The 54,221-nt window shown below is 34.5% G+C and overlaps 1 protein-coding gene across 1 annotated transcript; it reads left to right on the plus strand.

Annotated features, from left to right (window-relative positions):
• The first annotated feature begins 794 nt into the window (after positions 1–794).
• On the plus strand, positions 795–39,345 carry LOC143244084 (lysosomal dipeptide transporter MFSD1-like). Its single transcript, XM_076488134.1, has 15 exons — positions 795–1,112; positions 5,675–5,883; positions 10,723–10,790; positions 17,367–17,475; positions 18,480–18,576; positions 20,434–20,532; positions 20,912–21,023; positions 22,934–22,990; positions 24,103–24,259; positions 24,482–24,579; positions 26,493–26,605; positions 27,518–27,565; positions 29,246–29,300; positions 30,090–30,222; positions 37,723–39,345. Exons 1-15 carry the CDS (start codon positions 932–934, stop codon positions 37,783–37,785), a joined length of 1,599 nt encoding a protein of 532 aa, XP_076344249.1. The 5' UTR covers positions 795–931; the 3' UTR covers positions 37,786–39,345.
• The last annotated feature ends 14,876 nt before the right edge of the window (positions 39,346–54,221 follow it).

The raw sequence follows: 54,221 nt of genomic DNA on the forward strand, positions 1-54,221 counted from the left end.
CCTCCCTCTAGTCTTACATTGCAAAGAAAAGAGCAAGGAAATATCTTTTTGTTGCCCTCAGTGGCACAATGATAAGTCTGCAGACTTGTAACCCTAAAAACCAGGTTTCATTACGCAAGGTAGGCAGGCACAGATAACCCATTGAGTAGCTTTGTGCTTAACTAGAAACAAGCAGACTAAATGCACTAAAATGATAAAATGTATTTTAGAACGTCATTCGAGAACAATATAAGATTATCCATGTTCCATTCTTTTAAGTTATATTTGTATGAGGGCTCATAAAATTGCTGTTGGATTTCGGATAACTTGTAAACTCCTGGATTTATAATGCATTACAAATATTAGATTTATAATTTTCTACGTAATTATAACTTTATGAATACAATAATTAAATGATTGAGAACTATTTCATTATCAAGCTTAATCTATATCATTTGCTCTACTATTATTTGTTTTAGAGTGAAACCTTATTGGTACGTCGGAAGAAATCGAACCTCAAATTTTAGATTTGTAAGTCTATAAACTTACCACTGTCCTACCGGTTGGCTGTTTGCCGTGCCAGTTAAAGGAACTCTCTGGCCTAATATTTTAACATATTTCACATTTGAATTTTTTAAATTACGAAAATTTTCCTTCACATTTTGAAAATTATTTTGATTTAATAGTTATGCGATAATATTTGCTTACTGTACTGTTTAGTGTTTATATTAAAGTTGAATTGTTATACATCTTCGATTTAAAACTAAATAAGTGTCGCAGTTTAATTCTTGTCCCAATTATTATTAAAGAAAACGTTTGTTATCGGCAGGTGGCGAGTATCCACACGTGATAGGAAGTTTAGGGTATTTTGAATTTGACTATTTTAATTTATAATTTTCGTATGAACCTTAAATCTTAGTTTAAATTGGTGGAGAGCAATATCAGCAGTAAAATGACAGAAGAAGAAAGAACCCCTCTTTTGTCAGAAACACGTGTTTCTGTTAATGTTTCGGGAAGTTATAGTGATGACAGTACAAATGAAGACCGTTGTTGTAGTGTAGCATCTTTTCGTGATCCAACAAGAGCTATGCATCGCTTTATAGTTTTATTTTTTATGTGTTTCTTAGGCTTTGGTAAGATTTTCAGTATATTATTTTATTTGTTAAATGGTCGCTTTTTAGTGTTTACGATAGAATTTGAAGTTTAAATTATTGTAGCCGAAATTACAGAAATCTGAAACTTCTGAGTGTCTTGATTTATTTTTCAATTCTGAGAAGCCATGAGAACAAAGTTCACTATATTAGGTTAACTACACTACATATGCTATATCTAGTGCAAATAAGACCTTTGACCCAGTACCAAGGTTAATCAGGCCAGCTAGAATATGATGTACATAGTAGTGGACTAGAGCTGTAGTCTAGGTGTTAAATATAACAAATTTTCATAAACTTGCAGCTATTGGAGTGAGCTTTACCTGAGTTGAGTGCAATATTGATTCGAAATTGTATAGTATATTTTATTTAATTTTGACTTTTTTATAGTTATGATTCTGCATGTGTATTTGTTAATTCACACTGACAGCAGTGTGATATGAACTCGGTGTAAAGAATGGATAATAGTGCAATTATTTTCATGTGTAAACAGTTTTTGCTGGAAACTTACTAGCAGGTTCATACAATGATGAAAGGAAGAAAAATTATTAGATATTTTAAAATGTCTTAAAAAGCTAAAAGAGTGCTGAGATAAGGAATAAAAAAAAACTTTACACATTATCCCAAATGTGGCCTAACTAGTGACTTGTATCAAGAGATCATTATGTTGTAACTTTCAATCAATGTTAATAAATACATCTGTAAATTCTATTAATAATGAAATACTTGCCTCATTGGCTTGAGTGGCTTGTCCATCACTATGCCAAAATCCCTTTCATCAGTGAATGTTGAGTTGGTTCTCATCAGTATTGCACATATGTTAACTCAAAGACTCAGATGCATGATCTTACCCTTTCTGTAACTAAGGGTTATTTGCCTAATATTTGTCAAATTTGCCTATTAATCCAGGTCATTCTGTAATACCTCAACATCTTAGTAAACCCAGAAATAGTAAATAACATGTAACTGTTGGTGGCCAGTTGCTAGTTATGCCATATCAATGCTGTTAATAAAAATAATAAACAAAAGCCCAAGCTCTTACATACTTGATTATTAACAAAGGTCCAGTTTGACTGGACTGCATTAGTAATCACCATTTTACAATCCATATATTAAAACTAACTGATGTGACTTTCTTTGCTGATCTTTTGTGTGACACCTTATTAGGAACTTTTAAAAAAAAATCTAACTACAGTAAAACTGTCAAAACTGGAAACTGCTTAGGGTGGAATCCTGTACAAGCCAGAAATATCAAAATTTTGCAGCATTATCTTAAGATTTCTCTTATAAAAGGTCCTCTATATATAGTGGAAGCTGTGTAATGCAGATGGAAAACTATCTTTCACCCACCTCATCTATCAACAAGTAGGACTAAAACCTGAGTGAGACAGAAAAAATATTTTTGATTAAATACTAATTTTTTATTTAATTTATTTAAATATTAATAAATTCTTGGACATTTTGTTATAGTAAGTATTGGATAAATTTTTTTCCTGCCATCATTATTTTTGCAGTTAAATGAGATTCACAATTTGTAGAAATATATTTGTCTTTTAAGTGCAAAATTCTACTCTTTAAATAATTCTCACAAAAAATACCCATCTTCACTAATTTTGAAATTTAGGGAAAATTTACTTAATATCCTTATTTAAAAAAAAAGTTACAAAATACCCTCTTTTTTTAAAAGTTGTTTTTTATGACGATTCTATTGAAAACCAAAGTCTGATTGAGAAGATTGATGCAGTTGATTCTGTGAATGCAGAAAGTTTTGTGAAAGTTGACAAGAATGTTTTAACAGAAACTGATGAAATTAATTTAAAATCTATAATAGAATTACAAGAAGGTAACAGTGTGAGAGATTCAAAAGATGAACAAAATGAAAATATAGTGAAGAACTAGAAATTTCTACTTCATTGCAAGTGTTAATTTATTTTAATGCTATCAGATTGTATGCAAAAATGAAAGGGGAAAATTAACTTCACAAAAAGGCTGTAGAATTGGTGTTTTCTTTTGACCACATGAGAAAGCCCATTAAAAAATGAAACAGTTGAAATTGGACACTTTCTTCAAATAAATGTGATTAAGATTTTATGGACTTCTGTATATTTTGAATATTTATTTTTGTTCTTATTCCAATGAATAGAGCATAAACAGAATAATAACTTTATTCACAAATGTCTCACTTTTCTTGAGTCAAGCAAGTATAATGTTCTGCTCAAAAATTATATATAACTAAGGAAATGTATGTTAGCTCTAAGCTGGAAGACCTCCTTAAGCCGGAGATTTTACCTGTGTGATTCTGCCTTAGAAAAGTTTTAGTGCATAATAATCTAGTCTTTCCTCTTTTTCTGTTTACCACTGGCAGATTAATATTTGCATGATTCATGTCAAGCCCAGCATTTCCCATTGCATGCTCAGTTTCATAAATATCTTATTTTCTACAAAGATAAAAAAAAAAAAAAATTAAACCATGGCATTCTTTAAAGAACCAGTCTCCATTATAACATACTACTTACCTTGAAAAGACGAAAAAAGAAACCCAAAGACATCAGTATATCAAGGTTTTCCTTTGATGAATTTATGTTGACTTCTATATACATCACATTTCATTAAATAATTTTGTAAAACTGCTTCTATCAGACTCCAGAATTTTTTTTCACCACAAAGGTAAGAATAACCTATAAATATTAGCAACTCTCCAACCCTTGGGCATTTGTCACCCTCGCCAATGACACTGTCCACCTTACAGATGTTTTTAGTTTTTTAAAGGCCATTGGCCTTTTTAACACTGTTTAAGTTTTTAATTAATAAATTAAACTTTGTTTTTTAACATGTTTCCTTTTTACGAATTAAAGTAAAATGTGTTCAGTGCAAAATTAAAAAAATGGCTTTTATATCATATAACTCAAAACCAGGACTGGAAAGGCCAACTTCACGTGACTTACACTGATGTTTGAACTTCATCCTGGCAAGTTAAAATAGTTAAAATTATGCTACAGAAAGTCTTTTATAACTTGTTTAACTTTCTCTCTTACTGCAATAAATTAGGTTTAAAAATTGGATTTAACACTGTTTAAGTTTTTAATTCAAAAATTAAACTTCGTTTTGTTTTAACTTGATTCCTTTTTACAAATTTTAATTATTTTAATTTACTTTTAATTTTTTAGCTGTTTTTTGGCACAGATAACCTAGTTGCTTTGTGCCATAAAATGCCAACCAACTGATCAGTATTTTTCATAAAATGCTTATGATGAGGAATATTGCATCTTCTTTTGTACAAACAGAAGAGAATATTTAAGAGCTTAACAGTTTCACAATGTACAAAGAAAACCATCAGCATCCTTTAAGGGACCAATTCCCATTCTAATATGTTGCCCATCTTGAACATACTCAGGAATTCTTTGTTGTTGGTTTTAACACCATCAGCTAGCTGTTTCTTATAAGCCTGATATCAGCCAAATATTTTACAAGTTAATAGATAATATATTACAATGCTAAAATTAGGGTTTTGTTCCCCCTTGGTGGACTCGGCAGACAGCCTGATGTGGCTTTGCTATAAAAAATACACAACAGACAATATAAGCAAAAGAAACTACATTTGCAGTAGCTCTCCAGTAGTGCAGTGTTAAGCTAAAAACTTTACATTGCTAAAAAAAACAACAGGATTTGATACTTGTTTTGGGCATAGGTTTTGTATAGCCTTATGGTTGGCAACAACCAACCATTTGTAATGATATTCGGCTACTAAATCTTAAATTCATTGTATTTAATCTTCAGTTATGTTGAGATTATACTTCCTTTTCTGTTGTTGAGATATTATTTTTGTCTAGTATGAGACCGTAGTTGCAATTATTTTGTGTGAGTGATGTGATTTTTAGGAACATTTGACACTTTAATTTCACACACACACTGGACATGTCATGAGTTGTAATAAGACAACAGTAACTGAACATAGTACTGTAATATATCTTACTATCTTTGGATGTGTTTGGAGGTTTCAATTGTGGACTACTAGTCAGTATTTACATGGTCTTCAGTTACTGATATAAAATATCAAGTGTAGTATATAGTTTCATTTAATATGGGTAAGTAAGTTTTAAAACACATCACATAGGTACAAATTTACTTCCTGCAATTTAATTTGCTGTATAATATTAGCCACACAGAACATAGGATAGTTGTAGAGGAGTGTGGGGATCCAACTTGCATATGTTTCAGACAGTGGAAGTAAATCTGAAATGTTGTACTGTTGAAATAAAACCAGACTTTCCTGTTTACACATGTTGTAACATATTTATTGTGCATAATTTAGCTGTATACAGTTTTTTGTTTTCTAACTTGTGTTTTTGTTTTATTGAATTCTTAGTGTATAACATTAGTATAATCCCTTTTATGGGATTCTTATACATATCATTGATGTATCAGTCTCCTTATATCTTTGGTGATCTGAGTAGCTATTACATAAAGATGTACAAAAAGGTAACAAGTGTTAAGAATTTGAAGCTTTTACTGAGAGTGTAATGTTCACATGTTTTGTTTTCCAGGAAGCTACTTCTGCTATGATAACCCAGGAGCTCTCCAAAGCCAGATAATAGAGGATATGGACATAACCACATCTCAGTTTGCAGCATTGTATGCCTGGTATTCCTGGCCAAATGTTGTGCTCTGCTTTTTTGGTGGATTTTTAATTGATAGAGTGTTTGGAATTCGATTAGGAGCTATCATTTTCAGTCTTTTTATTTTAGCTGGACAGGTAAGCATACCACTTCAGTACATGACATGTTGGTGTTTACTAGTGTTACTTTTTTTTTTTTTTGTATAAAGCTGTAATACCATGCTTATTTTACACTATGTAGCACAAAGTTTGTCTCTGGATAGTATGTGTTATTTCTTAATTGCTTATGTTGTAAAAGTACAGAAAATGGCCATTATTTCCTTCAAACTTTGTTTTTGTGACCTGGACAATGAAATTTAGAAATTAACCTATTTTCTATGTAAAAATAGGCAAATTTGCACATATTCATTTACATAAGGTCTGAATAAAACAACATATGAATCAAGATTTACGTGTATTTATACTAAAGTTATACAAAAATGTTTAGAAGTGAATAGTTTTTCGAGATCTGCGACTGTAATTTAAATCACTTTCGTGTATCAGCCCCCAAATATAGTCTCCCATCATATTTTCATTATATGCTTCTTGGTAGCAGTGTTCAAAGTCCAGTATATCATGGTGGAAGTGCTTGCCTTGCTCTTGAGGTGTACCAAATGAGCCAGGGGAAGAGACTGATACTTATTTCCGTTATGGAGCAGCACAACTTTGAGGCTTCTGGATGAGCTACCAATGAAGAGGCACCACTCGTTTGGGTTACAGGCAATTCCAATTGCTTCGCACAGACCAGATACATTATGGCAGAAGTGGAGTCTCTCTTGACGAGTGAAGAAGCTTAAAAAATGTCGGTGATGCTTTCTCTGATTTGTGACTTGCACACTTTCATCTAATAAATCCCACTCTTTGAGCCTAGATGTCAAAAGCTCAACATTTGACTTTGTTAGACCAAGATCTCTGATGGAATCATTGAGGTCTCTTTGGTTGGGGTAGTATGGGTTTCTCTCACCAGCTGCACCTCTGAAATTGTAATCTGAATCTTCAGTGTCTTCTGATTTACTGCTCTCTTCTGAGAATGGCTGCTTTCTCTCTGATGGAGTGGGTACAGGCAACTCAGGGCAGTGTGGCACTGGGGCAATGGATGATGGAAGGTCCGGATACATGATAGCAGATGCATTCTTGCCAGCCCAACGTTTGTAAGGGTCCACCATGCAGAAGTAGCAATTGCCTGAGTGGTCAGTAGGTTCACACCAAATTCGTGGGATAGTGAACCTCATGGCTCTCTCTTCCCCTCTTTCCTGTCTTGCAAAAGAGCAAAATAAAATTATTATGAAGAATAAATTTATTTCATCCACAACTAATGTGTAAGAGGTTCATGCAAAATACTTTATATTTTTTCTATACTATTGAAAATAAAAAAAAAGAATTAAAAGATATGTAAATTTTAAATGGTCTAAAGTTTGTATAATATAAAATCTTATTATTCAAAAAAGCAAAAGTTGTCCATCTTACCTTCTAGAGTTTTTTTTTGCAGTGCTCGCAGGTAAAATGAGGTGCCCAGGGTTTGTTTTGATCCCTGCTAGGTATGCCAAAATATGCCTTGCAGGCTTCACATATTTTAGCAGATGCTGTCACAGAGTATTTTTTTGCTCTTGTATTGATAAATTGGCCTACATAGCGGAATGTGTTTGGAGAATTCTTGTAGCTTCTTGATGCCATCTCTGATAAAATCAGGTATATGTATTCACTTAGGCAGCTAGAACTGAAGTGAAGTTTTGAGTGGTGAGCCCCTGTGTGTGTGTGTATATTACTATGGAAAGTTTTAGAAAATTCTGAAAGGTTCTTGAAATTCTCATAAGTTCTAAAACATCCTGGAAAATTCTTGTAAGTTCAAGAAAATTCTCTATCAGCTACTCAGCACTGAATCTGCCTGGAATGTTCTGGAAAATGGGAAAAGTTGAAAATTTCATTACCCAGGTCACAGAAGCAAAGTTTGAAGAGAAAAATAGGTCTTTTCTATTAACTTTAGGCATAAGAATTGGGAAATGACACTTTCTGCTCAGGAACAAGTAAAAGTAAAAATTTTGTAACATAGTGTTATTTTGGCAAACTGTAATGTAGAAGAAAGAGTTCCTAGCTTCAAGTTTAGATTTAACAAATTTTTTAACTTATTGTCACTTTGTAAATTTTTTGTTTTGATAATTTAATTTAACTCATTTACATCTACAATTTCAGAAGTAAAATTTTGTTTTTTTGAGTTATGGTACTTGTGTTAAGTACATGTAGGTCATTTAGTCTATGGATTTGTTTTTCAAGCTATTTAGTCCTAAATGTATCTAGCAAGCCTTGAAAAATATCACATTGTCAGTTTTTGTAATTATTAAAATTAAAAATTTGTATTTAAAATCTGTTTCATAGCTGTTTAAAAACATATTTTTTGTAGAGAAGTTTAATTGTGTTGGTAAGTATCTAGTAACAATTTTAGATGCAATTTATTTCTTTCCAGTTTGCAAGGTTTTTATGTATATGTGGGCTGGGATTCTTCTACAGGAGGTGTCTGACTTATTGGTGATAAATTCAAACAATAAAAGCACACAGTCCACTTGTTTGAAAATAATATATTCAAAACTAGTAGAACATGTATGAAACTTTCTTTTTACTATAGAACATTGCAGTAGTATCTAAAGCTTTGAATACTTTTTTTTATTGTCTTAAATCCATAATTTCTTCTCTACTTTCATTTTTAGTGTAAAATCTTTGATTCAGCTGCTTATGTTACTCTGTGGATTAGAACAGTTGTATCTCAAACTTTAAATAATTGTCTCCTGTTTGTCAAAGTCCACACAGACAGATTCAGTTACTTTAGAATACCCTGTGATAAAACAAAAGGTTCTATTTATATCTGTCAAATGCATCAACTCTTAAGGCTAACCACTTGTACACCAGCTAACTTCATGTTTTCTAAATTTTTCTGACTGTACTGCACTTGACTTTTTCTCTACTTCTTTATTTCTTGTGCTCACTTCTTTGTTACTAAAAAAAAAAGTAAACAGAGATCAGGGTTACTGCTAATAATAGTATACTGAGATCAGGGTTGTAACTAATATGGGTATATGTAGATCAGGTTTATTACTAATAAAGGTACCAATCTAATAATTATAGAAGAGTAATTTTAAAGACATTGACTGGTATTGTGTGTAGTCAAATAGTGGGGAGGAGAGATTCTGTGAAGAAGTGGTTCAGGGTTGTTTCTTTTTTATACCAAACAGCTAGAGGGCCAGCCAGAGAAGATACTATTTTAAATTTATTGCTGTTCACTAATGAGTGTCATTCCAAGAGTTGAAGTGGAGAAACAGTTAGTGATCATTATATAATCATGTTTGAGGTTTTATTACATGATGGGATAAAAATAACTGAATTTATTTCTTATTTTTTAGAACTTCAAAGTGAATATACAAGGTTTATCATTAGTAAGTTAAGTAACAAGTTAATAGTGTGAGGGAAGAACCAAACTTGACTGACCTACTAAAAATATGAAGGAGAAAGTCAAGGATGAAGATGTTAATTTTGTGAGGGTTATACTGAGAGAGAAGATAGAAGATTAACAGAAGTACAGGAAATTGAAAAGGGCTTATAAAAATGTATAGCTAATGTTAAAACTGACATCAAGGTTTTAATGAGGATATTGATAGCAAGGTCACTGTTGAAGAATATGGAATGGATTATCTTGTAAATATTCTTTTCTCTCTGTTTTACAAGAGATAGTGGTACTAAATGATATAGTGAAGTTTGTTTTGTTTTTTTAATTGAAATGGCATAGGTCAACATTTGAACTGTGAACAGACCAGTTTCTGACTTCTGGTTTGCACAGTTGTATTTGATATACATGGTCTTGGTATTCATGGGTATTGGAGTCGTGGAGTCATAATTTGGATTACAAATCTTTCATTTATGTAGGTCAGTAGACAAAATGTAGGTGTCTGGGTATTGTAGAAGTTTTAATGTTGTTCCTATTGGTAAAGAGAGTGTAAGAGTAGCTGTAGAAATTTGAGATCAATACAAAATAATCTTACTTCTATTAGAGGGAAAATCCTGAAGAGTCTGATAAAAGAAGTTTGGTAAATTTATCATCTAGTGAAATACAGATTTCCTAAAGGGAAGTTGTCTCATCCTAACCTGTTAACTATTTCTGGGGATGTCGTGTTATCTGGATGACGGACTTGATGTACTTAGGTTTTCAAAAAGTTACGCAAAATATTTACCTTATTAATCACATTGGTGGGTTAGTAAATGGAACTGCAGGATGATTGGATGAAAGAAAAAGTTATTAAAGGAGTTCAGTGAAACTGAATCCTCACTACTGAGGGAATGCTTCAAGGGTTAGTACTTAGTTTTTTGTTTTCATTTATATTAATGATTCTGGCACAGTTAATAAGTATTTGCAGCTACGTTGAGAATGTGGTGCTACAGAACAACTTTGATCAATTGGTAATATGGAAAAGTATTTAATAAATGGTATACGTTTGGGTTATTGTAATTTGATTATACAATTAATATATTGACAGGAATCTGTTCAGAGAAAAAATATCTTGGCATGGCAGTGGATAAGTCAATGTAGTCATTGAGACAGTGTTTTGTTACTGATGGAATATAAGGTTGATTAAATGTCAAAAGAAGTGGTGATCTCTATACAAATCACTAGTTAAACACATGGAATACTTACAGACTGAGTTGCTATAAATAATTGTAGTTATGCACAGCAACACTTCACATTAGTTTAAAAGGGAAACCAGAAATTAGAAGTTAAGGATGGTAGTGCAGGTATAACTTTTAATTATTTATGTTATACTATTGTAGGTGCAATAAATTTTTGTAGGCAGCAGATGAATGTCACTTAGTTATTTCTGTATGGTCATTTTAATAAATTGTTTGTATGGATACTGATCTGTAAATATTACAAAAAAATTGTTCTTTCTCTTAAAGTTTGTATTTGCAGTTGGAGCATTGGTGAATAAGTTTTGGGTGATGGAAGCTGGCCGATTTGTATTTGGGTAAGATTTGTATTCCATGTTTTTAGTTAACTAATACATACTAAGTTTCAGAAAAACTGTATAAGTGTGTGTGTAATGTGTCAGGTTCCATATCATGGTACACAGAAGACTTAGTGATCACTGGAGGATTTTATAAGTTCTTGTTTTTATAAATATACACCTAACACAAATAGTTGTGTGGGGAAGGGGGGAATAATTATTTCCTGAAGTAAACACTTTTAGTTCTCCCCTCAGTGTGGATTTCTGTATGTGGTGAGGGGAACTCCCAGGGAAGGTTCTGTGCTTTCAATATACCTCTTCTGGAATTTAAACATCCACCCACATGTTTGCCATGTGTAGCAAGCCATGAAGGGGAGGAGAGGATCCTGGTGGTTGAGGGTTCCAACCCTAACATACCACTTTTGCTTTGAATTCCTGTAGACGGGCAGTCTTGGGGTGGCTCCCTTTGGTCAATCGGCTGGTCCACTCGGGCTAGAGTCAACCAAGTAGCAGTGTTGGATGTTCTAAACAGGTGTTGTAGACATTATATCTGATGCTGGTGTTTAGGTATAGTGCTCACAAAACCCTGGCTTTTCTGCAGTGTCCTCGTTTGACATTGTAGTACATCCCCTCATAGGGCTCCATGGTGGGAGGGGTCAGTGGGCACTGAAATTTCCCTTTCTTTAGTATGGATACTCCACTTAAAAATCTTAATAAAATAGTGAAAAAACAGTCTATACATAAACGACCATGTCTTGAAGATTCTGGTAGCAATCCTCACCATCTGTATCACCTGTTGTACCTCATTTTATTATATTGCATTCACTTTCAGACAAACCTTTAGGGCAGATGTTTCTCTTTTTCATTCAAAAGGGACTAGAGGGACTTGCTGGCTCTCTAAAGTCATTCAAGAAGTTTCAAGCTGGTGACATACTGGTGGAAACATCCATGTCTCAAAACATTGAACTCCTCTTGCATTCAAAAGTGATTAGGGATATACCTATTGAGGTTGCACCTCATGCTACTTTGAATTCATCATGGGGAGTTATGTTTGACAGAGATTTAAAGAACATCCCATGGTCAGAGATTCTCACTGTTTTCTCCACTCAAGGAGTTTCTGCAGTGAGGTGTATGTCCATTCGCAAAGATGGAATTATGATGCCGACCACTGTCCTCATTCTCACATTTAAGGCAGGTTATCTTAATTGCAGAGTACAGACATACACTCCAAACCCTCTCTGATGTTTCCAGTGTAAGTGGCTCAGTCACTCAAAGACGTCATGTCGTGGTTTCTTAATGTGTGCTCATTGTGATAGCAAGGACCATGATGCCTATAGGTGTGAAATGAACCCTCATTGCTTCAATTGCAATGGCTCCCACCCATCCTACTTTCTTTCTTACACCCTAAATGGTTGGAAGAAAAAGAGGTGCAGTGTTTGAAAACAATTCAAACCATTACCTATCCTGAGGCTCAAAAGTTGCTGTCCACCACTTCATCTAGGATGTATGCTGCTGCACTTCATTCCACTACTACAGTGGGAGTGCAGACAGATCTCTGTGCCTCCAAAATAATTGTTCTCAGAATAAATGTAAAGTCTTTTCATCTCCATGGTTAAAAAAGTTGATGAATCAACTTCAACATTCATCTATGTCCATCACATACATTCCAGCAAATCTCAAGATCCACTTCCTTTGGTTCCAGGTACAGGCATTACCTCAGATACATCTTCTCCCACCTCAGGATGTAAAAGTCATTTGTTCATGTCTTCAGTTGCTGATGATATCCTCTTCCAACAGCAAAGGCTTGCCCAATCGACCCAGGGCAATATCCACAAAGGTCAACAGACCCCCCCCCCCTTGAAGTTTCACTGCCAGTGGTCCCTCAGACCAAGTTCTTGGGGCTTATCTTTGACTATAAGCTGACCTTTATACCACACGTAAAGCAGCTATGGGTCAAATGCACAAAAGCACTGAACATCCTCCATGTCCTCTATACCACCAGTTGAGGAGCATATCGATGTTCTATGTTAAAGATATATCGTGCTCTCATTCGATTGAAACTTGACTATAAATCAGTGGTCTGTGGCTCTGCTAGACCCTCGGCCTTAAAGATGCTGGACCCCATTCATCATCAAAGACTCCGACTCTGCACTGGGGCTTTCCTCACCTCCCCAGTTCAAAGCTTATACGTAGAATCTCATGAACCTTCTCTGCAACTTTGCCATTTGCAACTGTCTTTACTATATTCTTCGAAACTTCATTCCTTACCAAAACATCCCACCTGGGGATGTGTTTTCCTTCCTCAGTGGGCCGTACTTTTTCAGTACAGACGATCTGCCATTGCTCCTTTTGGCCTTCGCATCCAGGTGAAATTGGATGAATTGGGTCTGTCCTTGGATAACATTGCAGAATCCACTGGTCAGCCCATCCCACCATGGCTTATTACAATCCCCAAATGTGACAGTTCTTCAAGTCATCTGAGAAAGGCAGATACTACCGATTGGAAGTACCATCTTTTATTTACTGAACATCTTTCGAACAATCTTTCCATTCCAATTGATACGGATGGTTCCAAATCAGGTAACTCTATGGGCTCTGCCATTTTTTGTTGCGATTTGGTGGTTGCACGCAGAATCCCCTCTACAGCTTCTGTGTTCACTGCTGAACTATGCCATATCTCTTTCCCTGGATCATATTGAAGCTAAGCAGTACTCAAATTGCACTATTTATACTGACTCGTTTAGTTCTCTCTTTGGAGTGAGCAAAGCAACAACAAGCTCTTCAAAATAAAACCCTATATTGGACTTTGGCTGTCTTGCTTCCATAAGGTTCAGAAGGAGGAAGTTGTTCTAACTAGACTATGCATTGGCCACAGTTTTCTAACTCATTGTTTTCTTTTATCTGGAACTGTTGCACCAGTGTGTAGTTCGTGCAACACTCAAATTACATTTTATTTTCTTGTCATCATTACGACTCTCAAGGACAGCACTATTTTAAACATGTTTTGTCCCAAGGTTTGTCCATAACATTAGACAGTGTTATTGGTGACGGTGACACTGTCCACTTTGATAAAGTTTTTAGTTTTTAAATGGCCATTAATCTTTTTAACGTCATTTAAGTGTTTGATATTTATTCATTACACCTTTTTAATTCTGGTTTCCTTTTAAGAGTCTCAATCTCTCTAGTTCGATTTGAAATTGGAAAATGGCCATAACATTAAATAACTCGACACCAGGACTGGAAAGGCCAACTTCAGGTGACTAACACTGCTGTTTGAACTATCCGTTTGAACTATCCATTAGTTGTCCTTGTGAGTTGTTATTACAATTTTGCTGCATGTCTTTTAACACTTTTATTACTTTACTTTTTGATACTGGCCATAATGACACATAACCCGGAACTAAGACTGGAAAGGCCAACTTCAGGTGACTGACGGTGGTTCTTTTACTTACCTGTTAGTCTTCCTGGTGGGTTATGATCATTACCATTATGCTAGAGAGAGTCCTTTACAACTTCTCTTACTCTGCTTTCTCTCTCAACATTGTAGACAATGTGTCAACATTGGTTTTATGCTTTTTCTGTTTTTCAATGCTGTTTTGTTTTACCTTTATTTCCTTTTATGTATTTTACTTCATTTAATTTATTTTTACCAGATGTTTTGTGCAGATATCCTAGCTGCTTTGTGCCATAAAACACTAAATCAACCAACCAATCCTTACTTGAGCATCCCACCTGAAGTTGTGTTTTTCTTCCTTGGTGGGCTATACATTTTCAGAACAGACAATCTGCCACTGCTTTTTTTGGCCTTCATATACAGGCACAGTTGGATGAATTAGGTTTTTCCTTGGATAACACTGCTGTATCCACTGGTCAGTTCATCTCACCATGGCTTTTTACAGTCCTCAAATGTGACCTATCTTTAAGTCATCTGAGAAAAGCAGACACTCCCGAATGGAAATACTGTGTTGTTTGCTAAACATCTGTTGAGCCATCCTTCCATTCCTATTTATACAGATGGTTCAAAATCAGGTGATTGTATGGGCTCTGCCATGATTTGTTGTGGTTCAGTGGTTGCACGCAGAATCCCCTCTACAGCTTCTGTGTTCATTGCTGAACTCTATGCCATTTTCCTTTCCCTGGATCACATAGAAGCTTAACAGTACTCAAACTGCACTATTTATACTGACTCTCTTGGTTCTGTAGTTGCCCTGGAATCACTTCACGTTAATTCATATCTTGTTCTTGCCAATATTCAAAACCATTTAGGCCATTTCTCTTTAACATCTACTTCTATCCAGTTTTTCTGGATACCCTGTCACGTTTATATTTGCGGGAACGACCTTGCTGACAATACAGCTAAATCTATCTGCTCTGGCACTATCACTGCTGTACTTATTCCATATATGGACTATGGTCTTGTATTTAAGGCTTGGCTCCGTGCCAGCTGGGAGTTGACTTGGAGTTAGTAACAAGAAAGCAAGCATTTTCAAATAAAACCCTATATTGGACTTTGGTCGTCTTGCTTTCATAAGGATTGGAAAGAGGAAGTTCTAACTAGCCTATGCATTGGTCACTTTTTTTAACTTATCCTTCTTTTATCTGGAACTGATGCACCAGTGTGTTGTCTGTGTAACATTCAGGTCACAATAAGCCATAATTTGATTTCTTGCCATTGTTATGACTCTCAGCGACAGCACCATTTTAAACATGTTCTATCCCAAGGTTTGTCCACATTGTTAGACAGTGTTATTGGTGTTGGTGACACTGTCCTCCTTGTTTTTAGTTTTTTAAAGGCCATCAATCTTTTTAATGCTATTTTAAGTTTTTTAATTTACACATTAGACCTTTTTTTATTGTGATTCCCTTTTAAGAATCACAGTCCATCTAGTTTACTTTGAAATTAGGAAATGGCTGTAACATCATATAACTCAAATCCAGGACTGGAAAGGCCAACTTCTGGTGACTAATGCTGCTGTTTGAACTACCCATTTGTCATCCTGGTGAGTTATTATTAAAATTTTGCTACAAGTCTTTTAAAACTTTTATTACTTTACTTTTTGAAAATGACCACATCAAAAAACTCTGATCGAGGACTGGAAAGGCCAACTTTATGTGAGTGACAGTGGTTTTTGAACTTATTCGTAAGTCATTCCTGTGAGTTAAAATTTTGCTACAAGCCTTTTAATACTTTTTTTAATTACTTTACTTTTTAAAAATAGCTATAGCATCAAATAACTCAGGACCAGGACTGGAAAGGCCAACTTCAGGTGACTGATGATTGTTTTTTGTACTTTCCTGTTAGTCTTCCTGGGGAGTTATGATAACTTCAGTTATGCTCTAGAAAGTCCTCTGCATCTTGTATTACTGTAGTTTTTCTCTTTACACTGTAGACTGAATGTGAACATTGGTTTTATGTTATAAACTTTGGATTGTTTTACCTTAATTTCCTTTAATGAATTTTACTAAATTTACTGTAATTTTAACTTTTTACTTGATGTTTGGTGCAGAGAGCCTAGCTGCTTTGTGCCATAAAACATCAAATCAACCAACCAATCAACTTTCAGTTCTATCACTCACCATTTTCAAAGATTGGCCAGTAGTACTGCTTTATGAAAATATTTTATTAACAACAGAAATATGAGACCTTAAAGTGTGGTACAAGTAGCACAAATTTAAGTTTAATAAATAATCTGTTTTGGACTACGAGATAGGAGGTTAAGTTATAGATAAGTCTCCTAGTCTCTAGCTAAGACAGCTTTATTATTCCAGCAGGATGACTGTCTTATGAAATGAGTTTACTGGAAGTAGTGGAGGCTGGGATTTAATTAGAAAGGGAATAGTTAATTTCCTGACAAAGGTTGGATTTAAGTTTTCATTTAAGGTTTAGTGTGTAGAAACAACCCAAAGACTGAAATGGTCCCTTGTTATCCATAGGTCAGGTTTTTCTCTTTGATCTGGAAGGGTAATTAATGACTGGCAATTGTTGCATATTGTGTTTGAGTCACTTTGAGATGCATCAATATTGAAATAAAACTCTGAATGTGTCACCTATAACCAATATTAACTGCCTTATTTTAAAAGTAAATAAAAGTTTTATCGAGTCTTGTGGAAAGATCCAATTTGGTCTGGTGGTTCACAGGTCAGGGTTGTGGATTAGAAAGTCCAAGGACCTAGCCATTAAGTGCATTTCACACTTTTATCCATTGTTGTCATTATGTTGTACATCCGAAGAATATGTTGATCACTTTACTGAAGATCTGTTTCAATCAGTCCAGTTTTTGTAATTAGTGATTGTAAAAAAGTAGGTTTCTAACATAAGGTTAATAAAAGTAGTGTAAGGTAGAATGAAATACAAAATTAAGTGTATATTAAAAATAGAAAGAGCATAGGTTGTAATAATTGTGAACATGAAGGGAGATTAAAAGGAAAGTTCATCTTGCATAATTTTGGACACAGGTCATAGAAAAAGTTAAATCTTTATTTATCCAGTATTTTTCCTTTTATTATTGCTTTAGTAGAAGAAGCTTTAGCAGTGTGATAGGAATAAACATAATTATCCTAATAAGTTGAATTTGAATTTTTAAAACTTTTTTCTAGCATTGGAGGAGAATCTCTAGCTGTAGCACAAAACACATATGCTGTCAGCTGGTTTAAAGGAAAAGAACTGAACATGGTTTTTGGACTTCAACTGAGTTTTGCCCGGGTTGTATGTATACTTTGTTTATATTGATTTTCATATTGTATTGTTGTTTAAAAATTTCGTGCAAGTGTTTTGAACAGTTCAGGCAGATGATCTAAACAGTTCATGCAAGTGTTCTAAACAGTTCTTAGTTTCTTGTGGAGTCATAGTTGGAAAAAACTTCAAGATTCTTGATGACAAGAAACTCACTTGAAATAAAAATGTATCTCAATAAGTTTTAATACTCATACCGGCCATTCTGAGATACATTGTTATTTCAAGATCGTTTACATATACGTTACCATGTATGTTATTTGGCAAACAGATATATAACTTTTTGAAATTTCTATATTCATTGCAGTCTTATAATGTTGATTTAGTTTTTCATGTTTAAGTGCATGTTCTTTTGGAACGTGCTCTAAGTACTTTATTAAACACACATTAAAATCTTGGTCCTTAGACCACTAGGTGTCTAATAAATTAGAACCACAGTGGTAAATGTTGGAATTTCCATATCATTTTTTTAAACTTTTATATATTTGAATAAGTTACAACAACATTTTATTTGGAAATTTCATTGTCTTGTGTGTTGATGCCACTGAGTATAAGCTTTCATAAATTGCTCTAAGTATAAAATCCATGGGATTGTAGTTAGTCTGGGTGAGAGTCTATATAAAAGGAAGGGCTGAAAAACTTTATTAGAGGGAGATCTTAAGATACAGAAATACTTTCATTTAATTTATGAACCATGTTATTCTTGAATTTGATGTTAACATTGATTTAAAATAGAAAATTTATATTGCTAATCTTCGTTTCAGTACTACTTCATAATGTACAGTTGTTTCTTGTATAAAATAAGCTTGGTCCATCTATATATTTGTATTGCCTAAGTCTTGATTTAAAAATTACAAACCATAATTTCTCCCCTCATATTTTCTCTTTCATAATTGTGTTTAATATGATAACCCTCTTTAACTGCAGAAGAAGTAACCAAATATATTGAATAAGTACAAATTTTGTCCCATTTACAGGGTAGTACAGTAAACTTTAATGTCATGCAGCCTATTTACAAATGGATAGACAAGTCTTATGAAGGGTATGAGTGTTTAGGAATCGTTCTATTTGTTGGTGAGTTTGAAAATAATTCAAGTTTCTCTTAGCAATTAAAGTATTTACTAATATTAAAATAATAATAATAATATCAAAAGAAACTAGCATTTGAACTGTTTTAGTACAGCTGATTAGAATAACTAAATATGATCTCTTTATCTTAAAATTTTTGAAGTGCTTGTTTATTCTTGGATTTTGACTTAGGAGCAATGGAAAACTAATAATTTATATTATTAACACTATGTACATGTCAAATTGCAAGTGTCATGATACTTAAAGTTAAATGAAAATTTAAACAACTTTATATTTAATGTATCTCACTAAACTTTGCATCAAAACATAGTTTATAATTCGAATTTGAGTATTGTTAACTTTTATTTTTAATTTCTAAAAAGGAAATGTATAAATATTTTCTTTTTTGTTCTGTTTGTCACATGATGGCACCTCGGTTTGAATTCTCCATTTTAGATTTGTGTGTGTGTGTGTGTGTGTGGGTTTCAGAATGTATACCAGTGAGGTTATACCAGCTATAGATGTTGAGAGGCCAGAATTTAAAATACAAATCTTCTACATTCTTTATTTTCTAAGTTATCAATAAATTTGTTACACCTGTCACAAAAGTTTTCCTAATTCTTCATGCTTTTGAAAATAGTTATATACACACACTTACTTATTAGTGGTGTATGCTTACAAGTGACTGAAAGTCCATTTCATAAACTGTATGATTATGATATCTTTAATTTATTTTGATAAAAGATATCTCCCAAGCAGATTTTGAGTGAAGACTGCTTTAGTATGTAATGAAAATTTTAAACCTTTCTACTTTCATTTAGAAAGTTAGGTGAGTTATACTCGTTTTGGGGGTGTTCTGTTTTATTTGGAATTCTTTGGCTGTGCTTTAAAATGCATATTTGAAAGCTACACAAATTATTTCTTGAACAACTAACTTAGTGCTGGTGAATGCACAAGGGATATGCATAGCAAGATGCCTTATTATATGTAATCTGAAATTTTGGTTACCCTAAACCCTCTGCACTCCTGCTGGTTGAAATAAAATATAAAGTTTTACTGAAAAGAGTTTTTGATATTTGTTTAGGAAAATCTAGGGATTATATAAATGAAATATGAGGAGTGTAAGGTAAAGTAGTTTTGTTCTTAACATAAATCATGTTTCACTAGTCATGGCCTGAATGAGACTGGCTGAAGCAAATTGGAGACAAATCATTGCTTAAAGTACTTTATTAAATTTTTTTTCATGCCATGCTTGTAATGTTTGCTGGAAACTTACATCATGCACATAGGGTTAGAAATGTTAGACATTTTACTAAAAAAAAAAAAACAATCAATCACTGAAAATTGTAGGTGATTTGTTTTATTAACATAAATTTTTGTTAGCAATTAGAGAAAAAAAATGTAGCTTGAAGTTCTTTGTTTAACTTTATGTTACTTGAATTTTGTTTATTGATGTTGCTTAGTCTTCATAATGTTTAGACATTACTGATGTTTTGATGAAGTTTTGCTGAAAAATGTTTTCTAAAGTTTTTGATTAGTTCCACAAATTGATATTCTTTTGTGTATCATCAGCTTTGTTTTGTTTATTTCTATAAGTTGATATTCTTTTACATGCATCATCAGCTTTGTTTTGTTTAGTTCTATAGATCAGTATTCTTCTACATGTATTACCAGCTTTGTTTTGTATAATTCTATAGATCAATATTCTTCTACATGTATCGTCAGCTTTGTTTTTGTTTACTCCAATAGATCGATATTTTTTACATGTATCATCACCTTTGTTTTGTTTAATTCTATAGATCAATATTCTTTGATATGTGTACCTACAGTTTAATTTTGATCCTACTTTTTTTTGTCTTTCAGCATCAGTCAGTTGCTTGCTATCCTTGATTTGTGCTTTTGTCCTTGGTTTTTTGGATTGGCGTGCAGAAAAGATTTTGAAGAAAGCATCTGTTGGAACAGGTACCTTTCTCAAAGTTCTTTAAATAATTAATTATATAAAATAGTTTTAATAAGGAATTACAGACTCGTAACCTGACTTTTAACTCCTTTAAATATTCTTCTTTTAAATGTGAAGCTACTGATTCAATACAAATTGGTGTATAGTAGTTCAAGAGTTAGGTATATTCATAGATTAATATGTATGTTGTAACCTCACAGTTAATTTCATTATATTTATATGCTTTGTGACCACTGATGAACTGAGACTGGGTGATTCATCAATGTGTCAGTTATATATTTGTATGTGATTAATGCTGTTTATTGTTACCAGTTATTCTCACATGGAGATAATCAATCTTTTCTAACATAGCCTTATTTTTCACATTCTCTTTTCTGATAGGTGAAACAATCAGCTTAACTGATGTGAAGGATTTTCCATTGAGCTTTTGGTTACTAACTGTGATTTGTATTGCCTATTATGTGGCAATATTTCCATTCATTGGACTTGGCTCGTGAGTTTTTTTTCATCAGATTCTTTTCTTCACATAAATATTTGTTTGTAATACACTGCAGTAATGCACTAAACCTGTAAATAAGTAGGATAAAGCTTTTTCACTAAGACGCTGTCTTATTTACTTTGGCTAACACTTACATAAGGTGTTTCACCTAAATATCAGAGATTTCTGAAAATTGAGATTATGCTATTTAAAATCTGATTTAAAAAAGTCAGTTTATTGTATGTATACTCATAAAATTCATGGTTATATTTAATAACTGATAATGTACTCTTATTACTCTTTAGAAAAATGTTAAATTTTTATTTTCATATTTGATCTTCAAGTGTAAGTTAGTATTCTGAGACAAATTTTTATCATCGTATCATTTGTGCAAAAGTGAGATGTCTGTGGCCCGGCATGGTCAGGTGGGTTAAGGTGTTTGATTCGTAGAGAGTACAGCTCTTATTACTCTTAATACATAACAGTATACCAAATCTCAACTTTCAAAATACTCTGCTAAAATCAATAATAATGTTTTTATATGACCTAAAGTATTTTTTCACATGGTCATATGACATACTTAGGTCTCTGAGAAGGCCTGGCATGGCCAGGTGGTTAAGACACTCAACTCATAATCTGAAGATTGTAGGTTTAGATTCTAGTCACACCAAACGTGCTCATCCTTTCAGCCATAGGGGTGTTATAATGTGATAGTCAATCCCACTATTTGTTGGTATAAGAATAGCCCAAGAGTCAGCAGTTGGTGATGATGACTAGCTGCCTTCCCTCTATTCTTACACTGCTAAAATAGGGATGGCTAGTGCAGATAGCCCTCGTGGAGGTTTGCACAAAATTCAAAACTAATCAAGATATCTATTGGTGGTGATTTATACCAAGATATGTGAAAAAAAAATTTAATTATTTCTATATGTATTTACACATTAATGCCAAAAATACCAATATTAGTAACTGACATGTTAAAATATTTTTGCTATATCATATTTTTATTTTAAAAAAAAGTTGTTCCTAAACCAGCATTTTGAGATAACATTGATCACATCATTAGATTTGTGCTATTAAATGATTGTATTAGTATATGTATCAGGTTTTTTAGGACTTTCTTTCTTTCTATTTTTGTACATGGTTATCATGTTAACTATTTCATTGGGTAAAGTTTATAAGCATTATCATTGCAATAATTCTCTCTTTTTTACATTTGAAGAAGGTAGTGACTTGGTATGTGTGTGTGTGTGTGTGTATATATATGTGCATGACCATACTTAGCCTTATGTATCTGTTCACATAAATAAGACCAAAAATTACTAGTGCTGACCTTTTTGACAATTAGTCAATGCTAGAGTAAAAATAATATATTAGTAGATATATTTAGTTGTAGTTTAATGCTTCATTTCGACTTTTTTATTTAAACATTGTTTGCTTAAGCATTTCATCCTTAAAACATGTTATACAGTTGAAACTGAAACATTTTTTTAATTTAGTGATTGTTATAAACAGTCTTAGTTTAATTTGGAAAGATGAAACAAGAAATAATTGTAGGGTCTACAGAACGTTTCCCAGAATCACCCATACATACACTGTTTGCCTTAGCTTATGAAAATCCACAAAACATCTCCCCCAATAACATATATATACATCGTTTTCCAACTTGGAACATCTCCAAAAACATCTGACAACATGTATATGCAACATTCTTCATGGTACTTGTACATTATGCCTTATCTTCCAGATAAGTGAATATAGATCTATTCTACTGAAAATGGGAAGGCTTTGTCCTTTGAAGAAATGTTTTGGTTATTAAAATGTCATTACAACTTTTTGAAATCATTGTTTTGCATTGTTGCATATATGATTATCATATAGCTGTCTTCATGTGCTTCTGTTGAGGTTTTTATTTGATCTTCCAGCGTGTTTTTTGAAAAAAAGTTTGGATTCACATCAACTGGTGCCAATGCTGTAGACAGGTAAAAAACAAGTTTATCTTTTAAAATTACTCTGTATAGATCCCCAAACCTTTTTTTCAATGGATATGAATACACTATTGCTCTTATTTTTATTTAGTTACAAAACGTAAAATATTTTTGCAATTTTTCAGTTTAAAATCTTCAAATCATTAGCTAAATGTTATTACCATGTAACTCTTGAGGAAAAAAATGCTCGTTCATGGAACTGTCAGGTTTTTCTGTTTACTAAGTGTTGAGGGCTAAATTCAGTACTTGAAATGTATAATGGTTTGTGCCATATTTGTGCACTACCATGTACATCAAATACAGTATTTTTTTTTTCAGTTTTATATTAATTGCCAAGTTTGTTTCATTTTTCATAATTTGACATCAACATGTTAGAACTTTGTCCATTATATGATAATAATAAAAAGAAACTGTAAGGTATGTGGGATTTTAAAAAATCATTTGTTAACAGTTGAGCAATATATAATTAGTCATCACAAAATTTTGCTTATTATAAATAAAAAGAAAAAAATTTCTCCTAGGGTTGAGTGCTTACAACCCTAAATTTCAGTGCCTGTTCCAGTGTGATGAACACTGTAGGTAGCCCAATGCTTAGAGTTGCACTAAAATTTAATGTAAAGAAACATCTTACACCATAAAGAATTACATGAGGTCTAAATTAATAATTTTTCTATTTGAGAAGATTTTATTCAGATAATTGTCACATGGTTTTACTCTTCTAATCCTTAAATTACTGACTTGTTTGTATGCCTTACAATATTGGTGAGATTCACAAACAGAGAACCTGTACTATTATTAGTGGATTTTATTTTAATATTGATGGTTTTTTGGTAAAACATTTCTGTGACTTGTATGTCATAAGGACCTACTGTAAACATCATATCATTGGACTTCCATACAGTTTGATTCGTCAAAAATTCAGAATAATGCATTTGAAAACTCATCGAGATTCATGTGTACATTTTCAGTAATTTTAAGTCTAAAGTGGTGAAAGAATAAATATTTGAAGACTTAAGAATTGATGTTTGTTTGAAATTTTGAACAAAATTAAAAAGATAATGTGTATGATATTAGCAAGAATTATCATTAATTATTTTTATATTTAGCATTGTATATGTCATCTCTGCCATCGCCTCTCCACTGTTTGGTATATTAGTAGACAGAACAGGTCGTAACTTGATGTGGGTATTAATTTCTGTTGTGGTTACCCTTGGGGCACATATGCTGTTGGCGTTTTCCTTTTTGAACCCATGGATTGCCATGGTGAGTTATTATAACAATTTATAAATGTATATATATATATATATGTGTATGTGTGTGCACACTGATGAGTAAATAAGATATTTTAGCTCAAAAAAATGTATGAACTTTGCATTATTAATGTGCTTTTATATATATATATATATATAAAATATATATATATGTGATCTTTGTGGCTTGTATGGTAAAATAGCATACAGAATTTTTCTCCAACTTTTCATCTAGGTTGTTATGGGTAACTCATATTCACTACTGGCTTGTGCCTTATGGCCAATGGTGGCATTAGTGGTGCCAGAACATCAGTTAGGGACAGCTTATGGCCTGTAAGTGAAAACCAATGTACAGTTCATCTCTTTTGGTCAGTTGTAACGTTTGAATGAAATTCTGATATGTGATATGATTTTACCTAATCTATCAATTTAAGGATAAAGATAAAAAACTATATAATAGTCTAGCATCTATACCGTAAGCTATGTGGGCAACTCGTAACAAGCATTGTATGTAACTAATGTCCCCTGGTGGGATAATGATAAGTCTTATGATTTATGACACTAAAATCAGAGGTTTGATTCCCTTTGGTGAACATGGCAGATAGCTCAACATGATTTTCCTATAAGGAGATATTCATAACTAAACTATGCCCTTTTATTTTTCTTACTTATCTGACAACTAAATGTTTTATTAAGTTTTATTAGTACACTGGATGCTTGTTTCTAATTTCAGTAAGTCTGTTGAAGTCCAGTTCTATGCTGCTAACACAGAAAAATTTTTTTCATATGCTTGTGTTAACTTTTCTTGACGTTATTGCAACAGGAGCCCTTTTAAATGGCTTACTATCAATGTTTGTCAATGAAATTAGTATAATGAATTTACAGTTCAAAATTTCATTTTATCCAAGTTTTAAGTCCTTATTTCAAAATGAACTTTTAAAAACTATTTAACTTTAGATGTCACGTAACCAATGAGATACAAAATTTCTATACTTGGGTACTCTTTGTCTTCAATAATACAATAGTAACTGAGTAGAGGTATGTCTAGATATTAAATTGTTTACATTACCTTTTGACTTCTTCATTTCAAAGTTTTCTGAATGAATACTTGAAAGTTGAAACAAGTAATCAGTTTTTTTCCAAACCCTGACAAGTGCTGACAGGTTTGTTTGAGCTTTATAGCCTGTATGTAGAGGCAATATACACGTGTATAACCATTAGAAAGAGCTCCTTTTACACAATAATCTAACAAAGCTTATTTTGAAATTGGTGCACAGTTGTCATTATGGATTACATGTAATTGATGGTAGTGGTGTTGACTGCTTGATCGAATATAGTACTCACAATTGTTTCTCACCTACAAAGTTAGATAGTTTAAATTACACTTTAAAAAAGTCTTACCATGACATTTCAGTTAATTATGTATTAATTGTATTTTAAAAGGCATAATTAGAAGGTTTGAATATTTTGTAAGTGTACATCATACTTTCCACCTGTTCTCAAGGTTTCTGGTATTATGTGATGAACAAAAATTTTGCCAAAGGAGGATTAAGTGTCTGCCAGAAACACTAATATGCCCTAAGGGCACCATTGACTTGTGTTGAGGTGAAAAACAGGTGGTAAAGAATTGATAAAACATTGAAAGTTAACTAAAGCCCCCCCCCTCCCCTGTTGCTTAGCTTTGTGTTTAGTAACAAACATTAACTATATGTGAAAAAGAAAAGGCCTAACTCGTAAATTAAAATGAAAATATTTAAAGATATCCTACAAAACACATGTATATATTCCCTATAAACAGTCTGAGCATCTTCAGAATAAAAGCTGTAGAACTCAGTTTTAAAACAGAATATCTTTGTTTTTGTGATTTCCAAGAATTTCTTTCTTTCCATTAACCACATAGCAAAGTAGGTAGTTTCTCATATAACGTGAGCAAGTAATGAAGTAGATAGTTTCTTGTATAACAAGAGCAAGTAACATTCTCATATAACATGAGCAAGTAATGTAATCAAGTAAACAGTTTATTTACTATGAATAAATAATAAAGTATGTAGTTTCTTATATAACATGAACAAGTAATTATATACTAGTATGAGAAGTAATAATGAAGTAAGTAATTCTTATTTAACATAAGGAGTAAAGTGATGAAGTAGTTTCTTTGTATCTAATTTAGAAATAAAATGATGAATTGAGTACTTTCTTATTATCAGTTCTAGTCTTTTTTTATGTGATAAGTTTCTCTTCTGTAGCATGCAGTCTGTCCAAAATCTTGGTTTAGGTGTTATTGCCATGGTATCTGGAATAATTGTTGATATGAAAGGCTACCTATTCTTGGAAACTTTCTACTTGGCTTGGTTGTCTGGTAAGTTAGTATTAAATACTGAACCCTAACCTTGTGTTAAACACTAAACACTATTAGGTTTGTAATCTTCCAATGATATCATGAGTATTTTTATTTAAGAGTAATCAATCTTTTATATATTGAATATTTTGAATAGATAAATGTCTGACAACTATTTTGATTTAGGAGAAACCTTTTTGGATGTTCACGTATTTCAGAATTTCACTTTTCTGTTGAAAAAAAAACCTCAGAATATTAGTACATTTAAATATTACTTTCTCTTTCATCAAATATACCACAAAATCCAACAAGCACCTTATATTTTATAATTTTTCTCGAGAGGTCCGACATTGTGGTGAGAGCACTCATCTGGCAATCTGTGCGATTGAAACCCTTTGTCAAACAGTCTTGCTCTTTGAGCCATTTGATATTATAATGTGGTGATCAGTGGCTCTATTTGTTAATAAAAAGTAGCCCAACACTTGGTGATCTGTGGTGGTGGCTATCTGCTTTCCCTCAAGTCTATTGCTTCAAAGCAAGGAATGGCTAGTATAACTAGCCATGAAAAGACGTATAAAATTCAACTAACAAACAAACCGAGTATCTGGACTCTTAAAACATGGCTTCACCACTCACACTGATGCTTGTGGTATAAGTGATTCTGATTTTTTGACTTGGAAAGTTTGCACAATTGTAAAGTACCCAAGATTTTTTCTTCCTTTGTTCAAGGAAAAGTAGAATAAGAGACTTAGAGATTAAGGTGAAAAAAAATGCATTTCTTGTTTTGGTTTGAAATAGTTTTTTTTATACAAAACTTAGCTTGAAAAAAATTATTAATGATTCATTTTTGAAAACGTGAATCTCTGTTCAGAACTCTTATTAGTAAGATGTGATTTATTTATAAATATGTACATTTTTATTCTTTCTTCACAGTTGCATTAATAACCACTATCATACTCTTCTGTGTTAACAGCAGAACAAGTAAGTATCAGTGTTTGTATTCACTGTTTTATAACTGTAATTACTATAAACAGACTGTTTTAAAATAAGTGTAATGGGGAAGTGCAAAAGTTAAGGTGATAAGGTCATGGTTATGGAAGGTCTCTGCTGACATCTCATGCAAACTGTGGGTAAAATTTTCTCTTGTTGTAAAAAATCTATGAATGTGCTAAATAGAATGGTGTACTATCTAGTTTTAAATACACCATTTTATTCTGTAGAACCTTGCTTTAAATGTACAGAACAACAGTACAGTAAATTTACTGAGTAGAATGATGTACTATCTAGTTTTAAATATACTGAATAGAGCAGTGTACTATCTAGTTTTACACGTACTAAAGAAGAGTTTTGTACTTTCAGTTTTACAAGCACCAAAGAAAAAAATATACTATCCAGTTTTACAGGTACCAAGCTAGGAAAGTTTAATGTATTATCCAGGTTTACAGTTACCAAGCTAATAAAGTGTAATGTATTATTCAGGTTTACAGGTACTAAGCTAGGAAAGTGTAATGTATTATCCAGGTTTACAGGTACCAAGCTAGGAAAGTGTAATGTATTATCCAGGTTTACAGGTACCAAGCTAGGAAAGTGTAATGTATTATCCAGGTTTACAGGTACCAAGCTAGGAAAGTGTAATGTATTATCCAGGTTTACAGGTACCAAGCTAGGAAAGTGTAATGTATTATCCAGGTTTACAGGTACCAAGCTAGGAAAGTGTAATGTACTATCCAGGTTTACAGGTACCAAGCTAGGAAAGTGTAATGTACTATCCAGGTTTACAGGTACCAAGCTAGGAAAGTGTAATGTACTATCCAGGTTTACAGGTACCAAGCTAGGAAAGTGTAATGTACTATCCAGGTTTACAGGTACCAAGCTAGGAAAGTGTAATGTACTATCCAGGTTTACAGGTACCAAGCTAGGAAAGTGTGGTGTACTATCCTGTTTTACAGGTACCAAGCTAGAAAAGTGTAGTGTACTATCCTGTTTTACAGGTACCAAGCTAGAAAAGTGTAATGTACTATCCAGTTTTACAGGTACAAAGCTAGAAAATAGTAAAGTACTATCCAGGTTTACAGGTACCAAGCTAGAAAATAGTAATGTACTATCCAGTTTTACAGGTACAAAGCTAGAAAATAGTAAAGTAGTATCCAGTTTTACAGGTACTGAATAACAACAAACATAGTTTGGAACTTTATCTATGCTGCTTTCCACTGAAAATCATTTTCTACCCAGAAACTATAAAATGTACTTTCAGAGGTGATTGTATCAAAGTACTAAAGAAGTGCTGTGTTTTTTGATATAAACAACTGTAGTAAACCCTTGATAAAACTACATTACTGGTGTGATAAAAATTTGCTGATAATGGATGTGATAAAATATAGAAAGACTGCTGAATAAGGTAACAGTTTGGTAGAGTTGTATAAGTACAATTATTGTGACTGTTATGATGTTTTAATGCAACCATGAGAGTTGTTGCTTTTTTTTTTATTGCTAATTTCTTATAATTGTGCAGAAACAATTCTGAATGATATTTTTCTTTAATTTTATTTTATTATTAACTATTGTAATTACATAAGAGAAAGATGTGTTAATTTGATGGTTACAGGACTGTAGTTCACCAGAGATATTTTTTATCAAAATGGGGTCTTTTTAATTATTTAGATGGACCTCTGAATTTAACAGTGAATGAGAGAAACAGACGTGAAGAAAGAAAAATGTAAGGAACATTTTATTTAAGATCTTATAACTTTTTTTCTTGTATTTATATACTAACAAATAACATGGTTGTTTGCTGCAAATAGTCTGGTTGCTTTATGACAAAAAATGCCAATTAACCAATCAACCAAAAATGTATGGTGAATATCTAAAGAGGGTGACCAATCCTTTACAGCTGGTAACATTATTCGTACTTCACTCTTTTATAACAATCTTATGTTTTTCAAGTTAATATAAATCCTCTGGTGATTTTTTTATTACACTTTTTTTTGGTTAGCTTTGTTTGAGTTTACTTACTGATTATAGACATTATTATTTTACATGATTGAGCTTTTACAGTAAAGAACAATATTTTTTACAACAAGTAAGACATTTTGATCACTGGTGTGACCATTCTCAACTATACAGTTTTGTACAAAAACCTTGTTTGCCATTAAACCCTAGGTACTTGAGAATGATTGTATCAGTGATTGAAACGTTGTATCTGTTTAAAAGAAAAACATCTTCACTGTAAAAGTAGTAACATGTATAGATAAAAGAAAAAAAGATTATTCATTGGTTTTGTACATTGTTTGCAATGATAAATCCTGAAATTGCAATAGGTTATGATGAACCAGTTTCTAGCTAGTAAATGGCTGATTCCTTTGGTTTATAGCAAATTTTTGATTTGTATGATTTAGTAACCTTAATAACTTATTGATTAACATCTATATGTTTTTCACCTGCTTCTGGCTGGCCCAGTAATAAATGACTAAACTGTGGCTTATTTAAATTGTTTTTTCCACTATAGGGCAGCAGAGTTCTTAGAAAGGGAGAAATTAGCAATATCTGGGTCTACAGCAGAAGTCACACCACAAGACTTGCTTCGTTCGCAATCTGATTTCCATCTAAGAAATCGATACCTGAGTCGAATTGGAGCTAAGGTGAGGTATACTTTTGGTATGATTTTGTTTTCCAATAGTATCATGCATGGGTGTGTGATAAACTGAAAGTAACAGTAAATGTACAAACAGTGACTTATAAGGATAATGAAGTGTTTTTTTGTTTTTTTTGGGGGGGGGTCATGCTACATGCTTAGACAGAACATTAGTTTTTAGGACAAGGGCCAGGAGGTAGATTGTTTTAGGCTTCATGGGCCAGAGGGGTTGTGGTAAAATTAAGTAAGGATGCATACATGATCAGAATACAACATTAATCATTTATTTCTCGTAAGAGCACATATTGAAAATATTTATGACACATGATAGTTTCTCTCTCTCTCCTTTTTTTTTACCCTTAGCGAGAAGCATGAAATTGGTGTTTTTCTGACAAAATTACATTTAACTGAGGTTCAAAGTTAGTGCTCCCTGTCATCAAAGTTATTGCAAATGCTCATCAGATAAGGCTAATCTGTAACTAGATTTCTAGTACTTCATCTTTTAAAATGTCTTCACAGAAATAGATAGTGCCAAAAACTGAAATGAATCTGGAAGCAAATTTTTTAAATGAAACACACTGATAACAGGGAAGGCATGTACAGAACTCTGTCAGTTTTCCTTCTTTGTATTCGCCCTTCAGTGTGGATTCCTGTATGTGGTGAGGGGACCTCCCAGAGGGAAGGTTCTGTGCTTTCAGTTTACCTCCTCTGTGATCTAAACATCCACCCATGTGTTTGGCGTGCATGGTGACCCGTGAAGGGGGAGGAAAGGATCCTGGCAGTTAAGAGATCCAACCCTAACATGCCACTTTGGCCTTGAATTACTCTAGAAAGGCAGCCTTGGGATGCCCCCCCTGGGTCAATCGGCTGGTCCACTTGGGCTAGGGTCAACCAACTACTAGTGTTAGATGTTCTTAACAGGTGTTATGGACATTGTATCTGATGCTGGTGTTTGAGTATAGTGCTCACAAAATCCTGGTGTTGCTGCAGTGTCCTTGTTTGGGATTGTAGTGCATCCCTTTGTAGGGCTTCATCATGGGTGGGGTCAGTGGTCACTGAAATATTCCTTTTTTTTTTATTTTGGATCCTCCAAATAAAAATTTAATTAAAATAGTTAAAAACAGTCCATAGGTAAATGACCACATCTTGAAGATTCTGAGCAGCAATCTTCAACATCTGTAACACCTGTTGTACCTCATTTTCTTATACTATATTCTCTTTCAGACAAATCTTTAGGGCAAATGTCTCCCTTTTTCATTCAGAAGGGACTAGAGGGACTTGCTGCCTCTCCAAAGTCAAATAAAAAAGCTTCGATCTGGTGACATATTGATGGAAACATCCACATCTCAACACAGTGAACTTCTCTTAAATTCAAAGGAGATTAGGGATATACCTATTGAGGTTACACCTCATGCTACTTTGAATTCATCATGAGGAATTATTGTTGAGAGGGATTTCAAGAACATCCCAGAGTCTGAGATTCTCGCTGGTTTCTCCACTCAAGGAGTTTCTGCAATGAGGCGTATCTCCATTCACAAAGATGGAATTACGATGCCAACCAATGTCCTCATTCTGACATTTACATCACCATGTCCACCTGCCACTATCAAGGCAGGTTATCTTAATTACAGAGTATGGCCATACATTCCAAACCCTCTCAGATGTTTCCAGTGTCAGCAGCTCTGTCACTCGAAGACGTATGTTGTGGTTCCTTGACGTGTGCTCATTGTGGTGGCAAGGACCACGGTGCCTATGAGTGTGAAACGGACTCTCATTGCATAAATTGCAATGGCTCTCACCCATTCTACTTTCTTTCTTGCCCTAAATGTTTGGAAGAAAAAGACGTGCAGCATTTGAAAACGATTCAAAACATTACATACCCTGAGGCTCGGAAGTTGCTATCCACCACTTCACCTGGGACGTATCCTGCTGCATGTCATTCCAATACTACAGTGGGAGTGCAGACAGATCTTTTTGTGCCTCCAAGAGAATCATTCTCAAAACAAATGAAAATTTTTTTGACCTCCATGGTTAAAAAAGTTGATGAATCAACTTCAACACCCATCTTTGTCCATTGTATACATTCCAGCAAATCCCAAGATCCACTTCCTTTGGTTCCAGGTAGAGGCATTTCCTCGGGTACATCTTCTTTTCCCAAATCAAGATGAACAAATGATCAATCGTTCACATCCACTGTCACTGGAATCCTCTTCCAACAGCAAAGACCTGCCCATTTGACCCAGGACAGGATCCATGGAGGTTGATCACCTCCCTTGAATAAGGACAGCAAGGACAAAAAACATGGTCGTAAACAGAAGGGTTCTCCACCCAATTCGCCTACACATAAATAAAAATGGCATAATATGATGAAACTGTCAAGGTTTATGCTGTAATCTGGATGACATCAAAATGCTGATTGTTTCCTACTATCCTGTATGTCTTTCCTTACAGGAAACATTTCTGAAACCTGCCGATACAGCCACCTTTTGGCGGTTTTCTTTGTACAGAAAGAACAGGCTGTGTGATGAACAAGTGCATGGAAGGGTGGCACTGTTAGTTGATCAGCATGTGTCTACCCTCTCTTTGCCACTCAACACATCCTTGGAGACCGAAGCCATCCATGTTTCTTTGGGTCGTACCATCACTCTTTGTTTTCTCTACCTGTTGTCTGGAGAGACATTTGATCAATCAGACCTTGATGCTCTCATTGAACAGCTGTCATCTCCCTTTTTAATCCTGGGGGACTTTAATGGACATCATCCCCTCTGAGGAAGGGCTGATATTGATAGGAGGGGTTGCTCCATAGAGCATATGCCCTCTGATCACAATCTTTCTCTTTTCAATAGCAGTTCTTCTGCTTATTTTCATGCACCAAGTCAGTCCTTTACTGCTATTGACCTGTCAGATTGCTTCCCTTCACTGTTCTCTCATTTTTCATGGAGGGTTGACAATAATCCACGAGGCAGTGATCGATTTTCCTATAATTTTGAGAGCGATTGGCCTTGGACGATGCCACCTGACCCGTGTTCCCCGGTGGAAACTGGATCAAGCAAAATGTTCCTTTTACTGCTCTTGGAGAACTTGATCCTGCCATTATCTGTAAGTTATCAATAGATGACTGTGTGGCAGCAGTAGCTGACTATTATATAAGCAGCTGCTCAATGTATTCCTAAAACCTTGACACGTTTTCCATGATATTCTCATTCAGGGTGGAATCCTGCCTTCCATACAGCATTGAAGGCTCAAAAACAGGCCTGGGATACTTTTTATAGGTATTCCACACTCTCGCACCACATCACTTTCCAGCAGGTCTGTGTACATGCTGGGTGAGTAACACATCAAAGCCAGAAGGAATCTTGAATCAAGTTCACAAACAGCATATCTTCTACCACCAGTTCCAAAGTCATATGGGACAAGATATGAAAGGTCAGCGGGCAATATAATTCTGTCTCTCTCTCGATCTTGCTGTCTGATGGCCAAGAAGTATCTGATACCCGGAGCATCAGCGATACTCTAGGTGAAAGCTTTTGCCAACACTTCTACCACTTACTCCACCTTCTTGGCCATTTGCAACTATCTTTTCTGTATGCTTCGAAACTTTGTTCCTTACCAGAGCATCCCACCTGGGGTTGTGTTTTCCTTCCTTGGTGGGCCATACATTTTCAGAACAGACAATCTGCCATTGCCCCTTTTGGCTTTCGTATCCAGGCACAGTTGGATGAATTGGGTATGTCCTTGGATAACATTGCTGTATCCACTGGTCAGCCCATTCCACCATGGCTTTTTACAGTCCCCAGATGTGACCTATCTTTAAGTCATCTGAGAAGAGCAGACACTCCTGATTGGAAATGCTGTCTGTTATTTGCCGAACATCTTTCAAACCATCCTTCAATTCTTATTTATACAGATAGTTCAAAATGAGGTGACTGTGTGGCTCTGCCATAGTTTGTTGTGGTTTGATGGTTGCATGCAGAATCCTCTCTACAGCTTCCGTGTTCACTGCTGAACTGTATGCCATTTCCCTTGCCTTGGATCACATAGAAGCTTAGCAGTACTCAAACTGCACTATTTATACTGACTCACTTAGTTCTCTAGTTGCCCTGGAATTACTTCACTTTAGTTCACATGCTGTTCTTGCCAATGTTCAAAACCAACTGGCCCATTTCTCTTTAACATCTACTTCTCTCCAGTTTTTCTGGATACAGGGCCACATTAGTATTAGCAGGAATGACCTTGCTGACACCACAGCTAAATCTGTTTGCTCTGGCATTATCACTGCTGTGCCTGTTCCATACATGGACTATGGTCCTGTATTCTAGGCTCAACTCCGTGCTAGCTGGCAGTCGACTTGGTGTGATGAATGTGAAAACAAGCTTTTCCAAATAAATCATGGTCCATCTAGTTTGAATTGAAATTAGAAAATAGCTGTAACATCAAATAACTTGAAACCAGGACTGGAAAGGCCAACTTCAGATGACTAATGCTGTTGTTTGAACCACTTGTTAGTCATCCTGACGAGTTATGATAACTACAGTTATGCTACAGAATGTCCTTTACAACTTGTATTACTGTAGTTTTTCTCCTAATGCTGTAGACTAGATGTAAACATTGGTTTCATGCTATTTATGATGTTTTTTAAACTTTGTTTTGTTTTACTTTAATTTCCTTTTATGAATATTTACTAAATTCACTTTGATTTTAACTTTTTACTGGATTTTGGTGCAAATAGCCTAGCTGCTTTGTGCCATAGAACACCAAATCAACCAACCAACCAATCTTTGTATTTGTCCTTCTACATGTTATTGGATTGCAGATCAGTCACTTCCATTTGAACTTCAAGTGGCAGTTCATCAATAACACAATCAAACAGGTTTTAGAAGATCCATTTTCTGTTGCACTCTCATCAAGATCAGTAGAATGCTCCTTGAACTGTAGTTTCAGGTCAAAAAAGATATCTTTTGCAATCTTGTATGGGAATGGGGATCTTGCTTCTTGCTTGAACTTTTCTCAACGTGGAAAGTGTGTGAATCAACTCTTCATCAATTGAGACTTAAAGTAGTATTTTTTGTCTGGATGCTTTCATCTTGGTGTACATATCACAGATAAGTGTCCTTTTAATCTAAAATTGAATTCATTCAGGTATATGGTCAAGTCTACAGAAAATGCTAAATTCCAAAGCCATTCACTGTGTGTGAGTATTGGCTGAGGAAAATTATTTTCATTTAAAGAAATTTCAATCTCTGTTCGAAGCTAAAAAATTTTGACATAACCTTTCCACAGCTAAGCTATAAAACTGAAGTGGTAGAACAAGTCAGGATATGTTCTGTTTCCACCAAAAATTTATGGAATTGATGAAGGTTGAGTCCATGAAAGTGAATGAAGTTCACTGTTGAAACTACAGGTTCCACGACACATGAAGGATCCAGATATTTTCCACACAGTGCCTGTAGATGAATAATGCAGTAAAGAACCATAGGCTTGTAACAACCATCACTTTCAACAGCTGTGTAAATTTGCCCCACTAAACCTTTTTCTGTAATGCACTTTAGCTGTTTCCATTCCAGGTTGTACTAAGTTAGTGTTTTTATACCTCTTTGAAAATGTCCTCACCTGTGGTTGCTCTGTGCATACTGTGCACAGAAGCTAATTCTTTATTCACTTCAAAAATAATATTGAATCTGCAAATAAACAGCAACTTTCAAGTGTCAGACACATCTGTTGACTTGTCAAGCACAATGGAAAAGTTCTCAAACTCTTTGGCCTTGTCTTTTAGCTGAGACACGTTATTGCTTCCAATGTCTTGGGCTGTATGAGCAACTGTATTTGCCAAGAGGCTAATAGTCTTAAATAAAGTCTACATATTCTGGGCACATTTCTTCAGCTGTTTCAATCATACATAATTTAATCAGCTCACCATTGGTAAATGGTTTTCCTCGTTTGGCAAACAGGTGGGCCGCTTGGAAACTTGCTCTTATTGTAGCTTCATTCTCAGCTTTCTTTCTCTTAAATACAAACTATTGTGACAGTAAGTTACATGTCAGGGTTTTGAATTTGTCTGTACATAGCTTTCCCATGAACTGAGAATAGTTTAAGTGCTTGATTTGGTAATGTCTATGAACATTGTATTCTTTTAGTGCTGTGATAGCTTCATTGCATATTAAGCACAACTCTTTGTTACATAATTCAATAACGAAGTAGTCTACATTTCACTGTTCTTTAAAAACATGGCATTCAGAGTCAACTTTTCTTCCCTTCTCGTGACATAATAACTAGGAATATCTGTGAACTTGAACATAAAGTAAATAAATAGCAGCATTCACTGACACACATACTGAGGTACACATGGAAGGTGTGGGAAGAAACACTGCTTCAGATTGGCTTTTGCTTGGTTAAATTTAATTTTTTAATTTTTATATAATTGTAAATAATAATAATAATATTTTATTACTTCAATTAACTGTTGGCAGGTCGTATTGCAACTAGATTGGCTTTTGTGCAATTATGTTTTATATTTGTTATTAAAAGAGTTATTTCTTAAATAAACTGTTGGTGGGCTGGATGCAGTCTGTAGTTTAGAGACCACTGTTATAAATTATATCCTGAAGAAATACTAACATTCTGTCAAAGCATGTCATATGTTACCCCAAAAGCAGGGTATGTGAAGCATTCAAAGCTTTCCTAAAAGTGATTGATATTGGGGAAGGTTTATTAAACAGTTGTAGAATACTGAACAGAAGTAAAGTCTGTTTTTGGACACATAATGTGAGATGTCTGAAACTAAGCATTAATAAAAAGCACTGATTCATTTGTTTTCATAAAAACATGCAAGACTGAACTATTCAATAGTATTACAATTTATATTTTTTAGAACTAAAAATAACTTTAAAAGGTTCTGTTTTTACTTAATATTGGAATCAAGTGGTTCATAAATTTTTAAAATATTATGGGGGTATGGAAATATATGAAACTAAAATGAGTGTGTGCACGTTTTACTTTGTAATTTATCTTTGTGTAATATTTCAAGTGACTTTAGAGTTAACTTTTTTGGGCTTTATATTCCTTGAAGGAACATAACAGGATGTTAATTATTTTCTTAGTTTCTTTTGTTGTCTTCTCTAGAGGTTTAGTGCAGCATGCCATGCTGTAATGCATTGGCTCATGTGCATAGTTTTGATTGTATTTATTGAAAACTGGTACACTGTTACCTTATGTGGTGTACTTCAAATAGCAGGAATGCATATTTATTTCTTCTGATGTCACTCACATTAAATAGTTGTGCAAGTTTTGAACTGATACATCTAGATGTTCTCCTGAAACATCATTTAAACTAAACTTTGCCACATTTTTAATACATGTATTTTATAATATTCAAGTTATTACCTTGCAATATTCCATTTATTTTTGATATGGGGTGCTACATTAGAAGTTGAGATTCTTTGTAATTATTTGTGTATCACTTAGCTTACACCATCAGAGATTATATTTCTTTTGTGTTTTTCCATTTCAGCTCCCAGCACACTTTGACATCAGTACTTGTGCTCTCATGCACAGGACGGGCCCCACGACTTAATATAATCCCTCGTCATTTCATCTCATAAAACTGCATTCTAATTGAACATTCTCTTACATCTATTTGATTGTCAACAATAACTTTTTGTTTTATGTACCTTTTGCATTTATAGGTTTTAAATAGTCATGATTTCAACATCTTAAGAACAGTAATATTTAATGTTTATTTTTCATTTTGTAATCAAGCTTACTCACAAAATAAGTATACTACATTTTGTTGAAAAATGTCCTCCATAACTGTTCTCCCACACTGTAAATTTTGTAACTAACTAAATGATTAAGATATGGGAATTTTATAATGTTGAAGGTCATGTATGAAAACAAAAAATAATATAGTTTGGAGTTTGGTCAAAGCTACATTTCCAACCCACGCTTTTCCATATTTTTCCAGTTTCTACAATGGTAAGTCACTTTTTGGACTTTATGTTCAGTTATCCCATGAACTCTCTGCATGGCATTAAGACTTAGAAAACCTGAAACTGAAATGTATTGATACAAACATTAGGTTAGTTGTTTTGTCCTCTAAACTTGAAGGTTTTTTTTTTATTACCAATCAGCAATAATTAACTCAAGTATCGTGTTGTCTCTTTGTAATAACCAGTTTCATTGAACTTGCATTACAGCTATACAGTGTTATAATTTGTTAGTTTGATGTAGCAACTCGTTTTTGCGTTTCAGTATTAAGCCTTCACTTTGCTGACAAGAAGTTCTTTCTCAGATCTATCAAGTTTTGTAATAAGTTGAAATACAGCTTTTACTATTTACATTTACCCAGAAATGGGTTATAATTGTATTGGTAAGGGTACATTATCCATTGAAATATTTTCTTTTAGTGATAAGTTTTGTAATTAGGAATTAATTTTATTTTAGAAAGATATGATATCCCTCACGTAGAGTTTTTATTATGTTTTATCACTGTAATGTTGAATAAAAGAAAAGATATTTATTAGAAGCTTGTTAGCTTATACATGCTAATTTTAGGGTGTTATATTAGGAAATATGAACTTGTAATATCCATATAAATATTACCTAAAAATGTGTTTTTTTAATGATGTCATTTTGAAATTTTCAACAAATGATCTGACTTTATACAACTGCATTTTTTGTAATACATTTGATAGTTTATTAATGCATTTTTTTCTATTATTTTCAAATACAAGTTTTCTGCTTTTCATTTGATAGAAAATGCTTTTCTCGTAGTTTATTCTTGGGTAGGTATTCTAGTTTTGAAATCTTTCATAAACTTATGCATACTATAAAAATATATATATTCTTTAGACTTCCCTCATCTGATGCCATTTAATATTTTCTCTGAGTTATTTGAACTTTACAAAAAACTGTTCTTGTTTCATTTCAAGCCTATCTGCAAGGGTGCATCATTTTAGGCTTAAGATCGTATAGTCGGTTGTTTAGCCTTCAAAAAGATTTTCTGATTTGTACCAGGCGTAAGACATTTTCAAACAAAAATAAATGTATTTTTGTACAAATTCTGTATATTTTTTAGTGAAGACATTTTGTTCACGTCATATTGAATACTTGAATAATAAAAGGTTCAATAATGTTTATGTAACTGGAAGTGAAAATGAATGGAGGTTTAGAAACAAGTTCTCTAAGCTTTTCTGTGTGATAGTGTCACGTTTTACATGTAGATCGTAATATTTATTACAGTAAGTAAAACTTTGAATCCAGTGATAAAACTGATAACCATGATGGTACTGTGTAAGTAATTATAGTTTCTTCAGATAAAATAAAAATTAAAATGATCATTCTGGTGCTCCCAGTCTATTAAAGTACAATTAATATTATAATACTGGGTGTATGTGTTAAGTGTGTTACGTAACTCCCGTAAACCGCTGGCCACACCAACTTCTAAATGCTACCAAACTACTTGTCTCTGTCCCGGGGTTTGAAGAAAGGTAAGATTTTCACCACTCCTTCTGGAGAACCCGGAGATAACCCAAAAACCCTTTCTCTTAATTAAACTGCTGGACTTACAGCTGCCATGTAAATGTGGGCCATTGACCCATGGGTTCGTTAGTTGTGTAATAACTTCTACTAGAAGAATTGTTAAAAATCTTCAATGAAATTAGGCTTAATTAGTGACAGATAAACCACAAAAATACTCGACGACCGATCAACCGCTCTACGTTGATTTAGCCTGGTTGTCGAACTATTCAGCACTGAAACAGAACTGTGTAGGTGTTTCACATGTTTCTATTACCATCTAAGGAATAGAATGTTATTTGTTAAATCGATCTTGTTTTCTAAGTTCGTTTTTCTCAACCTTTTCGGCCCAATGGTACACTAAATTGAACTTAAGATATAAAGGCACACCAAAAGAAAAGTTTTGTATTATACATGCATTTTTCATTATAGTAAGTGATATATTTGGGCCTGTTTCACTACTTTTTTATGCTCGATTGTGCCTTCGTCCATGAGAAGATATTTAAAATTTTACTATTTCTGAAAACACATTAACGAGTCTGACCAATAAAGTTCGTTAAAATTACTCGTGAAAAATAATGTGTGTGTGTTTTCTTATAGCAAAGCCACATGGGGCTATCTGCTGAGCTCACCGAGGGGAATCGAACCCCTGATTTTAGCGTTGTAAATCCGTAGACATACCGCTGTACCAGCGGTGGGCATGTGAAAAATAAGAGATACGCGACACAACTGATCAGCGAGCGTTACGGATACATTGGTTGAAAAACAGTTCTAGTAAAGTACATATTTAATTTAATTTAATGATGTAAACTGCGCAAGTTTTATCTTATTTAGCACGTGGTGTGCTCTACCCAGATGTCCACAGAACTTGCAAGTATCATCCACTTTTAACTTTGTCCTGTGCTTTAAAATTACAGTTTATAATAAATAGGTGGCAGAAAGACTTTACTATATATTTCATGATGTTATTTATCACTGGAGTTATTGTAGACAATCATAGTTCAATGAGTAAAAGAAAACATCAAATTAAAAGTAGCAAGACTTTGACTACAGATATGTAATTTTTTTCAACGCGACCAGGAAAGAGAAACTTGTATTTAAGAACGAGGTTTCGAACAGTTGTTCTGTTCGAAAGGTTGGTGTCATTTAAAACAAGTTTTTCTTTCGCGGACTCTTTTAGATATCAAATAGAAGTAAAACATTTTTTCTATACTTAAACATGTACATCACGAAAATATTTCTTTTCATAGTGAACTAATTTTCATTTCCTTGTAATGAAGCTTATACTTGGCATATTCATAGACAAATACAATTTAGTGAAGTATAATATGTTTTATTTGTTTTAGAATTTTTGCGGAGAGCAACAAGGGTTACCACGTGTAGCTATCCCTACAAAGCATTACGTTTTTTTCTTTGTTTTTGAATTTTGCGGAAAGCTATACGAGAGCTATTTGCGCGAGCCGTTCCTAATTTAGCAGTGTGAGACGAGAGGGAAGGCAGCTAGTCATCACCACCCACCGCCAACTCTTCGTCTACTCTTTTACCAATGAATAGTGGGATTGTTTGTAACGTTATAACGTCACACAACTGAAAGGGCGAGCATGTTTGATGCAAGGGATTTGAACTCGCGACCCTCAGATTACGGGTCGAGCATTCCTAACCACATACCCATGACGATCCTCCTACAAAAGCAACACAAGGGCTACTGCGTTTAGCTATCCCTAATTTTGAACTGAGTTTTTAAAGCGTTCACCATCAGCTTATTCTTTGACTACTACTGTTCGACCAATCAGTTATACTTAAGCACAAGTCTTATTACGCACTCAGTAGCCCAAAAGTGCGAAATATAATACTCGGTTTCACAGTTCGGGCACGTTTGACAACTCGATCACGTCTAGCCTCCTGTGAAGAAATGATTAGCGCAGTTAATAATAAATTATTTGTCGGACAAAAATATTATAAAACTTTATTTTCTAAAATACATGCCCATTACTGATATCCATTAGGACTAATATAATTATTGATTCTACTAATTCCAAATTTTAATGTGCGTGGGTAAATGGCTAATAACATATGCACAAAAAGATTTTGATCAGAAGTTGAAACAAGAGTTTAAAAAAAATGACCTCGGCAAATGTTTGGTGTTAAGCTTCCTTTCAGCTAAGCCTTGTATTTGCTTACGTAAAAACATTATCTAACAGTCTTCTCTCCTCTCCCCCAGAGGTGAAGCTCGGACTTTGTGCCCTCGAATCGCGTGGCACTGTGGTTGTGTTCTGGGGTTGTTTATGTGGAATGAGGAAACAGGTTAGATAGCGAATCGCCTTTTTCCTCGGGGAATATTCGACCTATTTTAACTTTATGCAAGTAAAATACGTGACATTTCCGAATGTGGAATGGGGGGGGGGGATAAGAAGTGGAGTTTATAAGATGCGAGTAATTCCGATTTTTGGGGGAAGCTTGAAAATTTAGCTAATAGGAAATAACAATTGAAGAACAGAATTTCTGTGCTCGCCGCGGGACCTCCCACCCAATTTAGATGTATAAACCCTTATCTTTACTGCTGATGTGCAGATGGCCCTCGAGTATTTTTATGCGATATTCAAAAGCAAAGATGCCGAGGGTGAGGGGAGAAATAATACGTAATTATTATTATGTTAAATCTTCGACGTTTCACATTTCCTTTTACAAGGAGTTTGCATTTTATGATTGGTTAATCTTTTTATTTATTTTAATATTAATATAAAAAAACAAAATTAAAAAAAAAAGTTATGCGTAATGCTCGAATTACAATTTCTGAAGAAAGGGGTGTCCGAAGAGTCTGAAACCTTACGTGATTTGAGGCGTTTCTTAATTTAAATTTCGTTGAATAAGATTTTCCCAGAACACTGGAGTGGCAGACGTGGTCCCCAAGATCGTTGTACTCCACTCCCATGGATTTGTTTTTCACTCCTTGGTGGACTCAGCAGATAGCCTAATGTGAATTTGCTATAAGAAAAACACACACACAAACTTCCTTTTCATAAGATACGTGTGTTCAAAGAGAGACTAAGGAATGTCGAAAACAATGAGGATCGAACCATTGACAATGACACAAAAATATTTCAGTGTTCAAAGAGAATGGAAAGAACCGCCTTTACACTTGTTTCAAATTACAAGGACAGCATGTGGAACACATCCTGCAAAAGTCGTTGAAGGACCTATGGTTCCTGATGTTTTGGGCCCGAATTGGTTAGGTGGATAAGGGACTCGACTCGTAATATTAGGATCGCGGGCTCGAAACCATTTCAAAGAACAGTGTAGGTAAAATGCTCACGGTTCTCTGTATTTTGAAGACGTTAAGGAAATATACACACAATGTATTTTTAAAAGTAGATCTAGGTAATGTGATAAATGTGTTTTCCAAGTTTTCGAAAGATTCACTTTTGATTAAGATATTCGCGTTAAGCTACACTACTGTGTTAGCCGTCCTTAATTTAGTGGTTAAAGGCAGCTAGTCATGACCGCCAACTCTTGAGATACTGTTTTTACCAACGAATATTGAAATTGACTGTAACATAACGCCCCTATAGCTGAATGGGCGAACATCTTTTGTGGGACGGGAATTCGAATCCGCGAACCTTAGATTGTGAGTCAAGCATCCTATCTACCCACGTGTTCATGCCATGCCTGGTTATGGGCTAATCCAATAATGGGATTTAGCACATACAATCCCAAAGCGTGGATCGCGATTTTTTTTTCATGATGCCATAAAAAACCCTCCGTCATGCAGTCCAGTACGTGTATCACATCTGACTCCGTTTAGTGTGGACTCCTGTGGAATATCTCAGTTTTGAGAGGACTGTAAAGAGCTGCATACGTAGACCGGAATAACTCCTCGAAGCCTGAAACGACTGAGAAATCCACAAAACAACTCCACGCGCACACAGAAAATAAATATTTTAATCGGTTTACTAATAAATGAAGTTAATCTTTATTCCTGAACTACTCGTGGTGCACGTGACAACGTTTCGATTAAAATAAAAAAGTATCCATGATAAATTGTGTTTGTGAATTTAAATTAGGCTTACTCAAATTTTATCAATTAAAATTGTCTTTCGCTATAATGAGTCTTCGTTTCGCTTTTTTGGTGTTGCAACACATGGTATAGCTAGGAATGTAGGCCTGGCATGGCCTAGCGCGTTAAGGCGTGCGCTTCGTAATCTGAGGGTCGCGGGTTCGCGCCCGAGTCGCGCCAAACATGCTCGCCCTCCCAGCCGTGGGGGCGTTATAATGTGACGGTCAATCCCACTATTCGTTGGTAAAAGAGTAGCCCAAGAGTTGACGGTTGGTGGTGATGACTAGCTGCCTTCCCTCTGGTCTTACACTGCTAAATTAGGGACGGCTAGCACAGATAGCCCTCGAGTAGCTTTGTGCGAAATTCCAAAACAAACAAACAAGCTAGGAATGTTAACTTTTTCAAATATATTGTCGGGAATGGTTGGGTATCTAAAGTCTTAACCTTTGAGAAACGTTATTGAGGGGTAATGATTAATCAATACATATATAAAGCACAAACATTTGTATGTCTGTTCATCCCTGCTCTAACTAATCCGAGATCGTTGCGCCAGTCTCAACCAAACTGTGAGATGATGGTTTGAAACAAGAGGCATGTTAGTGAGGAACTCATAACCCCTTTATTCCCCATTATTGCTGTTACAGAGCAGTTATTACCCTTTACCTAAGTTAACGTTAACTATATTTATAGATGACGCCACGTTCTTACGCCAAACAAAAGGAAAATACTTTATTAAATTTCAGATTTACGATCCTAAAATCAGTTGTTCGATTACCTTTGGTAGGTTTAACAGGTAACTCGATGAGGCTTTGCTATGAGAAAACACGTGCTATTAGTTGAACATTTTAAGGAAATCCTACGTACAAATGCTAGAATTCTGTAGTTCAATGCTTTCACTTCTAAGTGGGACTTTAAATAAACAACGAAATTGTTTTTGTTGATTCTTCAACAGAATAATGCTACTTCTAGGTTACGTATCTAGTTATAACTTACCAAATATATTTCACAAAAACATTTGTGTATGTGTGTACACTATAGGCCTATTTAACTAAGTAATACAAAGAAACGTTTTTCCAACGCATTCTTATAATACGTGCAATAGAGATTTAAGAAGAAAACACGTGCGTATAAGTACGTCTACTTATTCACAAACGCGAACTATTTAAACAACTCAGTCTCAGGTTTCTGCCCCAAGAAGCAAGGAAACGGTCCAATTTTTTCCCTTTCTTCCTTCCCTCTAACTTTTCCGGTCTCCCTGATGTGCCTCGTAAACCGAGAGCCAATAGTATTAGTTTAAGTTGTAACCAAGTTTGAGGTAACTTGGTCAGGTTTGTAATGGTGATAATTTATTCAAATACCACTGAGATTTCTCAGTGTTACAGAAAAATGAGATAAAGTGCTTAAATATATCACTGCTGATTTCTTATTATAGCAGTTTATCATTTTCCATTTAGATATAAATTACTGCTTGATTAGGACATTATCGGAATTAAATCACCACCCAGCGCCAAGCTACTCTTTTACCAACGAATAGTGGGATTGACCGTCACCTTATATAACACCCGCACGGCTGAAAGGGGGAGCATGTTTTGTGTGAAGGGGATTCGACCCTCGGATTACGAGTCGAGTACCTTAACCACCCGGGCCTTCTCAGAAACCTAAGTATGTTATACCACCATGTGAAAAAATACTTAATGTTACGTAGAAACATCATTATTGATTTTAGCAGAGTATTTTGAAAATTGAGAACTGGTTTACGTGTTGAGAATTGAACTCTCTACAAAAATTGTTTAGAAACACAATTCCGGACAAGGCTATAAATCAATTTCAAATGTTCTTAATTTGTCATTAAATACAATAAAATATGTTATGAAGAAATGAGAAGTGTGTCATATAATTTAAAATTTTCCAAAATTTGGTCACCCTAAGGAAGTCTGCGCTCGAGCAAGCACAGTTTGGTTTGGCTTGAATTTCGCGGAAAGCTGCACGAGGACTAACTACCTGCACTAACCGTCCCTAATTTAGCAGTGTATGACTAGAGAGAAGGCAGCACCTTCAACTCTTGGGCTACTCTTTTACCGACGAATAATGGGATTGACTACCACATTGTAACGTTTCCACGGCTGAAAGGACGAGCATGTTTGGTGTGACTGGGATTCGAACCCACGAACCTAAGATTTCGAGTAGAGCGTCCCTAACCGTATGGCCACGCCGAGCCAACAAGCAAAGAGAAGCGATTGTCAAGCCAGCAGTGACATTGAAGAAACTAAAGATTTCCATAGCAGCAACTGGATTTACTGTATGCACCTTGACAATGTGGCGTACCTTACACAACAAAGGCTTGTATGGTAAAATGGCAAGAAATAAACCACTACTGATAAAGATGCGTCTTAGGTCGAGAATGGTCTATGTTCCGTAAACATTTCAATAACCCTACAATAATGTGGCAGTATGTTCTATGGTCAGATGAGGCTAAAATATATTTTTTGTGTTAAATGACAAAGGATTTGGTTTGGTTTGTTTTAAATTTCGTGACTTTATAACACCCCACGACTGAAAGGGTGAGAATGTTTAGTGCGACGGGGATTAGAACCCGCGACCCTCAGATTATGGGTTAAGTACCTTAATCACCTGGCCATGACAAAGGGAACATACAGCAGAAACCCAACACTGCTTGACCCGGCAGATACAGTCCCAGCTGTCAAGCATGGTGGTGAGTCCATTATGCTGTTTGGATGTTTTTTGCAGTTGACACTGGAAAACTTGTACATATTCAAGGCACCATGAGCAGTGGAAAATGTACACAGATATTGGAAGTAAAAACCGAGGAAGTCAACCGAAAAACTGCAACTCAATGGAAGGTTTTCATTTCAACAGGACAATGATCCCAAACACAGATCAAAGGCAAACCAAGAATAGCTTCGGAGAAACAAAAATTAAAGATTTTGACTAGCAAAACGACTTTTGGCTGTCACTGCTGTCAAAGGAGCTTCGACCAAATGTTAACTGCTTGATTATGTTAGCGAGTAAATACTTTCGTAACATGTGTCCTCAAGATTATTTTGTGTTATGTCACTAAAGTGAGGAACAGTGCACCTTTTGTTACTTGTAATCTTTATAAACTGGTTTCAGATTAATATAATAAATATTTTCGACCATTTGAGCTACATCCTTCACAAAAAATAACTAAAATTGATTACCAGCAGGGGTGGGGTGGGGGTTGAAAGGAACTGTAGTTACTTATTTAGGACCAGAATTAAATTGGGGTTAAAGTGCTGAGCTGCAGATTATATAAGGTTGAATTTTTTTTAGTTGTTTCATACTTTTATACACGTTCAACACTTTCAGCTATTATAAGTGTGACAGTCAATCCCAGCATTTGGTTTAAAATAGCCCTATAGGTAGCGAGTCCTAACTGTTTACAACCGTAAACTAAGTATGATTCTCTCTGGGTCACTAACCTAGTCGTTTAGACTACGTGTCGCATAAGACATCACTTACGTATTTATTTATGCGTGTTTGTACAATAGCGAAATGAGTAATGGTTGCTCAAACTTATTTCACGCTCATTATAACGAAGTAAGAATGAATCGTTTGGAACATAGCGAGGGTAAACTGTACAACTTGTTTATGCGATACTTAATTTCTCGCCATCGAACGTCACTTCTTTTGTCACGAAGGTCAGCATCATTCATAACGCAACTCCTTAAAAAAAAACAGTAGGCGTGATTTCTATTTAATTGATACCAATTTCACTAAATATAGCATTATATATATGTATTATTATCTTACAATGGACTCAACATGTTTCGATCTTCTCAGAGTATTATCGTGAAGACACTTATCTATGATGCTGTGTAACCGCAGAAACAATGTTGAAAGGCGATGAACGTCACAAACCCATCATGTTGTCTAATTCACATTCTCTGTCATCAAAGACTGGGGATGCAATAATACTTTCGCGCCCTCTGGTGTCATGAAATTGAAGACTTTCTAGTGCAAATAAAATGTCAACACATTTGCACAGATTAGGGCTTTTTTCTCTTCTTGCCTTTAGGGGTTTATACAACATAGCATAACGTCTTTCTTAGTATCTGTTTTTGCACCTGACGATTTACTTAATAACCTTAGCTAACTCTATATTTTATGGTTATTAGCCATGACATAATGTCTCCGAGTTTGTTTTTGTTTTTGGCCGCGGCATAACGGCTCTGAGTCTTTTAAGTACAAACTATTAACTTATAACTCCGTCATCTCTTTATAGAATTGAAATTAATTATATTTTGGATTCAGGAGGTCAAACCTTTTTGATTGGTGCACTTGACCACCCCCAAAGTCTCGTAGATTAATTTGTTCTAATCTTGTCTAAACGAAGTTCAATTTCAATGATAAGCTAGTAGAGATATTGATGAATAATAAAATCGAATCGGGTATACGCTCGTCTCACGCTTGATGTTGCTGGTGCACAAAAATATAACTAATAAAAAGGAAAAAAAAATAGTTTAATAAATTAATTTACTCTAATCCCACCGGAAAGAATTTCAAATGCCGCAGTTATTGAGGATTCCCTATTGTTTTTCCATTACAAAGTTTTAGTTTATAACTCTTTCTCTTAAATGATTTGAGATAATTAATTATAGCCACAGCTATTGAGGATTCCCTCTTCTTTGGTTACGTTTCTTAAGAAACCTTTTTGGATAATGAAAATATATAATTCTCTTTCACTTTGATACCTAAAAAATATTTCACCAGATTGTCTTCATATTAACATAATCAACTCCACACCCAAAATCTCAACATAATCAATAAACGTAAACTGCTTTTCAGAATATCATTACTTGCCGCCATATCATCTACACGACCGCTAGGTGTCTTCATTAGTTCCTAGAAAATCATCTACTTTCATTACACTTCTTTCTGTACTGTATTTCCACATCTCTGTTGGTTATTATACCATCTCTAGAATAGCACTATTTGTTACTATGTTTTTAATCACACCAGACTTTACGGTCCTGGTTCGATCACCGAGAGAACTTTATGTAGGGCACTCATTACCTGGTCCTTAATTGTTACATACAAAGCGCTTACTGTCTTTGTTTGGGGTTTCTTAAAATGCACGACATTTTAAAATTAATTAGTTTTTTTGGCTATATTTTGTACTCGACTCTTCATCTGGTGGTCATGTGGAATACATTCAAGTATGAGGCATATTAACACATGTTGGATTAACAAATCTTGCATCGTAGGTTTTGAAATGAAGAGGTTTGGTTTGTTTTGAATTTCGCGCAAAGCTACACGAGGGCTATCTGCGCTAGTAGTCCCTAATTTAGCAGTGTAAGACTAGAAGGAAGACAGCTTGTCATCACCACCCACCGCCAATTCTTGAACTACTCTTTTACCAACGAATAGTGGGACTGACCGTAATATTATAAAGCCTCCATGGTTGAAAGGGCGAGCATGTTTGGTGCGACGGGGATTCGAACCCGCGACCCTATTAAGGTTTCTTTCGAAGTTTTATACATATTTTAACCATCTAAATTCTTCCGTTAATTTAGAATAAAGAGGGCCAAATTATTCATTTTGTTCAAGGTTGTCAAGTTGTTTTTCTCATATTTTGAATGTGATCATTTGGGAATGTCATTTTTTATTGCTGTAAATTTGCAGTCACGTACATTTCTGGAGTAAAAAGTAACAAATACTAAAAGCTTGAAGCCTCGGGTAAAAACTGGGGTTTAAATTTAACTCAGTTACACATGAAGCGTTGTAATTATTATTGTTTTCCAAAACAAAGCTATACAATGGACTACCTACACTTTGTCCACCGACTGGAATCAAATCCAGTGTTTTCACGTTTCACGACCGTAATCTTACGGCTGAATCATCGGGAATCCCGCGTGGCAGAGAAGGTATGTCTGTGGACTTCCAACACGAAAAACCGCATTTCGATATCCGTGGTGTGGAGAGCACAGACAGTCCATTTTGTAACTCAGTGCTTAATTACAAACAAACAGTTCAGTGGGAAGCGAAGAGAGGTGTTTCTGCAAGAAAACAATATGTGTTTACCAGTGGTCGACCAAAGTGTCATATTTCACATTTTTTCTTTGTGTTTACTTCTTCAACTATTGATAACCAGAGTTAAGTCATAAATCTGTAATTAAATTCTAATGCAGCCACTAAGCATTGCAGTGACGTCTTTTGTTGAAAAATGATACATGATGTTGAAGCGAGTACAAAAGTCAACATTGTATGACATTTGAAGTCACAGAGAAAAGACAAGAGACCTCCAGAGCATACACAACAAACGAGCTATGAAACCGTTAAATTATAATTAATTAAACTGGGTAACAATGTTATAACAGGATGTAAAGTTTCTCAACCAGAACCGAAATTCAGATTTTCCATTCCATTTTTAGTTGAATTTGATCGAGTTTTTGCGCATGTGTGAACTTGAAATAAGTAGCAAATTGGACATTTTACGGTTTGTTGAAAAACTTTGATATCGTTGTAGTTCTAATCTAAAACGTTGTTATCAAATTTATATAAGAAATAGTTAAATATCACTTACCCCTTGAAGATCTGGATGTTTGTTTAGGGGGAGCAATCCCTCTCTTTTCCACAATGCGAAATGGATAAAATTTACTTAGATTGGCGATTTAAAGCCGCCATGTTTAAAGATTGGCCACCTCTGTTCATTGTAAAGTATTGCATTGTTGTATAGTTTTCCTTCATTAAGCTGTTTGTGTGGTAATACATAACGATTTTCTTTTTTTGTATTGTTTCTTCTGATGATATTGAATATTGACGACGTCTTTTGATAAATGCCATTGCTCATCATGCGGGCTGGGATTCGACAGACATATTGGTGACCTTGGCGCTGTTTTCGTTAATTTTCACGAACGACGACTTTCATTATGTCGACCAGATAGAACAAGTGAAATATAATCATTATTTATTTTATTTAAGTTATTTTAAAATCGTGTTTTAGGGTAAAAATTAATAACACATCATTACTGTTTGTTTTTTGAAATTCGCTCAAAGCTACACTAGGACTATCTGTGCTAGCCGTCCCTAATTTAGCAGTGTTAGACTAGAGGGAAAGCAGCTAGTTATCACCACCAACCGCCAACTGTTGGGCTACTCTTTTACTAACGAATAGTGGGATTGACCGTAACATTATAACACCCCACGGTTGAAAGGGCGAGCATGTTTGATGGGACGGAGATTCGAACTCGCGACCTTCGGATTACGACATATTATTATTACTTTTTTATTTTTTAAACATTATAAGTTATTCTCCCTTGTTTTCACTCATGGATTCTTATAATTAATATTGAAGTTTTCTCCTGTTAACTAGCTTGCTGGTTCGTCAGTGATGTTTATTTATTATTATCATTATTTAATTTTAATATATCTTACTTTTATTCCCAAGTCCTGGAGGGGGTAAAATCAAGTCACCAGAGCGTCAACAGGAGAAAAATTACAGCTTTAATTCTAAGATCCCATGAGTGAAAGCAAAGGAGAATAAGTTGAAACGTGTCAACAGCGCTACATTTATCATATCTAGTGCTGACGTGTTAATAACTACAAGCTTCGTGGGCGCTAAATATGACTGATTTTTCGCTATTAATACGTGACAACTTACTCTCTTTTGCTTTCACTCATGAGATCGTTAAATTCTTACATGAAAATTTTGAACGTAGCATATGAGGTGGAAGACATGCACGGGGTCTTCATTTATAAAACTAGATTCTGTTATACCGCTCCTCTGTATATGGTAGGTCATTCATTTTGATCCAGGTATTAATGAAAATCAAACAAAATGGTGGTGACATCTAGTGTCTTTTTTCAGTTGTTCATCAATTTAATCACAAAATTAAATTATTTAATTTTAACATAATGGGGTTGATATCCCCATACTCCATAATACTAAAGCTAAGTGCTTGTATCAACTCCCCTTACCCTAAACGGTGACGCCCTAGCGGACACACAAGGTACTTCAGAGTAGGCCAATTGCATAATTCGCGAAATTTAGGAAAAGATCAGTTCAATGAATATAAAATTACCATGATGCCATAAAAATAAAGTTACATGTCGGCTAGCACAAATTTCATTAAGTATTGATTTTTTGTTTAATTTGGGACTTAAATTTCCTTAGTCATTTAAAATAGCGTGACGAGCAAATGATGCGAAACTGTTTATTTCAACCATAACAGATGACTTGTAGTTTTAAGTTATAAAAACACAAGGCTATGGATGAGAGGTTCCAGATTGGAATCCATAATTCGCCGCTGAATATGCTTGTGCTTTCATTGGTGGGCGCGGTTATAAAAGTAACAGTCAAACCTGCTACTCGGTTAAATTGGTTGGTTTAGCGTTTTATGGCGCAAAGCAACCAGGCTACCTGCTCCTACTCAGTTAAGAGTTGCCAAGTAGGCGGCAAACGCTGACGACCTACAGCCCTCCCTTTGGTCAACAGAGATGGTTACTTGTGATCTGGCCAGTTAACCCATGGGTCACACAAACTGAAGCCATTCGCTGGTGGACTCAGCAAATAGCCAGATGTGGCTTTGCTATAAGAAAACACACACAAATTTAAGATACCAATTACCATAAATATTCATGATGTTAGAAAAACACGTACGTTCAAGAAGTCATAATAGAAATGAATAAAACCCTATAACCTGAGCGCTTTGGAAATGTGGACCTTTCTTCTTCAGGGACAAATGTAAATATTCTTTGTCAACTAGAATAACCGAAAAACTTAAATATGTCGGTTAACCGATAATAATGTTAAACAAAGTTCGTTTATACGTACAATTCAAATTATCTTAAGAATAATTTTAGAAATTATTTTATAATTTTTCTTTTTATATTGAGCGTGTAAGTTTTCTTATAGCAAAGCCACCTTGGGTTATCCGCTGAGTCCACCGATGGAAATCGAACCCCTGATTTTAGCGTTGTAAATCCGTAAACTTACTGCTGGACTAGCAGGGTACCCTCCTCTTTAGTTAAGTTAACTTTGTGAATGGAGATAAAATCGGGCACGTGAAACCAGTGTTTTAAAATAGCGACGAAAAGTTATATAGCCGTTGAATGCTACAGAATCCAGAAAGTTCCCCCTTCTTCGGTGGGAAATCGTTAAGTCTACGGACTTATATCCCTAAAATTCGGGGTTCAATTCCTTGCGGTGAACACAGCAGATAACTCACAGTGGCTTTGCTCTAAAAAACAAAATGAGAAAATGGATACGTCTTTACCTAAGGTTTGCTAATAAATACAGCAGGAAATAAGCTCATTAATGGTAGTAAATGTATCCCTGAAGAAGAAAGTACCTAAATATAATGGCACTAGCGATGACCATTTTATCAATTTGTTTTACAATGGTTTCGAGTACGACGTTATTTTTGAGACTGTTAAATAACTCAAGTGGGGCTAAACAAGACCTGTAAACTTCACCTACTATGTCTCGAACACTCATGTGGGAGAACAGGTATTTGGGCGTTTACTTTACGGTTGCTCCTACCGCATACTTGACTTCACTGGCGTGGCCCACAGCCCTAATCACCTTTAGAGAGACATGGGTTGTTAACATTTTAAGCTATTACATTTGTAAGAGCGTCAGATATAAAGCTACCATTAATATGCTTTTCCCTGCTTTATTTATTAGTAAACCTTATACAAATATGTATTCATTTGCTTGTTTTTAGAACAAAGCCACTGTGAGTTATTTGCTGTGTTCACTGCAGGGAATCAAACCCTGGATTTTAGGGTTGTAAGTCCGTAAAGTTAACGCTGCCCCACCGGGTGGGGGATTTTCTAGATTCTATAGCATTCAACGGTTATATATCCTTTCGTCACCAGAAGCTTTAAAACACTGGTTTCACGTGTCCAATTTTATTTCACTTCACAAATTTAACTTGAATACACATGACAGTAAGTCCCCTGCTGGTCCAGCGGTAAGTCTACCAATTCACAACGCTAAAATCAGGGTTTTGATTCCCATCCCAGAAAACACACACAAGTGAAATGAAATAAAAATAATTCTAAAATCATCCTTAAAAGAGTTTGAATTTTGCATAAAAATGAATTTTATTTAACATTATTATTGGTTGACTGACGTATTTAAATTTTTCGGTTGTTCTAATTGACCAAGAATATGATGACTTTTTCGTTCAATGTTTCTATGTGCCTGATTGGTTTACACTATACCTGTACAAAGTTTCGTTTGATTACACTCTAATGTTGCTCTGGCTCATTTTTAAAAAGGAGGTGGTGCAAGAGTATAACAAATGTATGCTAAAATACTTGAATATACGTCAGATGTTGACGTCATTTCCTCTATTTATTTGTATGTTTTTGAATTTTGCGCAAAGCTACATGAGGGCTATCTGCGCTAGCTGTCCCTGATTTAGGAGGGTAAGACTATAGGAAAGGCAGCT

This window comes from Tachypleus tridentatus, chromosome 2 (assembly GCF_004210375.1).
Source record: "Tachypleus tridentatus isolate NWPU-2018 chromosome 2, ASM421037v1, whole genome shotgun sequence".
NCBI lineage: Eukaryota > Metazoa > Arthropoda > Merostomata > Xiphosura > Limulidae > Tachypleus > Tachypleus tridentatus.

Bases quoted from the DNA above. Each gene is read 5' to 3' on its own strand.
- LOC143244084 (XM_076488134.1), top strand. From the start codon at position 932: ATGACAGAAGAAGAAAGAACCCCTCTTTTGTCAGAAACACGTGTTTCT. The intron at 5,884-10,722 runs GTAAGCATACCA...TTTCTCTTAAAG, and splicing joins TTTTTATTTTAGCTGGACAG to TTTGTATTTGCAGTTGGAGC. The intron at 22,991-24,102 runs GTAAAAAACAAG...TTTTATATTTAG, and splicing joins GGTGCCAATGCTGTAGACAG to CATTGTATATGTCATCTCTG.